The sequence below is a fragment of the Mesoplodon densirostris genome, chromosome X (assembly GCF_025265405.1).
Source record: "Mesoplodon densirostris isolate mMesDen1 chromosome X, mMesDen1 primary haplotype, whole genome shotgun sequence".
Classification (NCBI taxonomy): Eukaryota; Metazoa; Chordata; class Mammalia; order Artiodactyla; family Ziphiidae; genus Mesoplodon; species Mesoplodon densirostris.
This window is the reverse complement of record NC_082681.1, coordinates 50528882-50600970: the sequence shown is the minus strand read 5'-3', so window position 1 is coordinate 50600970 and position 72089 is coordinate 50528882. Positions and strand designations below refer to the sequence as shown.

Below are 72089 nucleotides of genomic sequence, written 5' to 3'. Positions count from 1 at the left end.
TCTAGTTAATTAAGGAGCTTCTTAAAGGAACAAAGAAAAACATGTTTCGATTACCATTTCTATAAAGGTACAGCAATATCTGATAAGTTCTCTTGGATAATGTTACCAGATTAAGTCAATTTTCCTTTCTGAATGTAAATTCACTTAGGACCTCTACTTGAGCTGTACATATTTGTGTTTGAACCAAAAGCATTTGAGCATTTGTGTTTAATTTAGTAGCATCACAAATGTCTGCTATTCTCCTTTCCCATTTCTCTGTGTTAAACAAAGCCACTAGCACTGACCTCCAAAACATCCACCCCAAAACAGAAATATAAAAGAAGTAAAAGTTGTTCCCAGTAAACCTTGCCAAACAACATTCAAGAAGAATAGCTTATCAGCCTGCCTCACCTAAACAGACACAGCGCCTGATATACGTGCAGTGCCTAAACTGCCTAGCTCACATAAGCTGTGTTCATACAGGTGTTTATCCATAGCCTTAGCGTCCCTTCCCCAATGTATGTAAGAAAGAGCTGACAGGCACCCACTGGTGTAACTAAATATATTTTTTAATCCTAAAATAGCTCCTGGTAATCATCGCAGGGCAAGAATAAATGATACGACCATTAGTTCTGACAGGAGAATATCTAACCTTTCGCAAGAAAATTATAATTAGAACTCCAGGGTTTGCCTTTTGGTGAAAGAAGTTGACCTCAATCACCATTAGTGGATTTCTCCATTACAGAAGCTTCAGTTGGGACAGACATCAGGTCTTGATGGCGGATTCCATCCAGTGATTGTACACAGATGCTTCCTAATTCCATCTTGAGGTTTCATAATAGGCTCTATTGTAAACACGTGGCTCCATTTTCATACCCTGCATTTACATTTGTCCCATAAATAATTTTCCAAAATTATCTAAGTAACACCAATGTGCCCAAACAGAGTCACTCCAAAAAATCACTACTTCCTTCAATAGGCTTACAACTACAAACAGTCTGTTATCCTTACTAGTATATTCAAATTTAACCATGGTGCAAAATTTGGTCTGTTGTATTTTCTTCAGGTTATTTATGTAGCCATGCCACGATGCAGGGTGCCAGCAAAATAATCCCACTGCTTGTATAGCATTAAGTTTGCCTAAGCCAGCAAACACGCAAGTTCACTTCAAATCTCTTTTGGATATACAGACAGATCTTCAGTTTTCCACACAAATCAGCAGAAGAGGTGTTTGTAAAACTGCGATTAAAAAAAAAACAAAACTATATTTTATATTCTCCTTTCCCTTTCTCTGTCCTTTCTAGGCAGATGCAAACAAAATATAAGTGCAGTAATATCTAATTCAGATTATGCTTACTTTTAACTTTTGGAATTCTGTAAAGAGCCATAAAGTCTGCAATATTTCTCTTTAGAGAAAAAGAGCCATAAAGTCTGCAGTATTTCTCTTTAGAGTGTTTAAAAATAAAAGAAGGAATCGTTTTCAACTAAAGTCTAGCATTTTATACCACCTCTTATATACACATATACTTCACTTATTAAGGATAAGTTTATATTTATACCTTAAAATGAATCCAAGGGCCTTAACTGGCTTCAGCTACGATTAGTTCTAATTACTGGTAGTACTGGAAATTATTTAAATGGCACTTTAAAGAGGTCCTCTATGATCTCATCTTTTCAGTAACTGCGGATGCCTTTCCGCTTAGTCTGAATAAGGAAGACTGAATTATTCTTAATTTTCTTTGGAGGCTCTTGTGGGTGATCCAAACACAAAGTCTGGAGCCAGGGTGCCTGGGAGTAAAACCTGGTTTGGCACCTATAGGTTCAGTTACCTCTTAGGCAAGTGACTTAACACATCTGTGCTTCCACTTTCTCATCTGTGAAAACTGGAATAATAATCATAGTACCTAGTTGATAGAATTGCCACTATTAAAGGAGTTGACGTTTTAACGTGCCTGACACATAGTAATCATTATATACATTTTCTTCAAATTAACAGCTAAAATTCACTTACTGTGTTTGCTTTAATTTCTCTTAGACTTGCATGAAATTATGGCAACAAAGCTTACCTGTACCCACTGCTTAGGTTTTTGAAGTAGACCTTAAAATATGGTAATGGTTATGGATTTAGGGAGGACCTAGTCCATTGCTATGTGTTAATTTATGCATTAAATTTCACGTGTTATTAGGAAAAAAAAATAGCACACGAACGAAGCACATTAGCACATTAAAAAGGGGTTGGGGCAGGTGAAGCCAGCTTGTGTTCTGAGGAAGATCATCCGGAGGCACCACCATCAACGGGAAGCCCAGGAATGTGGGCAATCTCAGATCTCCAGCTCTCGTGAAGAGAACGGCCTCCTGAAACATGCAGCTGGGAGAACCCTACTGTCACTATGCTACACTCAGGAGGCTGACCCAGCTTTTGAGCACCGTGGGCTCCTAAGGCCATGGTCACGCGGATGCGGCGATCACGTGGCAGGCCCAGACAGTTATGTGGCAGGCCCAGACCTACTGGCCATGTCAGCACCATGAGCCCTTAAACCCTGAGCTCGTGTAGTCTCTCTGGACCTATTGCCACTATGATCATGTGGTAGATCCAGCTTTTCAAGGCGCTAGAGCATGGCAGACTCCTAAACCCTGCCCATCATGTGGATTCATCCTGTCATGTGGCCCTCAGGAGCTAGTGGCATGTGGAAGCCTCAGCCCTCCAAGTCACAAAGGTGACCTGCTTCTGAGAGTCATATGGATGCTATGGTCCGTCACATATCCCCCTTGGTCACACATCAGGCTCAGCCATTTCTAATCTCGTGAAGATTGCTGCCTACCAGAATCTTCAGATCCCTGAGTCAACAGGGATGTGGCCGCTACCATCACATGGCAGGCAAAGCGCCTGCCGTCATGTGAACACCGCACCTACCCTTCGGCTGTTGGTCGTGTATATTCTACGGTCATGGGACCTGCTGTGGTCTCCTGAGGATCAGTTCTCTCGGTCACACTTCACGATTGAGGGCTCCTGAATCCTGACGTCACATGCATCCTTCTACTCTGTGGCCTCCGCCAGCCAAGCCCCTGGAAGTCAGGTAGGGCCCCACAGCGGCGCGTTATGTTACGTAAGTCCCGCAGTCACGTGACGCCGTAAGGTCGTGACCTCGGGAGGCGCCGTTATAGCGTGCGGAGAGCCTGCCGAACGGTGGGTAGCTCGGCTTAGCCTTCTGAGGAGTCAGACCGAGAGGTGAAGAAGACCTTCAGAATTAAGGTACTTGTCCTGGCTGAGGGGGAACTTGATGAGGCTCTGGCTCTGATGCCATCCTTTCCACCGACTTTCATATTCTGACACGGTAGGCGGTAGTCGGGTAGGAGGGGCGCCCTCCAGTACTAGAGGTTCACTCAGAATCGGCGGGACAGCGGGCGGCAGGCGTTCATGGGCTGCTCTCGGCAGCTAGGCTCGGGAAACTGGGTGGACCCCTCCCTTCCCCCTTCCTTCCCAACCCCCACATTAAAGCCCTACTCTTGCTTATCTCTGTTTCGTATCCGTATTCACTACCTGCCATGTGATGGTGTCCTCTGCGCTCCTCTGACCACGTTTGTTATTAGGAACAGCAGAGAACTCCTAGATGCCACTTCGTATCGATGATTTCAAATCTGATCTGAATTTCTGTCTCTTAATTTGTTGTGTGGAGAGAGGCAAGGAGAGAGACTTTTTTTAATTTGATATTTTTTTCAGTAAAAGTGTGAAAGTAGCCAGCACGTTAAGGTTCAGAATTTGTTTTCTGTATATGCTTTGCCGACCAGTAGTTTTTCAAAGTGTGTGTGGGGTGGGATGCCATAATCTTTTTCTGCTTGGACTCTCTAAACGGCTTAAATTAGTCCAGCCAGCCACAATTGGCTTCTGATTTTCCTCTTGATTTTCTAACCATTCCTTGTTACATTCCTTGAAAGTTCTCCCCTTTCCTTCATGTGGGAATAAACAGTGAATTTATTTAAGAAAACCATATGAAGTAAAATTATAGATGATACATTTCGTAAAAATCACGTAGATGGTACTTAATGAGTAAAATGCAGCAAGTAAAATAAGGTGTTCACATTTGTGAGGGATTTAAAGATTGTTTGAGAGACGGTTAAAGGGGTGATATATTTTTTAAATTATATAATAGCCATTTCTTTCCTCTCATTTCAGCACTTTCAGGTTTGTTCTACAACACACTATGTCTGAGAGACAGCAACAACCAAAATGCTTTTATCCATTGAAGAAATATGGGACATACAAGAATGAAGGTATAAAGGATTTCTATATGTCATATTTTTAAGATAATATGCCACTTGAATCTCAAAGAGAAGGGTAGTGTCTTAGCTTGTTCAGGCTGCTGTAGTAGAACACCATGGACCGGGTGGCTTGTAACTTACAAGAATTTATTTTTCCCGGTTCTGGAGTCTGTGAAGTCCAAAATCAAGGCACGAGCAAGTTGAGTGTCTGGTGAGAGTCTGCTTCCTGGTTCATAAAGGGCTGTCTTCACGCTGTATCCTCACATGGCAGAAAGGGCAAGGGAGCTCTCTGGGTCCTCTTTTATAAAGGCACTAATCCCATTCATGACGGCACCTCCCTCATGACCTAATCACCTACCAGTGACTCTAACTGCAAATTCTGTCATCTTGGAGCCTAGGTTGGTACATAAACATTCAGTCTGTAGCAGGTAGTTTCCTCAAGCTATATGGGGATGGAACATTTTCCCACAGTCCACTGGAAGTACTAGTGTTCCTCAGAAAACATTTTGGGAAAGCCTGTTCAAACTAAATCTCTTCTGCCACATTAATACCTTGTACCTTTGTTTACTAAGTAGAATGTATGCTTACTAATAATTATAATCTGTTCTTCTCATTGAGAAACTACTTATTGCTAACTCATTTTATCTTATGTCATTAGTCATTCTCTCTTTTGCTTAATCTTTCCACTTTTTCATTCTTTACATACAACCTCAATTTATGTTTCTGATATCATGATGGCAAGAAATAAGTGCATAAGTGCTAGTCATTAGGAAGTCTGAAAAATAAAATAAAATGCCCCACTCTTGAAAAGATGATACAACTTACCGTAACGATGAGTGGATGAAATAGCTCTCATTTTATACCAATTTTCCACACTTTTTCAAAACTAGTTTGTTATTATTATTTAATCATTATAGCTGCCATTTTTTGAGTTCCTGTTATACGTCAAGGACTGTGGAAACCTTGTCATACCAGTTTTCTCATTTAATCCTCAGAAAAATCCTGAGAGGATGTTATTTTAATTTAAAGATAAGATACAAGAATCAAGATAGGCTAGATTATGCTGTGGTAATAGACAGTCCCCGTATCTCAGGGGCTTACTCCTCACTTCGACTACATGTCCATGGCAGGCGCATGCCCCTCACAGGATGGTGGACTTTGGGGGTCTGAGCCATTCTTACTGGAATGACTTGGAGACCCAAACTGACAGAGCAGCCATCATCTAGATAGTTGTCAGTCCCTGTGCCTGAGATGAAGAGGACCCTGCAAGGTCTCAATCCAACAACCATATGTTCTGGCCCAGAAATAGCACATGTCACTCACAACCCATTAGCCAGAACCCGTCACATACACAGCCCTGTCCAAACAAAGGAGGTCAAGAAGTACAACTCTTCCAGGTCCCAGGAACAGGGACAAATGGAAACACATGGCAAACAGCATTACCGCATGATGGAACTGAGGCTCAGAGAGGTAAAATATTCGCCTAAAATCACATACGCAGTAAGTGACTGGGCACATTCTGGTTATATGATTTCAAAATCCGTGCTCTTTCTGTTCCTACTCCTTTCTATATTGTATGCTGTCCTCTTCAGTGAAGTTCGTATGTACTTATCATAGAAGTTCTTTTTTCTCTTTTTTTTTTTTTTTTTGCGGTATGCGGGCCTCTCACTGTTGTGGCCTCCCTCGTTGCGGAGCACAGGCTCCGGACGCGCAGGCTCCGGACACGCAGGCTCAGCGGCCATGGCTCACGGGCCCAGCCGCTCCGCGGCATATGGGATCCTCCCAGACCGGGGCACGAACCCGTATCCCCTGCATCGGCAGGCGGACTCTCAACCACTTGCGCCACCAGGGAGGCCCCATAGAAGTTCTTTTGCTTCAATGCTGCAGTTCCATCTCCCTTAATCATCTGATATTTCAACAGTGGATTTAGTTAAACCCCCCACATTGGTAAGCCACAGGTCTTTTCCAAGTAATTAAATGTACTGGATATTTGGATATCCATGCTATTCGAGGATAGCAATTATAAAAGAAAACGTGATGGTAGAAGAAAAGACTCTGGATTTGTCACATACTTGATAAAAATCATCTCATGCATTTCCATATTGGCAAGAAAAAAAAATAAGAGCACAAGTTAATGAAATTGATAACAGATATGGATGAGTTGAATAAAAATGCTAGATGTTAGTGCTTTCAAAATATAAAAAAATAAGGAAACCTTTGGCAGTATGGGTCAAGAAAATTAGAAGGCACAGATAAGCCACTTTCGAAGAAGCTGTCTTGCTTGTATTTACAGTAAAGCTTTAAAAGATAATATTATGAAAAAGATATGCTGATAATTTGAAAATTAATACTGAATGGGTAAGTTCTAGAAAAAAGAACATTATATTGGGGAAACAAAATATTCAGCTTATTCTTGACATTGCATGCATGAGAAGGCAAAATTACTGGTCAATCTTAATTAGTTATAAAAATGCAAAAAATAGAAATAAGATAAAGACAAACTTAATCCAGCAATGGCTAAAACAGATAGTACATCAGGGCAAAGTTGTGTTTATACCAAACTTGCAATGTTGGTTTAACATTAGGAGAGTCATAACGTAGTTCAACACATTCATAGGATAAAGGAGCAAGAAAAGGATGATTATCACAAAGATTTCAGAAAAAAAATGCATGCAATACAATTCAACAACCAATCAAGATTAAACAACAACAAAAATAACACTTAGCTAACTGGGAATAGAAAGATATTTCTTTAAAATGATAATGTGTGCTTTAAAAAATCTATAACAAACACTGTAAGTAATAATGAGACATTAAAAGCATTCCATTCTAAATCAGAAGAGGCAAAGATGATTCATATAATCGCTTCTGTTCAACATCTTACTGAGTCTCCTAGGCATTGCAGTAAGCCAAAATACATACATACATTAATTAATATATGTGTAAAAGTGAAAAGGAACAAAACTGTGAGTATAGTTGTCTTCATATAAAGCTCAGGAGGATCTATGGAAAATTATAATAATAGTGATTAACCAGTTTATTGGATATAAGACTAATATACACAAAATAATTTCACAAAATAGAAAATTATATTTTCAATGTGAAATTACCATTTACAATAGCCAAAAAAATGGACCTGTGGAATATACCTCAAGTTGGCTCAGCTGGCAAGTATTCCAACACTCATAAACACTCTTACATGTTTTCTTGTACCGTAGAGAAATGGAAAGGTAAAAACAAGAATGGAGACCTACATTAGTCTGTGTGTGTGTGTGTGTGTATGTTTCCTAGACCCCCTTTTGTCTGGGGTCCCAAAGAAGACCTCTGTGTATCAAGCCTATGCACCATAGTGAAACTTGGAGGTAGAACTGAGTAATGTGGGAGCCACAAGCAGGATCAGCTACGTATGATGGGAGAGGTCTCTGGTTTTTATGGGCACCCACAGCAGAGTGCCTGGAATTCAGTCTCTGTCATACATGTTGCTGAGCTCATAGGCAGCAGGGGTGTTTCAGCTATACCAGCCCCACGGCGTGAGGGGGCTTCCCCTGATTGTGCGGCATCCAAGCCCACTTTTCTGGCCCTCACAGAATTTTTGTAAGCTGTGTGATATGTTTTATTAAAGATGTCTTATTTTTGTAAAATAGCTAGAATGAATATCTGGCATAAGGAAGTGGGGACTTTGATTAATAGAGTACTTGACACCAAAATTGGTTGCAAGCAAAGGGCCGTGAAGGAAGTGGGGATCGGGGATGAGTTATCCGGTCTAGGTGGATCTGAAGATGGTAAGGACCCAGTTGGTAACAGAGGACGAATCATTAGTGTTCCATGGCACACAATGGTGAAAGAGTTGCAGTTGCGTGACTGGACAGAACTTGGGTCCACTCGCCTGCTGCACAGCAAAGCCAATCTACTGACGCTGGGTTGTCGGTGAAGGAAAGTACAGTGTTTGTTTTCTGGGTGCCAAGCAAGGAGAACTGGCTGCTTGTGTTCAGAAGACTCTAACTCCCTGCTGACTTTCAGGGAAGTGCATGACTTTCCTCTGATTGTTTGTTGGTGAGGAAACAGGGTGCTGTTTCAGGGATCTTAATCATCAGCATTCTGGTTCTAACCAGTCTGGGGTCGGTGTGCTTGTGGTCAGCATGGAGTCACCATCCTCCACCTGGGCAGGGGATCTTAGTTTCTGCATAACAGCTCAAAGATATGTATGAAGTTGTTATCCCTTGCAGAGAAACTAGGACTCTGCTTTATCACTGCACTATTGTTCTTCCCTGCTTTTCTTTCTTTTTTTTAAATATCATTATTGGAGTATAATTGCTTTACAATGGTGTGTTAGTTTCTGTTTCTAACAAAGTGAATCAGTTATACATATACATATGTCCCTATATCTCTTCCCTCTTGTGTCTCCCTGCCTCCCACCCTCCGTATCCCACCCCTGTAGGTGGTCACCAGGCACCAGGCTGATCTCCCTGTGGTATGCGGCTGCTTCCCACTAGCTATCTATTTTATGTTTGGTAGTGTATATATGTCCATGCCACTCTCTCACTTCATCCCAGCTTACCCTTCCCCCTCCCCGTATCCTCAAGTCCATTCTCTAGTAGGTCGGTGTCTTTATTCCCGTCTTGCCCCTCGGTCCTTCATGACCAATTTTTTTTAGATTCCCTATATATGTGTTAGCGTACAGTATTTCTTCTTCCCTTTTTGACTTACTTCACTCTGTATGACAGACTCTAGGTCCATCCACCTCTCTACAGATAACTCAATTTCGTTTCTTTGACTGCTTTTCCTTTGTTTCTGCATTTCCTCACTTCCCTAATTAGTAAGTGCTTGAGTCTGTTGTTTGGAACTCAGGGAAGGCCTAGGAGGCCAAAGCCTTTTCCTACAGATAAGAAACAGGGAACACAGCGGGGCTTTTGTACCCGGGAGGGCCCTGAAGGGTTCTGTTCAGTGTCAGTCCCCCCTTTTCTTTGATACTCCTCAATCCTGAGGGGATCATGAGTGGGGCAAGAGAGGGAATAAAGTTTTGGATAGAGAAGTTAATCATAAACTTGACAAGGGAACTCGGTTTTAGGGGGACTCAGTTTCAAGCGTTACCAGCTGTACCTCTGGTCACTTGAATTGAAATGCCTTTGAAGTCAGTGTGTTGGTGGGCCAGGCAGCTGCTGTTTGGGACCCAGAGGACACTCCTTTCCCCCACAGCACTGAGAAACACATTAGTGTGGAGGGCATCTTCATCTCTGAAGTGTTCTGAAGTGGCTGACTTGTGTAGGCCACAGATGAGATGGGAGATTCTGCCATTGACAGGGTCACCCTCACTTGAGTGGGGATGTTGGGGTTCTGGAGTTGCAGGCCCAGTAGGAGCACTTAATCTCCTGCCTCAAGGTGAGTGCTGTTTACTTAATAAACATCAAGGATGGAAGGGTAGTGACACTGGTTTGACCTGTAGCAACCTCTGAAGGTGGCTAATTGATCAACAGATCCCTTGGATCTGAAATATCTGAACATACTCCAAAGTTGCATTTGATCAGTGTAAAAATAAATAAAATATAAACAAAGATTTGTAATAAAATATAAGAACATAAAAATAAATAAATCAAGCTCTAGGTCTGGTGACTTGACCTCTCTTGATGGCAAATGGTAGTCCTTTACTCAATTCCCACACTTGACCCAGAACACCATGAATGAGTGGACTACTGAGGAAGGACCCTACGGTGAAGTCGCAAGTTACTGCAGTAAATCTTCTTCCCAGGCTTAGCCAAAGGGACCGTCAGCCATTTACCACAGTTACTGTGCATTTGCTTTAAGGACACTTGCTCTAAGCCAGAGCTCAACAAACTCCCTGGAAAGGGCCAGGTGACAAATATTTGAGGCTTTGTGGGCCATTTTGTCTCTTTCGTAACTACTCAGCTCTGCTGTTGTAGAGCGGAAGCCTCCACAGACAAGTATGGCTGTGTTCCACTAAAACTCTGCGTATGGACCTTGGCGTGTGGATTTCAAATAATTTTCACATGTCAAGAAATATTATTGTTTTAACCATTGAAATATGTAAAAACCATTCTTACCTTGCAGGCCCTAGAGAAACAGGCCCCAGGCCAGGTTTGGCCCATGGGCTGTAGTCTGCCAGTCTCTAATTTAAGCTAATGGAATCACTAGGTCCCTAAAACAGCAGAGTGGAAAGCCAGCAAAATGAGGTGGCATCCATTGCTAGGGTCTCTGGCAAGCATAAACCAAAAGCTGATACTTTAATACAGTAGCTTTCAACTGTGGTTGCACACTTCAGTCACGTGGAGAATTTACAAAATGAGGGTGCCTGGGTCTCAACCCAGTTCTGCTTTAATTATTGTGGGTATAGCTTGGAGCTGGTGATATTCTCAAACTCCCCAAGTGGCTCTACTGTGTAAACGAGGTGGAGAGCTACAACCCATACTGTGGGACATTACTCAGGAATAGAATAGGCAGGAACATAAATGGATTTCAAAAACATGATGCTGACTTTAAAAAGCCAGACACAAAGGTGTGCAGCATGTATGATTCCATTTCCAAGAAATTCTACAGCAGGCAAAACAAATATATAGGGACTGTGAGCAGATCAAGGTTTATATGGAGCTGGGAGGTGGAAAGATTAACCGGGAACCGTTTGGAGTGTGATATATGCTTTATATCTTTTTTTTTAAATTGGAGCATAATTGCTTCACAATGGTGTGTTAGTTTCTGCTTTATAACAAAGTGAATCAGTTATACATAAACATCTGTTCCCATATCCCTTCCCTCTTGCGTCTCCCTCCCACCCACCCTCCGTATCCCACCCCTCTAGGTGGTCACAAGGCACCGCACCGAGCTGAACTCCCTGTGCTATGCGGCTGCTTCCCACTAGCTATCTACCTTACGTTTGGTAGTGTATATAAGTCCATGCCTCTCTCTTGCTTTGCAACAGCTTACCCTTCCCCCTCCCCATATCCTCAGGTCCATTCTCAAGTAATTTTGTGCCTTTATTCCTGTTTTACCCCTAGGGTCTTCATGAAATTTTTTTTCTTAAGCTCCATGTATATGTGTTAGCATACGGTATTTGTCTTTCTCTTTCTGACTTACTTCACTCTGTATGACAGACTCTAGGTCTATCCACCTCATTACAAATAGCTCAATTACATTTCTTTTTATGGCTGTATGCCTTGTATCTTGATTGAGGTGGTGGTTTGCTCTAATCCCTGATTTTTACATGTAAGTAATTTGAGATCAGGAGAAGTTGGGTGAATTGTCCAAAGTGATGTAGCTTAATAATCAGAGAGAAGACAGGTGGATCTGATTATCAGTAATTTTTTCCTGTTATGCTATGGAATGAGTCAATAGTAATAGTGCTTCCCCCCAAGCCCATGGCAAAACCTGACCCAGCCTTTTATGCAAGTAAAGCATGCACATGAAAGTACACCTCTTGTGCATTCCAAACACCTACTCATAAGCACAGTTGACATTCTCACGTGTTCCTTTACGTTGACTTGTTTATGTTTGTATTTACATATCCAAACAAAAACTTTTCTTAATATTTCCTTTTGAGTAATCACACTCTAATATACAGGTTTACAAACTATGGTAAAAATACGTGACCTAAAATTTACCATCATAACCATTTTTAAGTGTTCAGTTCAGTACAGTTAAGTTGATTCACATTGCTGTGAAACCAATCTTCAGAACTTTTTCATCTTTCAATTCTGAAACTCTATACATTAAACAGCAATTCCCCTTTGTCCCTTCCCCCAGTCCCTGGTAACCCCATTCTACTGTCTGTTTCTATGAATCTGACTACTTTAGATACCTTATTTTGATTAAACCCATGGACTCTGTTTACGATAGTTTTCCCAAGTTTAAAGATATATATATATTTATTTATTATTTTGGCTGTGCCGGCTCTTTGTTGCAGCATGCTGGATCTCTAGTTGCGGCATGCAGACTTCTTAGTTGCGGCATGTGGACTCAGTTGTGGCATGCAGGCTTCTTAGCCTTGGCATGCAGACTCTCAGTTGCAGCATGCTTGCAGGATCTAGTTCCCCAACCAGGGATTGAACATGGGCCCCCTGCAATGCGAGCATGGAGTCTTACCCACTGGACCACCAGGGAAGTCCCTAGAAACCTTATGTAAGTGGAATCATACAGTATTTGTCTCCTAGTGACTGGCTTATTTCATTTAGCGTAATGTTCTCAAGGTTCATCCATGCTGTAGCATATGACAGAATTGCTTTCCTTTAAAAGGCTGCATAATATTCCATTGTGTGTGTGTGTGTGTGTGTGTGTGTGTGTGTGTGTGTATATATATATATATATATATATATATATATATACCACAATTTGTTCATCCTTTTATCCATCGATGGACATTTTAATTGTTTCTACTTCTTAGCTGTTGTGAATAGTGCTGCTATGAACATAGATGTGCAAGTATCTCCTCAAGATTCTACTTTCAGTTCTTTTGGATATATACCAAGAAGTGGGATTGTTGGGTCATATGGGCGTTCTAGTTTTCATTTTCTCTGGAATCCCCATACACACTCATAAAGAATGAATGGGTCAAAGAAGAAGTCACAAAGGAAATTAGAAACTACTTTGAGACAAATTAAAAGGAAAGTCCATCATACCAAAACTTAAGGGATGCAGCAAAGGTGTGTTAAGAAGGAAGTTTATAGCTTTAAATGTGTACATTGAAAAGACAAAAGATCTCAAATCAACAACCTAATTTTACACCTCAAGAAATTAGAAACAGAAGAAAAAACTAAAGCCAAAGCTAGCAGAAGGAAGGAGATATATAAGAGCAGAGATAAATGAAATAGAGAAAAAAACCAACAACAATAGAAGAAAAGTAAATGAAACTAAGAGTTGGGTTTTTGTTAAAGCTACACAAAATTAAGAAACCCTAAGTTAGACTCACTAAGAAACAGAAAATAGAGGACACTCAAATAATTAAAATCAGAAATGAAAGAGGGACATTACAACTGATACTACAGAAATTAAAAGGATTATTAGCGAATACTATGAATAATTGTATGCCAACAAATTGGAAAACCTAGAAGAAATGGATATAGTCCCCCAAACAGACAATCTAGCAAGACTGAATCATAAAGAATTACATAATATGAACAGATCGATTAATGAGTAAGGAGATTTAATCAGTTAACAAATATCTCCCAGCAAAGTAAATCCCAGGACCACATGGTTTCACTGGATTATTCTATCAAATACTTGACAAGGCGATGTCTGAGACTGCTTGTGTCTGAATCACCTTGCGGAGGGAGGTCTCTAGCCCTGTTCAGGCACCTGATGCAGTTGGTCAGCCAGGGGACTGCAGTAGCTGTCAGCTAGCTCCTTTTACCCTTTCCCCTCGTCAACGTTATTTCGGAAGGATTGTGGGTTCTTGCAAATGACTCTGACTCTTCCTATACACCGTATGTAGACCACATGCCCTTACTGCTCCCTTTAAAATGTGAACTTTTCCCTTTCATTGCTGGATTTCCCTGAAAACGAGTTGGTTGCCCGGCATTCTCCAAAGGTCAGCAATAAGGTTCCTCTTTGTTGTTGTTATTGTTGATGAGTTTCATTATGAACTCCTGGCTTCTGAGCACGTTGGTGGGCTTCAAACCATTGTGATGTGGTGTTGAGCAGAGGACTGAAATGATGTGACTTGCACTCTGCTGCTGGGCTGAAAACAGACAGGTAAGGGAGCCAGGATGAAAGCAGAGGGGCCAGCTGGACAGCAGTCCAGTCCAGGAGGTAGATGTTGGTGTCTTGGCCAGGGTGGTGGTAATGGAGGTGGTGAGAAGTGGCTGGCTTCTGGACATACTTTGAGAGAGGGGCCGAGAGAATTTCCTGACCAGTTGGATGTGGAGTGTGGGAGAAAGAGAGCACACCATGCCCCCTCCGAGTTTTGGGGACTGAGCAAGTGACATTTGTGGGTCAAGTGCCCTATCTGTGTTTACTTTCACTTCCAGTGCCACACAAGGAAAGTCCCAAGGTTGTGAGTAGCAGGATTGCCCTGACAGCGGGCCACACGGGGAAAGCAACAGCTCCCCAGAGGAGTTCATCTGAGGCCTGGTCGTAATCACTCTATCGTGGAGTGATCAGCAGTGGACGGATCTTTACTCATATGTGTGCCCTGAGACAACATGGAATAGTTAATGTACAAAAGGCACAGCACACAAACCTAGAGAACCTTAAGCATTACAACCCAAAGGAAGCTGGTTTCTAACAGTGTAATTACCATAATCCTCCCTCCCCACAAGCCACTAGTATGATTATCTGCTGGTTCACTGTTTCAGTGGAATGTGTTAAAAATAAAATACCCTTAGTGAATCCACCTATGGGGAAGAGATTTGACACGATCTTATTTCTGCAGGGGCCGAAAAACTTCCAAATCTTTTTCCATGGTGAATTAGACATGTTGGAGGGGAGAATTTGTGGGCGGAGGGGTGAACAGCAACACAACTTCTGGGAGTGAATACAAGGTGAAGTGTACCCAGGACACTTTCGAAGCGTGCCTGTAGCTTCAGTATGCAGTACAGTAGATGTCAGAGTAAAGAAAATGAACAAGAGCCAAAGCCTTACGGAATGAAGAAAGGATCAGGACACCCGGGAGACATAAAGATCCTAAATGCGTACTCACCAAACAACAGAGCCTCAAAGTACACGAAGCAGAAGCTGGTGGAGCTGAAAGGAGAAAGAACCAGATCTTTAATTATAGTGGGGGCCTTTGACACCCACCTCCCTCTTAGCAAGTGACAGAATTACTAGAGAGAAAATCAGCAAGGATATAGAAGACCTGAATAACACAGTAAACTAAGGAGATCTACATGACATAAATAGAACAGTCCACCCACCAACAGCAGAGTACAGGTTTTTCCCCGGGGGTCTCTGTAACATTCACCAAGTTAGACCATCTCCTTGACCATCAGACAATTGTCAGTAAATTCAAACATAATTGAGGGACTTCCCTGGTGGTGCAGTGGTTAAGAATCCGCCTGCCAGTGCAGGGGACACTGGTTCGAGCCCTGGTGAGGAAGACCCCACATGCCGCCAAGCAGCTAAGCCCATGCGCCTCAACTACTGAGCCTGTGCTCTAGAGCCCTCGAGACACAACTACTGAGCCCGCGTGCCACAATTACTGAAGCCCGCGCGCCTAGAGCTCAAGAGAAGCCATTGCAATGAGATGTCCATGCACCACAACGAAGAGTAGCCCCTGCTAGCCGCAATTAGAGAAAGCCCGTGTGCAGCAACGAAGACACAATGCAGCCATAAATAAAGAAAGAAAATTATTTAAAAAAATAAGAAGACTTGAGATCTCCCAGAGTGTGCTCCCTGGCCACGATGGAATCAAATTAGAAACCAGTAATAGAAAGCAAATAGACGGATCCCTAAACACTTGGAAATGGTGGTTGACACATCATTCCAGGTTATCATTCACACCCTTGTTATAGAAGAGCTGAAGTGAGGAAGAGTTGCCTGCTGAACTGAAAGGCATTTCAGGCTGGCCCAAGAGAGAGATCACTCTGGCTCTTTCAAACAGCCTATTGTTCAGGGCAAGGCTGGAGGAAGGGAGACAGTTCAGGAGGTTGTTACCTCTGTGCCACCTGAGATTAAAGCTCCTAGTGCACTGGCAAAGTAAGTCCAGCCAGCTTGCTGGTTGTTAGTGGAATCGGTTTGGTGGCTCATTGGATTTGTCAAGCACAAGAGAGGTTTTGGTGTGGTTGCTGGAAAGTCCTGAGAGAAGGCAAGATTCGGGTGCCTTCCTGGTATATATATGACTGCTGTCCAGTCTAACCCATGGACGCATACACCGCGGTTCTTTATCAGTCCAGCTCCACTGTTTTAAAAGTTTCACCGCAGTTGTCCTCCCCTCCCTCCTCCTTCTCCTCCCTCTTTCTCCTCCTTGTCCTCCTCTTCCTCATCCTGCTCCTCCTCGATTCTTCCCCTGATAGTGTCATCTGTCGGATAAGGCTGTCCTCTCTGGACAGGCAGAAGAGTGTCCTTTCTGAGGTTTGTGGGATTGGTTCCTTAGGCCAGGTTGGCACTTTGCCTGCCCTACCATGCTGTTAGCCTAAGACATGGTACGTGGTAAGTGGACCACAGATGTGTCTTCAAACTTGTATTTTTGTTCCTCTTTTCAGAATACAGTGATGGTGGTAGACCACCTCAAGGGAGAAAGAAAGGTTGGAGTTCTTTCCCAGGTAATTCTGGTGAGAGGAGCCCTCATTACGAACACGATGGGTGTGAGCCTCAGCCCTCACACCTCCAGGAGGATGCTGGAAACGTGGTGAAGAGGGATGTCCCGGAGGACCCCGAAGTAAGACAGTAAGTGGTCAGGCAGCAGGGTTTTTACACAGGAGCCCCTGGGACTATGCACCTCTCTCAGTCTCCGTGGACTTGTTTTTCTTCTCTCACTGCAAAACAGAAGCTTGCTCGAAGTGAAATAATGGTTGAGCAAAGCTAATTGTAGTGCTGGTGTCAAAGAGACGAGGGTGTACAGAAGACTTCCTTAGCACTTATGGCCCCTCACCCTCCTTCTCTCCACATCCCCCCTGCAGCTCTCCCGGTACCATCCGAGACAACATGAGGAGAGTGAGATGGCACAGTGAAGGCCACAGGGATAAGAGTGTGTGGAGAAAGAGAACACCTGTGGAGAGAGAAATGGGGGAGAACACACATGATGGAACCCCAGGGAGCTGGTTCAGGGTCACAGTGAGTATCCTGAAAAATGTATGGAATGTGCAGGAGAGAAAAGCCAGGGGGAGTTGTGTTGGGCTCATGTAGACATGCTGGTTTATTTCACTGGGGACAGTTTGTAATCTGTCCCTTTTATTACCAAGAGTTAACAGTCTTGTTCATCTAAGGTCAGATTCAGAGAAGCAATGTTAAGGGAACAGGCTGACTGTGAGGAGAACGGAGGAGCCTGTCTCAAAGCAAAGATGGAAACTACTGCCAAGGATATGGAGCAACTCCACATTGGAGGTCTCAGTTTGGCAAGCTGAGTGTGCGAGATGGAGGTTCAAGCCTCTGGAGACCTTGTCTGAGGGGCAAGCAATGTCTGCACTGGGTAGGATCTCCTGGAAATTTATAAAAGGAAGATCATCTCTGTCACCTTCATTATGAGGAAGAGACTTTGGAGAGAAAGGGTATTTAGGAAATCCATATTACGCACACCCATAAGAAATCGGACCAGTGGTCCCTTCTTTAGAAGCCCTTTCAAGCTCAGTAGAAGGCCGGAAAAGAACAGGAAAAGGTTCGTCCTGCAGCCTAAATTCCCTGCTGTCTGTCCTCTCTCCCATCCCTTCTTTTCATCCTTAGATTCCTTGTGGGATGAAGTATGACAAGACATGGCTAATGAACTCAATCCAGAGCCATTGCAGTGTCCCCTTCACTCCAGTGGACGTAAGAGAGGATGCGGAAGACAGACGCGTGGGCACAGGGAAGGGGGAGAGAGAGAGACCTGGTTCAGCAGGGTCTGTTGGCTTCTGATACTATTGCTGTTGCATTCAATCCCTGTAGTTCCACTTTTTGCAAACTGGGGCTCAGTTCTTTGTCCAGGAAGCTAGCACTGCCTGTGCATTGATGGATGTCAGCTACAAGATTTGTGACGAGGAGAGACGAAAGGTGTGTGTCGAGGGCGTTACATGTACCTCATCCTGAGGAAGGAGGACAGGCCAGGGGCTGGTTGTCTTCTTTGGAACTAGAGTTCCTGGTGCTTACCCCACGTCTTCTTCCTGCAGATACCTGTCTTTGTTGGCCCCTCCCCTGTTCCCTACTCTGTGCGGGATAAGTTGCAGCCAGAAGAAATGGAGCAGCTAAAGGTAATGCAGATTCAAGACGTGTTGTGTGCCAACGCTCAGACCCACCTCTCCTTCCTCCAGTCCCCCGTCCCCCTCACCCCTGATTTCCCTGCCATCACCACAGCCTCAGAGCGGCTGTCTCCATCTCTCACTCTGCAGCTGACATTGAGCAAACGATATAATATCTTCAAGCAAGCTCTTGACCTCCAGAGGCTCCACTTTGACCCAGGTATGGCTGACAGCAGTAATTCTAGGGCAGGCGAGGGCAGAGGGGTCTTCCTGGAGGGTGACTTAGGGATGGTAACGTGGGGAGGGGCTGGTGCTGGCCCCAGACCCCACTCGGCCATCTGATTCCCTCCCCTCTCCTTCCTGAAGACTTGGTAGGCCGTGATATTGATATAATTCTGAACCGAAGAAGCTGCATGGCTGCCACCCTGCATGTCATCGAAAAGAATTTCCCTGAGGTGAGGCTGTAGGCCCAGTGCTGGTATTAGGGTAGGGGGTGCAAGAGCTGGGGTGCGGGGCAGATTTGTCTCCAAGGTCCTCGATAGTAACCTTCACTCTACCTCTTCTTGCCCCAAAGCTGTTGTCCTTGAACTTGAGCAGCAACAAGCTGTACCAGCTGGATGGCCTGTCTGACATTATACAGGTGGCCCCTACGGTCAAAACCCTGAACCTCTCTGAAAATGAGGTGAGAAGAGGGAGCCAGGTCAAACTTGGGTTGAGAGCAGAGGGGGCGTGTTAGTGGCCATCAGAGTGACGACAGGAGGCAGGTGAAGGTACCTGTGAGGGAGGGCAGGGGTATGGGTGTGCAGAGATCCAGATGTCCCTCTTTCCCTGGGATTCCTTTTCCCACATCCGTCCCATATTTCTCAGCTGAAGTCTGTGTGGGAGTTGAGCAAGATTCAAGGGCTGAAGCTTGAAGAGCTGTGGCTGCAAGGGAACCCATTGTGTAGCACCTTCGCAGAGCAGTCCACCTATGTAAGGTCAGTGTGAACACCCTGTCACCCTTCTTGGTGACCTTCACCCATGGGAGCCTAGACTATCTGTGACAGTGCCCCTATGCCGCAGGTGGCCGCCCTGGTCTTCTGGGAGGATCACAGGCCCCACCTTCTGCTCTCTCTGTGCCTATCACCAGTGAGGAGTTTCCTTCCTCTGACCTGCTCACCTCTGCAGGCGCTCTGGGGTCTGTTTCCAGCTCTCTGCTCCCAGCTATATTGCACCAAGGCCTCCCAAGAGTGTGCCCCAGGAAGCAGGGCTTCTCCTCCTCACCAGGACCAGGAGCGACCAGCCTTGATCCAGATGCTGGCGCCCTGGACTGAGAAGGGTCCTCCAGTCCCGGGCCTCTTGCTGAGCGAAGCCTTCCTTCTTCGTGCTGAGCTGGGGTGTGCCTCTCCCGTTCTGAGAGGGGCCCTCTTCCCCTGCCTCCAAAGTGGTCCACCCTCCTCTCCCAGGTTGACATGGGGGCTTTCCTGCGCCATGCTGAGGGCTGAGGCCGTGGGTGGCTGCTGTCATGACATGCATTCTGGTGGCCCAGTGCCAGGAATTGGACCCTCCTTGGGGTCCAGCTTGGGAAAAAGCAGGGCTCTTTGAGTCAGGGGGCCAGACGTGGGTCCTCGCCAGTGATCAGAGGGCTTCCTGAGGCAGGAGTGGATGGCACAGGGCAGAGGTGGTAGAGGAGACAGAAGGACAGGCCTCTCAGGGGCAATTGCCATCCCTCCCTGCGCACGTCACAGCATCCTGCCTGGTCCTTCACAGGAGCCCTGGGCAGCCTGAGACAGGTATGATTCCTCAGATAAAGAACCAACTCAGACAGGTGCAGGGGTCATCGGGAGAGAAGACGGTGGTCATCAGAGGGGGCCAGGGATCCTCAGCCCCATGCTGAGCTGGGACCTGACCCTTTCCTCCTTCTGGGGAAGATCTGCCCCCATGGCTGCTCTGTTTCCCATGCCCAAGTCTGGCTGAGCTCACACAGGTGACAAAGTTTCAACCAGCATACAATGGGCCCCCAGTTCAACATGTGCATATTTTCCATTCCTAGCTGGTGTGTCTGGGTGATTCTGGGGCAGGTGAAGAGCCGCAATGGGTGTGCCGTTTCCCCTTTCTTCTCTCTTCTTCCCTGACCCCCACCACGGGCGAGCTTCTTTCCCTTCCCTTTGTTTTCTCTCTCTCCCTTGTCTCTGGGCCCCTAGGTCTCTCTCATCTCTCCCCTCCTACCTTCACTTCCTTTCTGTCCTCATCCCCTCCATCTTCCTCCCTGCCTCCTGAGCCCCACCTCACTCACCTCCCTAGCCCAGCATCCTGGGCCATCCCGGGAGGGTGTCCGGGTCTTGCCAGAGTGCTGGACTCCCGGTGAGGTGGCAGGGCCCCGGGCTCCCACTCCATGCCCTCTTCTCCCCACAGCCTTCAGTGGGGCCCTGGAGGAAGGAAGGGAGGAGAAGCAAGCCCTGCAGCATGGGTTTGAAATGCTGGTCCCTGTGGCACTGGAGAAGGGAGTCCGAGTAGTCTGGGTGGGAGCTACCAAGGCGAAGCAGAGGGAGGGAGGGAAGGAATATTAAGTGAAGGTACTGAGAGAGATGAGGAGACAGTGCCTTTCAGACAGTAAGATGACAGATACTCAGTGCTCAACAGGCAAGTGGACCGAAAACCCTTAAAATCAGAAGCAGAGCTGGGCAAGGGGTGCTGCTGGATTGGCCAGAACACACTGATCTCTCTTTGTGGTATTATTGTGTTAACTGAAAGGAAGCATTGCAACCTTGAACTATCAACCACCTCTTCTCTATTTTTGGTTTTGGACAGGGCCATCAGAGAATGTTTCCCGAAGTTGTTACGCCTGGTAAGTGCCTACGTAAATCATTGTCTCTTACGAATGTTGGTGGCCTCTGCACCAGCCCTCAAGCCGTTTGGGTCTTGCCTAGATCGCATATTAGCATCAGAACCTTAACCATTTTGGGGGACATGGACTCCTGAAAATGACATGGATATACTTGCTGGAAAAATACCCATAAATACACACACACACACAAGTTGAATATAACACTAGAGACTTCCAGGACCTCATGATGAAGACATCCACTGTAAGCTTTCCCATGGAATATCCAGGGCCCTTTCGCACCTGACCTCTGACCCTCACCCTCCTGGGCCCATCCTTTTCCCGGATCATCCAGGGCCACTCCCCTTGTCTCCACTCCTGACTTCCTCTTCCCTTCTGCAGGATGGCCAGGAGTTACAGTCTCCAGTTACCCTTGACGTTGACACTCCCTACATAGTAAAGCCCTGCAAGGTGAGGAAGTGGATCAAACAACATTTGGGGTGTTGCAGGGAGGCTTTATCTACTGCATAGTCTCAAGTGCCATTTGATTCCAGCACAGCTTCCTTGGATCTGATGAGCTGAAGAGCCTAGTCCTACAATTCCTACAGCAGTAAGTACCTCTGACAAGCGGAGCAAGGGGTGGAGGGCTATGAGAGGTGAGGCAACCTAAGCACAGGTCTGCTCAGGGGAGTTTTCAAGTCTCATTTGAGGTGCAGACCATGGAGGGAGATTGTCCTCATTTCCCCCCCTTAGGTACTACTTGATCCATGACTACGGAGACCGACAGGTTCTCGCAGGGGCTTATCACGAGGAGGCCTGCTTCTCCCTGACCATTCCCTTCCACCCCGAGGACCCAGCCCCGTGAGTATCACAGCACAGGCTCTGCTCCTGGGCCGTGTGGCTCCCCAGCAGACCCAGGCCAGCTCCTGCAAATACGCACCACCCACTGTTGCTCTTTGTCTCCTAGAAGCAGCTTGTGCGAGTACTTCAAGGACAGCAGGAATATGAAGAAGCTCAAGGACCCCCGTGAGTGTGCGATGGGAAGACTGGGTGGGAAAGGGCGGTGAAGGGGTCAATCATAGGGCCCAGGGCGTGGCAGCCCCTGACCTTCGCTCGCTTGCCCTCCCCTCACAGACCTGCGGGTTCAGCTGCTGAAGCACACAAAACGTGTCATTGTGCACACCCTCTGTGGGTTGCCCAAGACTCAGCATGACTTCAGCTCCTTCGTGGTGGACATTTGGTTCCAGATGGTGAGTGCCTGCTTCCTCCCTCGGGCGGGCCCAGGATGCCGCGGGTGGGTAGGAGGTGGAGGTGGTGACTGGGCGCCTGGGCTCTTCCCTTTCAGGAAACGATGCTCTGCTTCTCCGTCAGCGGGGTGTTCGAGGAAGGTGAGTGTGTGTAGACCCCCACCCCTGATGTCTCATTGCTGCCTCCCCCTGGCCAGGCTCACTCCCAGACCCACCCAGCTTCCTGGACCCCTTCCTTTCCCTTCCCTTCCCTTCCCTCCACTCCCCCCTTCCCTCCCCACCTGCCCTCCCCCACCTCCCCTCCCCTCCCCTCCCCTCCCCTTCCCCACTGTGTTCTCCAGCCCTCAGTCTTCCCACAGACAATCCAGGTCTGAGCTGTGTCCATGCCTGTCTGCCCTGCATACCCTGGACTTTGGGGACATAGGCTGTGGAGTTTGGTGGCTCTCTACCCGGATACTTACTCTGAGAACATGGGCCGTTACTAAACCTCTCAGTTTCCCCTTTTGCACAATGTGGTAGTAGTATCCACCTCTTGGGCGGCTGTGAAAAATGCATCCCGTGAACTTGTGTAGTGGTTGTCAGGGGCCCTGTTGTCACTGGGCGCAGACTGCTCCTATAGTGGCCCTGCCCATTCCCGACACCCTGGCCCCCGTGAACAACTGCCCTCTCAGCCTGAGTCTCCAGTCACACCCTGACTGGGGACCACCGTGTGAGCATGTACAGCATGTGCTACTCTAAGGGGTACTGTTGTTTGCTGTTGAAGGAAGTTGTCAGGACTGTGTGCGTGCCTTCACCCGGACCTTCGTCGCTACCCCTGCCATCTACTGCAGGTGAGAGCCCTGTTGTGGGTGGGAATGCCCATCCTTCCCTGGGCTCAGTGGCGTGGGAATGTGATGGCACAGACCTTAGGTTTACTCGGTACTGTGGAAAGCCAGCAGGGAGATGCCAGGAGCAGTCTAGCCTAGTGGTTAAGAAGAGCGTGGACTCTGGAATCGGCCTATGGGTTCTCTCCTTGACACAACACTCACTCGCTGTGTGACCTTGGTCAAGTCACATGACCTCTGTGTGACTCAGTGTCTTCTTCCGGGAATGGGGATCAGAGCATCCAGCCCTTGGGCTGTGGTAAAGGGTAAATGCGAAATTGCCCATGGGTTGGGGATAAACCTATAAATCGAGTGAAGGTGGTAGACAGCCTCTCCAAAGGTGGGCTCTGTGGGGAGGGGCAGAGGTACCAGTCAAGGAACCTGGGAGACAGACACAGGAGGGACGTGGAAGGAATCTGGTTGCTGAGTGCCACTGGGAGCAGAGTCAGTATTGGGGGTGAGGGTGTCCATCCATCAGTTGTCTGAGGGCCCATTTTTCCTTCAGTCTGTGCATCGTGAATGACGAGCTGTTTGTGAGGGATGCCAACCCCAGTGAGACCCAGAGGTGTTCTGCATCCCAGTGCCTACACCCACCTCCAGCTCCATGCACACCCTCTCCCAGCTGCAGCAGGACATCATGCAGGCATCCTCCACGCCATCTGAGATGAACCTCTAGTGGTCTCAGAAGTGAGTGCTGGGTTTGCATGGGGATAGGAGGGAGCTGGGACGAGTAGAGGAGGGATTAATGGGAACTTAAAGGTAATTTGTTTTCCTTGTTTATTTCAGTCATTTTTAATCTGAACATTTCATTCGTGGTACATATAAAGCTACCTAGTTATTTTGAGCAGCCTTGTATTATTTTTATTAATTTCATGGATGCTGCTTCTGTATTAACAGAGAGTTGGGTGTTCAGGAGTGTGCATGAGGTTCATTCCACTGTATATGTCACAGTATATGTGGAGGGGGGAAAAATCGTTAGCCCAAAACATACTACCCAGAGGTAACCGTTGAATGTTTTCATCTTCATCATATCTTCCTGTAAGTTTGCTTATGTAGGTGTTTACATATTTATTATGCACGTTTATATATTTCTATATTTATCTACAGAAAATGAGATCTCATCATGAGAGAGAGAGAGAAGGAAATAGAGAGACAGAGACAAAGAGAAAGAGGGGCTTGTGGCTGAATGGGGAAGAGGGGTCCAAAGAGGGATTATTTAATCTTCAGTGCCTTGAAGCTTGAGCAAGTTAACAGCTAATGGGAAGGAGCCATCTCAGCTCATTTTCCACTCTTAAATTTGCCCATATATTAATTTTCCTTCTTATCTTATTTCTACCACAGAGCTAATGAGACACCTCAAATGGAATAGTATAAATTTTAAGCCCAATATATATTTAGTTATTAGTGAAAGAAAGAAGGGACAATTGTATTTCAATGAAATGGTAGTACTTTTTAGGTTTTGGTCTCACAGGGAGGCAGCGGATGGTTGAAACTGTGGTGTGACGTGGCTGGATGACACGTGATCTGAGGACCCCTGCACTGCTGAATGGGAGACAGGTCTAGACTTTTCCCATAAACGTATTAACAGGCGGAGCAGTCCAGGAGCAGCAGTTAGGCAAACACCACAGCTTGCTGCCCTGGTGCCATCTCTCACTGAGCTCACCAGGTGAATCAAAGGCAAGCCTGTCTTCCCAGCATGGGGAACTGGGTTAGGGTCTGCTCAGAGGCACGATGTTGGGCAGCTCTTAGGAGCTTCTGAGTCTCCCAAGAAGCTAGAGATCCTTCTGTCTTTAAAACTTTGAACTCAAGGCGTACCAGAGAGAGATTTGCTTCCTTCATAAAGATATCTATGTTCTCATTAGGAGAAACAATGAGAAACACCTTTCCACAATGCCTGCCTTAGCCCCAGGTTTTCTCATTCACCCCTCAGGACAGCTCTGTGTTAAAGATGAGTCCCATTTCACACATGACAAAGCTCCTCCTCATATAGCTTCTGTCACCTATCCAGGTAAGTGGGAGTTTGGGAATGAGGTTCCATCCCTCACCCTCTCTAGAGGACAGTGGAGCAGCCTCCCTTTTAGACAATGGGCTTCTAGGGCTGGGGAAATGGTCAATTTGTTCCCCCCTGATATAACAGGCCCAAGGGGTACTCCCTCAAAACCCCTATTGAGGAATAGGATAGTACACATACATGTGCACATGCTTTCATTAACTTGGAAAAGCATTCATTGTGCTCAGTTTCATGGGGGAGATAAAGTAGAACCAAATGGAATTGACAGCATATCTCCGTGTGTGTGTGTCTTTGTGTGTGCGTATCGATGGGCTGTGTGTAGGAAATGTATAAAGTCATTAGTGATAAAAGTACAATATGTCAGGTAAAAACGTGGAGATGACATACCTCTGAGAGGCAGGCACTTCCTTCTTTACCTCAGAATCCGCATTCCTTAGTGTGCAGGACAATTATTTTTTTAACATCTATATTGGAGTATAATTGCTTTACATCGTTGTGTTAGTTTCTGCTGTATAACAAGGTGAATGCAGTATATGTGTATTTTTATCCCCATATCGCCTCCCTCTTGCGTCTCCCTCCCACCCTGCCTATCCCACCCCTCTAGGTGGTCACCAAGCACCGAGCTGATCTCCCTGTGCTATGCGGCTGCTTCCCACTAGCTGTCTGTTTTACATTTGGTAGTGTATATAAGTCCATGCCATTCTCTCACTTCGTCCCAGCTTACCCTTCCCTTCCCCATGTCCTCAAGTCCATTCTCTACATCTGCGTCTTTATTCCTGTCCTGCCCCTAGGTTCTTCAGAACCGTTTTTGGTTTTTACATTCCATATACATGTGTTAGCATATGGTATTTGTTTTTCTCTTTCTGACTTACCTCACTCTGTATGAGAGACTCTAGGTCCATCCACCTCACTACAAATAACTCAATTTCATTTCTTTTTATGGCTGAGTAAATATTCCATTGTATATATGTGTCACGTCTTCTTTATCCATTCATGTGTCAGTGGCCACTTAGGTTGCTTCCATGTCCTGGCTATTGTAAATAGTGTTGCAATGAACATTGTGGTACCTGACTCTTTTTGAATTATGGTTTTCTCAGGGTATATGCCCAGTAGTGGGATTGCTGGGTCATAACCCTCTTGCACTGTTGGTGGGAATGTAAGTTGTGCAGGACAACCTTTGAGGACTGAGGAAGGTAGAGTACCTTTTGTATGAGGAAAGCCCTTCAAGGGTCAGGTGTGGAAGTTTCCACGTGGTACCTTTTCCGATACCCAGAAGCAAAGAGCAGGGAGATGGCAATGGAGAGGCAGCTCTGGTGGTCTTCGGTGTAGAGGGAGCTAATAAGGCTATAGTCCTTCATCTGGGCACTTCCCTGGCAGCCCCCAGGTCACCACTGTCTGCAGCTGAGAAGCAGGAGTGCTGTTGGGTAAGAAGCTTCCCTGGGTCATGAAAGGGTGGGCCCAGGGCCTGGCACCCAGAGAGAGCCCAGGCCTGGTCTGCTTACTTCACCTCCATTCTCTGTCTGCACTTCCTATATTCTCCACCCTCAGTTGGGTTCGTCCCTAACTTTGTGCTAATCACCACTCCTACGATTCACACTTGGCTGGGTGGTAGGGAAAATAATACTCATAAAACTGAAAGAATAAACCCACAATAGTAATAAAAGATAGCAACAAGTATAGCACACATATTAGATAAATTACTTGCTCGAGGTAAGTCAACCAGACAGTAATGGTTCCCAGTATCAAATCCTGGTCTTCTGACCGAAAACCTCCCACCCCAACCCCTGTTTCTATATCGAGTGTACTTCTATGTTAGGACTCAGGCCGACACAGGGGAAGAGACTCAACCCAGGTCCTGTGGTCAGTGGATGGCTCTGGAACTGGACATATGTTTGATGACTTCTGTCTAGCTGAACTGTGCCTATTCTTTGCTCTTCTGTGCTAATTCTTCTTCCTTGGGCTCAATAAGAAATTGCTTCTGGGGCTACCCTGGTGGAACAGTGGTTGAGAGTCCGCCTGCCGATGCAGGGGACATGGGTTCGTGCCCCGGTCCGGGAAGATCCCACATGCCGTGGAGCGGCTGGGCCCGTGAGCCATGGCCGCTGATCCTGCGCATGCGGAGCCTGTGCTCCGCAACGGGAGAGGCCACAACAGTGAGAGGCCCACGTACCGGAAAAAAAAAAAAAAAAAAAAAAAAGACTCATAACCTCAGGGCCTCCCATTGGCCAAAGATAGAACAATTTGAACATCAAAAACATTAATGACTATCATGCACTAAAACACGTCAAATATAGAAACATCTATGACAACTCTAAAAAAAAAAAGCCAACAACACCAACTCACTGCTCACCTTTGAGAGTCCTAGGGAAACACCTGATATTTGAAAGTGGAAATATTGCCAATGAACTGTATATACACCTTGCTTTTCCTGTGCATGTTATACCTACACATAGTTGTTGAGGGAAGAATTCTTTTATAAAAGAATTTCCGCCGATACATGCAGAAGCAATTAAAGAATTTGTACATCATGCTTTTGCAACCTTTTATGAAACGTAGCTCTAGGCAATGATCATTAGAGGCTGCAAAAAAAAAAGGGATGTGAAAAGCAGTTGGGAAATTTGATAAGAGCTGCGTCACAGTATCTCTGAATTTGCCTTTCCTGACTTGTAAAATGGAAACAATTCTATCCATATTAGACAATTACTGTGAGGAGCAAAAGGTCAATCAGGCAGATGATACATATAGTACTGAATAGGGATGAATAGTCTTATTTCATACCTGACCATCTTTTAAAGGAGATTCCATTGATAAAATCCAAACCACATGATTATAAGACAATAATATGGAAATAATAAAAGGAAGGGAAATGTATAAGTTTTCATTACTTATTCACTTCAGTGTCATTCCTCTGTGCTGGAGTCATTTCTCAGATAATTTAGGAGAAAGGAAACCTGACTCCAGCATTTCCAGTGGGTGTGTGAAAGAAAACCATTGGTCCATTTCACATTATTTCATATCCTTTCCCATTCCACTTTTAATAATTATGTTAATTTCTTAAGAATGACATGTGTACTCAAACGAACTTATCTATGAAACAGAAACAGACTCACAGACAGAGAACACACTTGTGGTTGCCAAGGGGGAGAGGGGGTGGTGAAGGGACGAATTGGGAGTTTGGAATTATCCGATGTAAACTATTATACATAGAATGGATAAACGACAAGGTCCTACTGTATAGCACAGGAAACTATATTCAATATCCTCTAATAAACCATAATGGAAAAGAAAGTCCAAAGGAATATATATGCGTAAGTGAATCACATTGCTGTACAGCAGAAATTGACACAACATTGTAAATCAACTATACTTCAATAATAATAAAAAAAGAATAACATGTACTGTAACCCAGCAAGAATGGGCTTTGCAGAAGAACACTACAGTAAATCACTGGGGTTCAGGCACATCATAGGTTCTTGGCTAAATCGTTTCCCCCATGCTGGCCATTTTTTTGGATAAAACCTCTCAGATGTAGAGGCTAATGAGATACCATCTGGGAAAGCACTTTTGAGACCTTAGATGGGATGGAAGAAGCTATTATTTCTACGTAATTACTTTCCAATCTACACTTCAGATATTATCATACTCTGTGTTGAATGAATTCAATAGGCCTAAGTCCTTGCATTACTTTGTACTTGAACGGCCATTTGTGAATAGTCTGGATGGTTGGAACTGAAAAGTTATATATTAGGGCAGGACCTCTGACCCAGAAAATCATAGGGACTTATCTATTGTGAATGCATGCATTTTTCTCTCTCATGCATTTTCCACAACATTCCTGGAAGGTAGAGAATAACATCTCTTTAGATCATGTTGTAGCTGGAGAAACAGTAATGTACAGAGGTTACGCTACTTGGCTGGGGGTCATCCTTCTCTTAAGAGGAAAAGCAGAGACTGACACCCTGTATGTCCAAGTGCAGACTGCATGATGCTCAGCCGCACATGACACCGTATTCAAATAAGTCTTGCTTTCCTGCTGATCTGTGTCACTTCTGAAATCTATCTTCACTTCCGATGCCAGGCTGATAGTCCTGCTTGTATTTATGCAAGTTGTACTTCATTTTCCTATTCTGTGGAGACAAGTGAATGTGATTAGGTCATTAGTGTTTGAAAGTGAATTCCCAGACAACATAAGGAATACGCACAGTATAATAGAGGGACAGGTGTTATGCTGAGGATGAATAATTGAAGGAACAGGCTCCAAATGCAAGAAGGTCAAAACTTCCTGGATTCATTAATGCATATTGATAAATCAACCTGTGAAAAAGTCGTACTAAGTGAAATCCCCACCAGCAATATCAGACTTTGTAGGAGTCCCCATATGCACACCCACAATGGAAATTCTCAGTAGTTTATTGTTACACTTGAAAAACAGGAACATAGAAATTCTCTTATTGTCATCAGATTTAATTGGATAGTAAGGTTATTTAAAAGTATCCCTAGTATGCAGACTATTCTGCTAATCATCATTTGCATTAGTTATTAATACAAAAAGTTCCAGTGACCTCTGCAACCTACCAAACCATGAGTGACGGCCTTATAAGCCAGCAAGTTTTCCTAGGGCTACTGCCTGAATGAAGGCTCCAGGCTGTGTGTGTGTGTGTGTGTGTGTGTCCTTTGGGGGCTCCTATGGACCATGTGTAACCCTAGAAAGAGACTGAGAATATCTCTTTGTGATATATGTTGAGTTCAAGTTTAGAGAGGAGCTGGATCTGCTCGTTCTGGAGTCTTTAGAAATGGCACAAGAGTTGGACCACAGCAAGCTTCTGAGCAGACAATAGTCTCGTTCCCCCAGATGGAAGGCAAGCCTGTCTGTGAACTCACCTGCTCAGGTCAGGGATGGATCCCTCCAGGACATAAGGTGTGGCAGTCTGCCTAAATGTGCTTCTGAACACTGAAGTTGAGGGCTCCCATCTTGCAGCTGTCAGTTGCAGAGTCCTGAGAAGCTGCATCCTCTCAGCCACCCACCACCATGGGTTCAGTCATCTGCACGAGGAGCTCCACACTCAGGGATAAAAATCCTTAAATTCTTAGCACATCTTTGACACGTCGTGCATCCACCTATTCATCTGTTCATACGTTTAACAGACATTACGAAGAAACTCTGCACTAGCCCTTCAGTAAGTTTTAGGCTTCTCCTGAATGGAAGGAAATAAAGTGTGGGAAGGCTGGTGTGGTAAATTCAGATGTTAAATCTAGAAAGAGATAGATCCTTCTCATTAAGATTTCAAGCTGCTCAAGTTTCTGATAAATGGTGATTATAGAACATCATTTAATGCTGTGGACCTCTGTCCACATCTCTGGTTACTGACCTCTTTACATATATATTCTGCACTCTGCAACCAAAGATCTACAATGAACTCTTGATACTCAATTCACATCCCCCGTCCTCCCCTCCAACTCAGTCTTCATCTCTCATCTAATGGGGACGTCCCTCCACTCCTCCACTGAAATTGATCTTGCCCAAGTCAACAACCACCTTTTTGTCACATTTATACACCATGAGTGTTGAAATGCATGGTCAAATGGAGACAGAGGTTTCCCTAGCCAGGATACAATTAAGTTGCTTGTCTACAGACAAGGATTACATTGCAAACTGGTACTGTCAGTTACCTGAAATCTAGAATTGTAAAACACCTTTCATGGAGACCAAGTCAGATAATGGGGAACTGTGTGCTATAGACAGTAGGCTTTCAAATGAAGTTGAAAATGTCCCCCACATGTCTCATACTTTTGCATCATTGAAAGGGATTTTACAAATAGGTCTACAGCAGGATAAGCATGTTTATTAGGGTCGTCTCACTAGAGACTGTCTCACCTGTCTCTTTTTTTTTTTCTCAAGGTATTTCCAAGTATGGAATGAAATCATCTGAAAATGTGATGTTGTCTCACGTGTTGAGGCGCCGTATGGCCCAGCAGTTCCACTTCTAGTTACATACTGAAGAGAAATAAAAACACGTCTACATCAAAACTCTGGGAAAAATATTCATAGTACCATTACTCATAACAGCCAAAAAGTGGAAACAACTCAAATGCCTATCAGTTGATAAATGCACAAGTAAAATTTGGCATAGCCATACAACAAAATATTATTTAGGCATGAAATGAATGAAGCACTGATACATGTACAACATATATGATCCTTGATACCATTATGCTAAGTGAACAGAGTCAAACATAAAAGACCAAATACTATATGATTCAATTTATAGGGAATGTTCAAAATAGGCAAATACATAGAGACAGATATCAAATCAGTGCTTGCCTGGTACTAAGTATGGGTACGGGGCTTCAGTGTTTTCAAGCATTATGGAAGTTTTGGGAACTACAGAAATGCCTAAAATTCAGTTATGGTGATGGTTGCGTGCATTTACTAAAAATCATCACACTGTACCCTTAAAATGTGTGAACGTTATTGCCTGTAAATTTTACCCAAAGAAAGCTGTTTAAAATAAAATAAATTAAAAATAAAAATAAAATATGATGTTGGTCTGGTCTTCTTTTGTACCACCATACCAAGCAAATTACATTCAGGATGGATGCAGTTAAGGATGGTGATAGGAGTTGGTTATAAGGATTGCCATCCTGATAATTCCCTACCTTCATTCCTGAACCTGGATTTAGGAAGGGAGAACGAATGAGAAGCAAGGCCGTGAAGGGGCTCAACGAAACAGAAGGAAATGTGGTTGTCAGTGCGCACACACACACACATGCTCCCATACACTGACACACTCACACCATATATATTCATGCATCGACCAGGCTGCGTTTTGAATCCTAGGACTCTCACCAGAGAGTGCAATGTGTGCTCAAAGAGGACACATTCAGCTCATGTGCAAATAGCCACGTGAATCCTGAGCTGTGCCCTTCAGCACAGTTAAATGCCATCCACACAGCCTTGACAATGGGGAATATAAGGAACACTGAATTCCAAATGACACGAGGTTGTGAGACTCCATTATGTCACATCCATAGGATGGAATTCTAGTCAGGCAGCAAAAACGAGTTATAGTGACAACAAGAAGAGAGGATTTGTGGCCTATCAGATTAGCAGTGATTCACATTATTTCTAAAGTGTGCAGAAACAGGAATTTTCATATAGTATTGTTAGAAATATAAAATAGTAAGAGTTTGTTCAAATAAAATAGGTTTTTCATTGTTTTGAAAGAACACTTCAGGAACTTATAAAAATGCTTACTAAGATATCTGCATGTATATGAACAAGAATGTTAAGCACACTATAGTTTGTAATAGAAAACGTGGTAAAGGAACTATATTTACATCACTAGTACTGGAAAAGTGAATTCTGGAGCATCCATATGATGCAACAACAGGTCAATATAAAAAAATAAGTGAAATTTTTTTTTTTTTTTTTTTTTTTTTTTTTTAATTTTTTTGCTGTACGCGGGCCTCTCACTGCTGTGGCCTCTCCCGTTGCGGAGCACAGGCTCCGGACACACAGGCCCCGCGGCCATGGCTCGCGGGCCCAGCCGCTCCGCGGCATGTGGGATCCTCCGGGATCGGGGCACGAACCCGTGTCCCCTGCATCGGCAGGCGGACTCTCAACCACTGCGCCACCAGGGAGGCCCAAATAAGTGAAATTTTATTGTCAACTAACAAAATGTTATCACAGAAATTCATTTACATGGAAATATGGTCACAATAAGTGCCAAGGTGTGTTACAATGATTATAAGGGAGGGGGAAGGGTAAGCTGTGACAAAGTGAAAGAGCGGCATGGACATATATACACTACCAAATGTAAGGTAGATAGCTAGTGGGAAGCAGCCGCATAGCACAGGGAGATCAGCTCGGTGCTTTGTGACCGCCTGGAGGGGTGGGATAGGGAGGGTGGGAAGGAGACGCAAAAGGGAGGGGATATGGGAACATATGTATATGTATAACTGATTAAATTTGTTATAAAGCAAAAAATTTAAAAAAATTGTTAAAAAAAATAAAAAAATAAAAAATAAATGACAGGGATCCAGATTTGCTTATATAGGTGTATACCCCTTTACCCAGAGGTCCTTAAAAAAACTCTTTCTGTTAAAACATAAAAAATAAAAATGGTCTTTCTGTTGAAATCACATAGAGCTTTCCATTCAGCATAGAAAGAAGCTGCACTTTCTGTCTAGATACCTCAGTATCCCTGTAGCCGGAGTGTGCCCCTTTTCCACCCAGACTTCCAGAAGGCTCTCTGGATTTAGGCCTTTCCCTCCCACCTTCTGGCTCAGCGATGTTCATGCTTCAGTTCAGTCCACTGTCACAAGTTGCCACCTTCGTACCTCGATGGTCAACACTTCTCTACAAAGACTTTCATTCAAAGAGCAAAAAAATTCCATCCTCTTCCTCAAAACCCAGCCCATGAACCTATGTATAGAATGCTTCTAGTTTTGTCTGAAAAACCTGTTAGGTGTAAAAGCAGAGTGTAAAAACATATACTCCGGGTCTTGAATACGAAGACGAAATAGCAGGTGGCAGTAGCGTGTTGGCAATGGTCGGCTGTTGAAGGGCTTTGCAGGACTGGTGGGAGGTGGAAGAGAGAATGGGGCTCCAGAGCGGGGTCTTGGCGGCTGTGTCCAGTGTCATGGACAGGGTATGACAGACACGGAGTGGGAAAAGTTCTGGACAGACTCTACGGGCTGGGTGGGGCTGGAGGGTGAACACCCTACTCTCTGGGAGGGACCCCCCATCTGCAGTGTGGACACTTCAAACTACGCTTAGGAGGGAAGGAGATACCTCAATGAACTCGATGTTCTTTTCGGGTCAACAGCAGATGGGACTGCTCTAGTAATACATATAAATTTCACAAACTTAATTAGTGTCTTAGTAAACAAAACATCCCAAGATCTTCTTATTCTTGGCGTCAAGCGCTCATTTTCTTTGTAAAAGAAAAATGGAGGTGGAAGCCACCTGCTGGCCAGATCCAGGATTGCTGCTCTGAGGCTCTGACCAGGGAGCTTGGCAAAGGAGAGTGAGGACGAAGTTTGGGCTCTGGGTTAATGGTTTTAGCCAGTGTTTTCCGGAATTGTTCACTTGCTGGTGGCAATTTCTCTGTACCTACCATTTTTCTGCCATATCTAAATCTGAGATAGGAATCAAGCTCTGGTCTGATATGAAGATAAAGATTGTGACGTGGAGTGTACAAGCCATAGGACATATAGAAACACACACACACACATACACACAGTGTCAATTCAATTGTAAAATCTACTTTGTTCTTCTATAAAATTGAATGTAATGAATGTTTATAACGTGAAGAATGTATGTGCACACATATGTGCACTATCATCTTCATCGTCAAGAGGGACTTTTGGGTGAGTACCCATGGGGCCACAATGTCAGGGGAGTGTAAGATGCTCACTTCTCAAGCCTTGGAAGCCCATTTTCTCAAAGGGAGGCTGCTCTGTGTCCTCTTCTTAGGGCAAGGGATGTAACTTCATTTGAATCCTGCCACTTATCTGAAGAGGTGCTGCCAGTTCTATGAGCCTCAGCTTTGTTGTCTGTGAAATGGGACTCAGGATCCTTTTGTCACACAGCCATCCCAAGGAGAAACTGAGAAAACCTGCCCAAAGTATATGGCATATTGTGGGACTTCAAGGGCTCTTTAAAAGTCAAGACTCAGTAGCAGGGCCTGGCTCAGCCTTAGGGCTAAGGCAGGCACTGTGGAAATGCGTTTTTCATTCTTTCTCCTAATGAGAATATACATATCTTTATGAAGGAAGCAAATCTCTCTCTGGTATGCCTTGAGTTCAAAGTTTTAAAGACAGATTTTGCTGTTCTACATGCACTCATTTGTGTGTTAGAACGCCTGTGCATAATACTCATACATATAATTCCATGCACTTTTACCAGCTATGCAGGTGTTCTAACTATCACCACAAACAAGATCAAAAACTGTTTCATCACCACACGTTTCCCTCATGTTAGCCTTTATAGCCACACCCACCTTCTTCCTGATCCCACATCCCTAAACTCTGTCAAACACTATTATAATTTCCTAAATGTCATAGAAATGGAATCCTATAGTACATTACCTGTAGGAATGGATTTCTTTCACTCAGCATAACTCTCCTGTCATCCATCCAAGTTGTAAAGTGTGTCTATCGTCTGTTCCTTTTTATTGCTGAATAGGATTCCATGGTGTGAATGTACCACACTTTGTTTAGCCATTCCCCCATTGAAAGACATCTGGGCTATTTCCACTTTTTAAGTATTGTGAGTAAAACTGTGATGAACTTCATGTAAAGGTTTTTGTGTGAACATAAATTTTCATGGCTCTGGGTAAATTGCCCAGAGTGCAACTGCTGTATCGTATGGTAATTGCATGTATCGTTTGGAAAAACCTTCCAAATTGTTTTCCAGATGGCCTGTACCATTTTGCATTCCCTTTGGCAATGTATGAGTGACTCAGTTTATCCAGTGTTGCCTGCATTTGGTTTTGCCACTGTTTTTTTCAGCCATTCGGATAGGTGGGTTTAACATTTCATTGTACTTCAATTTGCATTTGCATGGCGGCTAAAGATGTTGAATAGCTTTTCCTAAGCCTATTTGCCCTCTGTTCATGTCTTTCATCCATTTTATAATTGGATTAAGAGGCAAGAAGTTACCTCTAGAGAGCTGCCCTGGCTCTGGCTAGCAGGCAGAGTAAGAGAATGTGAGGCCCCTCGAGACTCACTTTTCTTGACAGGGAGGGCAGCAGTGGGGCTGAAGCTATTAAATGTTCCTCAAATTAAGACTGAACTTGGATATGGAACAGGATTAAGAGGTGGGGGCATCTCTGGGTCCATCTGTGGAGATCTGGATAGGGCAGAAAAAGAAGGGGGATATGGGGGAGAGGAAGAACAGTGGAAGGAGGGAGATACGGGGGGATGCCTTCTAAATGATGCTAGATTCATCACTCTCAGCCTGCTCAATGGAGTGCAAAAAACTATTCTCCTAGACATGTGGTTTTCAACTCTGGATATCCATTAGGATCCCCTGTAATGCTCAGATTCAACCAACTGAATCAGAGCCTCTAGGGATAAGCCCAGTCATCAGTATCTTCAAGGTTCACCTCAGTTGATTCTAATGAGCTGTCAGAATTGAAAACCTTATCTGATGGTGTATTAGTTTGCTATGGCTGCCATAACAAGATACCACAGGCTGAGTAGCTTAAACAACACAAATTTATTTCTCACATTTTAAAGGTTGGAAGTCCAAGATCCAGGTGTCCACAGGTTTGGTTTCTTCTGAGACTCTCTCCTTGGCTTGCAAATGGCCTCCTTCTTAGTCCTTCTTCACATGGTTGTCCCTCTGTGCATACACACCCTGGTATCTCTTTATGTGTCCTAAACTCCTCTTATAAGGAAACCAATCATATAGGATTAGTGTCTATCCTAAGGGCCTCATTTTAATTTAATCACTTCTTTAAAGACCCTATCTTCAAACACAGCCACATTCTGAGGTACTGGTGGTTAAAGCTTCAACATATGAATTTGAGTAGGACACAGTTCAGTCCACAACAGATGGTATGAGAAATACCTTGGTCTGAGAAATTCGTCTCCCTTTTAGCTACCTTCCTGGAACTACTAGACAACACTTCTGCCATCACCTCATTAGGTAGGAGTTGGTCATATGACCATTCTTGCCTGCAAAGCAGGCTATAAATATGTTCTTTTACTGGAAACATTACTGTACCAAATAAATGTGGGATTCTTTTATTAAGAAAGAAGGAGAATTGGTATAGAACATATGCTACACTTTCATACCCAAGGCAGCTAGAAGCACTACCTCAATTATCATGTCCTTTCTACCCAGTATTCCAAACACAGTTTTCATGGGTTCAAACAAAACTGCTGCTTCAGAGACACCTGGGCTCACTCTCCCATCCGCCCAAATCCCATGTCCCAGACTATGCCTGAGTCCTCACAACTTAGCGTGCTTAATCTACGTCATTCACTCACTCATTCATTCATTCAACAAATATTTACTGGTTACCAATGATATGTGAGGCACTGTAATAGGCACTGAAGATAAATCAGAGAACCTGACAGACAGGGTCATGGTTCTCATGGAGCTCACATTCTACAGGGGTTCATTCACTCAAGATTTAAAAGCCATTAAGAAAATAATATGGGAAAATGTGACAGAGAATGACTAGGGTGGGGAAGGCAAGGAAGGATTTTCTGAAGGTGTAACTTAGATTTAATATTCAAATAACAAGAAGTACACAGTCAGCAGTGGGAAGATATCGGAGCTGAGCCCTCGAGGCAGAGGGAAGAGCAAGACGAAAGGCCCTAAGATATGGGCAAGCTTGGCTGTTTTAGGGAACAGCTTGTATGCCAGTGTGTATTTGGAGGACAACGTTAGAAAATGAGGTGAGAATGGTAGGAGGGGCCCAATAACAGAAGGTCCTGTGGGCCATGGTAAGGACTCTGGCTTTTGATCTTATTATGATGGGTGCTTTCTGAAAGGAAGGGAAATTATTATTATAATCTACTTTATTAAAGCTCATTCTAAATGTTCCTTGGAGGACAGACTGAACTAGAGCAACTGTAAGATCAAGAGACAAGATTAGGAGTCTACAACATACATGAGAGTGAGAGGTTACAGTCTCGTAGACCACAGTTGTAGCAATGGAAGGGGTGAGATGGGGTTTGAAATGACATGTATCTTGGAAGTACTGAACTTGTTGATGAAGTCCACGTTTGTGGTAAGGGATAGAGAGGAAGTAAGTGTGTCTCTTGGAATGTGGATTTTGGCAGCTGGGTTACGGTGGTTTTCTTCGCTGGGGAAATGAACGGGAGACCAGCTTCAGTGCAATGCCAGGAAACTGACAGTTCTGTTTTGACCATGTCGTTTGCGGAGCCTATGAAAAATCTGGGTGGGGAGCATGTGGGTGTATGTATAAGTCAGGAGATCCTGAGAATATTCTTGGCTGTGGCAAAAACAAAACAAAATAACAAACAAAAAAAACAAAGAACAAGCATGCAAGAAAACAAACGAAAAACCCAACTGTACCGTTCAATCTGAAAATACAGGTTGATTCCACATATGAGCATGATGCAGGTCTAGATTCTGGAAGGGATACAATGACATAATAAAAACCTACTTCACTGAGTTATAATTTACGTTCAACAGAATGCATCCATCTTTTTTTTTTTTTTTCCGCTGTTCTGCACGGCTTGCAGGATCCTAATACCCCAACCGGGGATCGAACCTGGGCCCCTTGCAGTGAGAGCACCAAGTCCTAACCACTGGACTTAGCTATAAGGCTAAGGCTCTGGCCTGCCAGGGGCTACTAACTGTCAGAGAAGGAACATGTATGTCTGGAATATAACTATCATTCACCCACCTATTCATTCATTCATGCACCTAGCGCATGTCAAGCTCTGTGCTAAGAAGGGAAGATAGGACCATGAAAAAATTCAGACAACGTCTCTGTCTTCCTGAAGATTAGGAGGCGAAATAGAGAACTGCAAGTGGCTCTGGTTGCTAAATAGTAAGGGAGGTATTTGGTGAGATAACTGGGCCCCCAAAAGGTCTAAGCCCAGTGCACAGATGCAACTCTTCCCCTTCTGCATGTCTCATAGACAATGCTGTGGCATGACCTAGAATATAGAGCTGTTAGAATAGAATGAGCCTGAACATGCTGTGCATAAATGGCTGAGGAAACAGCTTTCCAAACCTTCCACCCAGCAAACAGCCCTGATTATGTGCAGAAGTAGATCTCAGTTTCATGTAATTCTCACAGTTGGAGTTGTATGACTAATTATTTTGTCTCTGTGGCTAATTAATAAGCTGAGGTTAAGAAGGGTCAAGTATCTTGGAAGAAAACAGCAGATCTACTGATAATAGGAAAGTGTTAGATTTTAAGCTGTGAGCTCTTAACTAGTGTGGATGACTCGTTCCCGTCCTTTAGGTCCAGGCTGAGGTAGTAGCAATGCAAGTTTCCCAGTCAAAGGCCTGGGATTCATTGGCCATTAGAGGATTTTAGGAACTGGAGAAGCTACAGGAAAATGAAAGCCTAACATGCCATCCTCCTGCCTGCTCCGCATCATTGCTCCTGCCTCTGCTCTCTTGTTTTCTATGATAACGCCATCTTAACATTAGGTTTTGTTATTGACTGAAGTGTGTTCTTCCAAAATTCATATCCTGAAGCCCTAATCACCAGTGCCTCAGAATGTGTCTGGATTTGGAGATAGGGCCTTTAAAAGGGGATTAAGTTAATTTAAGGCTGTTAGGGGATACCTTAATCCCATCTGCTGGTGTGCTTACAAGAAGAGGAGTTCAGGACACACAGAGAGACAGCAGAAGTGTGTATACACAGAGGGACAACCATGTGAAAAAGAAGCAAGAAGATGGCCCTCTTCAAGCCAAGGAGAGAGGCCTTAGAAGAAATCACCCCTGCTCACACCTTGATCTTGTACTTCCAGCCTCCAGAACTGTGAGAAACAAATTTCTGTTGTTAAGCCACTTATCTGTGGTAGTTTTGTGTGGCAGTCTGAGCAGTCTAATACAGGCATTATGAATGTGTTTCAGTAGGTTATGAAGCAGGTAGAGTACACTGTCAGAAAGGATGAAAATAAAGTGATGGTAAAAAATACCAATGATCAGTAAAACTGAAAGGAATGTGGTTAATTTGTATTACTATCAGGCAAAATAGACATCAAGCAATTGCAACAAAGAAGGCTGCTATCAAACCATAAAAGAAAATGTATTAAGATTACAAATTCTGAACTTACATTCACCTAATAACATATCTTCAAAACAGATATAGCAGTAACAAAGTTACAAGTAACAGAAAGTAAAATCCACTTTTGTGTATACCATAAGGAAATATACTTGCTTATATAACTGAGAGCCCAGAGGTAGAGGAGACTTTAGGTTAGTTGATCCAGTGGCTCAAAGATATAAAGACTCAGGCCCAATCTTGAACCAATGACTGTGGCTAGGGACATAGGATTATTGTGTGAGATCTAGAGTAACTCTGGTCTCACCCTTGGAACTAGCAGTCAAATTCCCCCCAAACATGAGACTGTATGAGGGAGGAAATGCACTAATGAAAATCTGAGACCAGTTAGGAAGATGAGGAATGTATATTGCATAGGTAAACAAAAATGTCACCTTCAGGCCCCATTTGAAAGCACAATTATCAATATGAGCATAATACCCACAGTACTCAAGCTCAAACGGTTTTCAACTACTATGTCTTTCCAGGTAACAAATACTTCTACTCAGGAAATACCTACATTGAATTAGTGAATGGGTAGTTACAAAGCACTAGAGCTCTCATCCCTGCAGTAAGTTTAGGAAGAACCACAAAGGCATCCATGGTAGCATACTTAAATCTCATATTCTTTCTCAAATTTTTGGCAGAGCTTTTTCTTTGCTGTCGTTCCTTGATAATATTGTTTCAGGATAGTTTGACCAGAAGGGAATGGATTCTTTATAGTTACAATTTTATCAAGTATTACCATTCTGTAAACATACAACACAGAGTTCATAAAGATATGAAAGATGAGAAGCAAGAAAATTGTCAACATTTATGATCAGCAACAATTTTCTTTAAAGAGCACCATTAAATTTCAATATGGAATATCTTTAAACGCTTCAAGCTGGGCTTCCCTGGTGGCGCAGTGGTTGAGATTCTGCCTGCCAGTGCAGGGGCACAGGACCGTGCCCCGGTCCAGGAAGATCCCACATGTCGCAGAGCGGCTGGGTCCGTGAGTCATGGCTGCTGAGCCTGCGCGTCCGAAGCCTGTGCTCCGCAACGGGAGAGGCCATAACAGTGAGAGGCCCACGTACCGCAAAAAAAAAAAAAAAAAAAAAAAAAAAAAAAAAAACCTTCAAGCTTTTAGAAGATATTCACTCTTATAAAAATGTAATAACATTAAAGAACATCTTCTGTTAGTGTACATATTTGTAAATATGTAGAAAGGAATATTCCTCTGGGAACACTAGCCCAAGAACCACCACAGCCCTGCCTCCTGGCATACCAGGACCCAGCCCATACACCAACAGCCTGGCACCAGCTCTGGGACACATTGGGCCCCTCAACCAGCTGCTCCTGGATCTGGCCCCACTCACCAGTGGGATGAAGCCAGCCTTGGGACACCCCAGACCCCATACCCAGCTATGTCAGGAACTGGCCCCACACACCAACAAACTGACACTAGCTTCAGGACTCCGAGGCCCAGCAGTCAGAGACCCAGGAACCTGGCTGTGCCCACCAGCGAGACCACACTAGCTCCAGGACTCTCTGGGCCACAGCCCCACCCACCAGCAGGCCAACACCAGTTCCAAGACACCTTGGTCCCCACAGCCAACTGCCCTGGGATCCAGCCCCACTCAACAGTGGGCCAACACTAGCTTTTGGACACCCCCAAACCCGGCAGCCAGCCATGTGGAACTGGCCCTGCCCACCAGCAGGCTGACACTACATACAGGACCTCTAGCCCCACCACCACCCACTGCAGAGCCTAGAACCACCCACCAGTGGGCCAGCGCTAATCCCGGGACTTCTTGAGGCACTGCAGCCAGTAACCTCATGAACCAGCCTCACTCGCCAGTGGTCACCAGCCTCTGCACAAGGCAGGGCCTGGCACCCCACTGGAACAGGGGCCAGCCACACCTACCACAGCATGCACAGTAGTGTGCTGTTCACAACAGAAGGACACACGCAGCCCTAACAGGGGGCACCCTTAGAGCATGTAGCTCTGGTGACCAGAGGGGAGAGCTCGGCTGGGACACACAGGACGTCTCCTACAAAAAGCCACTTCTCTACGGTTGGGAAATATAGCCAACCTACCAGATACAGAGAAACAAAATAGAAAATTGGACAAAATGAGTCAACAGAGGAATCTATTCCAAACAAAGGAACACGATAAAACCCCAGAAGAAGAACCAAGTGAAGTGCAGATAGGAGATCTACCTGATAAAGAGTCCAGGGTAATGATCATAAAGATGTTCAAAGAACTCAGGAGAAGATTGGATGAACAGAGTGAGAAGTTTTTAACAAAGATTTCGAAAATATGAAGAAGAACCACACAGAGAAGAATACAATAACTGAAATGAAAAATACACTACACGGAATCAACAGTAAATGAAATGACGCAGAGGAATGGACGAGCAAGCTGGAAGACGGAGTAGAAGAACTAACAGAAGCAGAATAGAAGAAAGAAAGAAGAGAAAAAGAAATAGGGCAGTTTAAGAGACCTCTGGGACAACAGCAAGTGTACTAACATTTGCATTATAGGGGTCTGAGAAGGAGAAGAGAAAGAGAAAGAGAAAGGGGCAGAGAACATATGTGAAGACATGATAGCTGAAAACATCCCTAACCTGGGAAAGGAAAGAGATATCCAGGTTTAGTAAGCACAGAGAGTCCCAAACAGGGTCAAGCCAAAGGAGACCACACCAAGACACACTGTAGTTAGAATGGCAAAAATTAAAGATAAAGAGAGAATATTAAAAGCAGCAAGGGAAAAGCAACAAATAACATACAGGGGAACTCCCATAAGGCTATCAGAGCAACTGGAATGAATCCAACTGGATCACGGTGTATGATCCTTTTTAATGTAGTGTTGGATTCGGTTTGCTAATATGTGGTTGAGGATTTTTGCATCTATATTCTTCACAGATATTGGCCTGTAATTATCTTTTTTGATAGTGTCTTTGTCTGCTTTTGGTAGCAAGGTGATGGTGGCTTCATAGAATGAATTTGGGACTGTTCCCTCCTCTTCAACCTTTTGGGAGAGTTTGAGAAGTATAGGTATAAGTTCTATGTATGTTTGGTACAATTCACTGGTGAAGCTGTCTGGTACTGGACTTTTGTTTGCAGGGAGTTTTTGTTTTGTTTTAATTACAGATTCTATTTCACTTCTAGTGATTGGTCTGTTCAAATTATCTGTTTCTTCTTGACTCAAATTTGGCAGGCTGTATATTTCTAGAAACTTGTCCATTTCTTCTTGGTTGTCTAATTTTCTGGCCTATAACTGTTCATAGTATTCTCTTAAGTGTTTTGGTTTTTGTGAGTTTATTTTTTTTTGTATTTTTCTGGTATTAGTTGTTGCTTCTGTTTCATTTCTTATTTTGTTTATTTGGGCCCTTTCTCTTTTTTTCTTGGTGAGCCTGGCTAGAAGTTTGTCGATTTTGTTTGTCTTTTCAAAAATCTAGCCCTTGGTTTTATTGATCTTTTCTATTTTTACCTCTATTTTAATTATTTCCCTCTGATCTCTCCCAAAGAACTGACTTTGGGAATTTTTTCGTTCTTCTTCTTCGAATTTTTTTTCTCTTTTTGTTTATTTGAGATTTTTCTTGTTCCTTGAGGAAGGCCTGAATCACTTTGTACTTCCCTCTGAGAATTGCTTTTGCTGCATCACATAGATTTTGGAAGGTTGTGTTTTCATTGTCATTTGTCTTGAAGTATTTCCTGATTTCTTCTTTGATTTCATCACTGACCCACTGGTTTTTTGGTAGCATGTTGTTCAGTCTCCATGTATTCGTTCTTTTCCCATTTTTCTTTCTGTGGTTGATTTCTAGTTTCATAACATTGTGGTAATAAAAGATGCTTGAAGTCATTTCTATCCTCTTAAATGTGTTGAGGTTTGTTTTCTGTCCTACTATGTGGCCTCTCCTTGAGAACGTGCCTTGCACGCTTGAAAAGAATGTGTATTCTGTTTATTTGGGGGATGTAGTGTCCTGTAGGTAAAAATTAAGTCCAAGTGGTCTATTGTGTCATTTAGGGCCTCTGTTGCCGTACTGATTTTCTGTCTGGAAGAGGTGTCCATTGATGTCAGTGAGGTTTTAACGTCTCCTAGTATTAGAGTATTCCTGTTAATTTCTCCCTTTATGTCTGTAAATATTTGTTTTATATATTTAGGTGCTCCTCTATTGGGTGTGTATATGCTAACAAGTGTAATATCCTCTTCTTTATTGATCCCTTTATCGTTACATAATATCCTTCTTTGTCTTTATGGACTTTGTTTTAAGTCTATTTTGTCTGATATGTGCATTGCTAACCCTGTCTTCTTGTTGTTTCCATTTGCATGAAATAGCTTTCCATCTCCTCACTTTCAATCTGTCCGTGTCTTGTGCCCTGAAGTGAGTCTCTTATAGGCCGCATATTGTAGGTTCTTTTTTTTTTTTAAATCCATTCAGCCACTCTGTCTTTTGATGGGAGCATTTAGTCCACTGATATTTAAAGTAATTATTGATAAGTATGTATTTACTGCCATTTTAAACCTTGTTTTCCAGTTGACTATGTAGTTCTCTATATCTTTCACTTTTGCCTTTTTAATTATGCTATGTCTTGGTGTCACTCTATTTGGGTTCTCCTTGGGTGGGCCCCTCTGTGCTTCCTGTACCTGGATATCGGTTTTCTTCTTCAGGCTTGGGAAATTTTCAACCATAATTTCTTCAAAAACATTTTCTATCCCCCTTTCTCCCTCCTCTTCTCCTGGTACCCCTATTATGCATATGACTGTGCCCATTATGCATATGATTATGCATATTACGCATGCTTTTATTATCCTATAAATTTCATATGTTTTCTTCATTTTAAAAAATTTGCCTTTCTGTCTGCTGTTCTGATTTGGTGACTTCCATTATTCAGTCTTCCAGATCACTTATTTATTCTTCTGCTTTGGTTAGTCTGCTATTTATTGCTTTTAGTTTGTTTTTTATCTTGGCAATTGAGTTGTCTAGTTTTGATTGATTTCTGTTTACAGTTTCTAGTTCCTTGTTGCAGTGATCTGCATTCCTAGCAATAATCTTTCTTAATTTCTTTAGCCTTTTTCTTACCTCCTCTCTGAATCTGGGGTCTAGTAGACTGGTGAGGTCTCTTTCATTATTTGTCCCTTCAGGGGATTTCTCTTCTTCTTTTCATTGGGAATAGTTCCTCTGTTTTTCATTCTACTTAACTTTCTTCATCTCTGAATTTAGGACAGGCATCTATCTACTGTGTTCTTGAAGGGGGGTTTTTAGGTTGGAAGATCCCTGTGTAGACGGCATGAGTTCAATATTTTTGGTGCAAGTGCTGGTTATGGCGTGGGTGCTTGCCACATATTTCTTTAAAGTGCGCTGGCCCTTGTTCCCTTGATAGGGTGTGTGATTGAAGTTGTGTTGACCAGAGCCTGCACTGGTTCTTGGCTGGGGCCTCCTCTTTGCATTATGGCTGTCACAGCCCTGTTGGGGCTGGGGTCTGATTCCCAGCTGTTGGAGCAGAAGCCCTGAGGTTCAGGTTCACTCAGGTTCCACTGCCCCTGAGCACATGCCCTGATCCAAGAGGTGACCACTGAAGCTAATGAGGTCCGTGTGGTCACCGCAAACCTATGTGCCTGCCCTGCAGGCATCCATGGTTCTGCCCAGAAGCAGCCCAAGGTTGTATCCCATTCTCTGTTGTGTTCACTGCAGACCTAGTGCTGGGATGTGGTGTGGAGTAGGCTGGTGCTGGGGGCCGGGGCCCTGTGGCTGCAGGAATTGAGGTGGTTGTGCCGCTGCCTGGAACCTGGGCTGACTTTGTGTCAGACTTCTCCCAGGACCTGTCAGCTCCAGATCTGGCACCAAGCTATGGTGTAGAGTGAGCGGGGCCAGTGTGCTCCCACCGTGAAATGAACAACTGCATACTCCTGCCCAGCGCCCATCCAACCGAGATGCAGTGCCCAGCTGCTCTGCCTTTCCATGGCGCCATCTGGCGCACGTGCTGGCAAAGGCCACCATGGCCAGACCTGCCCCCACTGTGTGCACACTGATAATGGGCACTGTGGCAGGACCTGCCCCCACTATGTGCAGGCTGACAATGGGCTCCTTGGTTTGGCCCAGACCATACCCCAGGCCCTGCGGTCTGTCTCCACACATCTAGATCAAGTCCTCTCCCTGGACCTGTCTACCTAAGATTCAATGCTCAGCTGCTGTGTGCAACTGTGGCCCCACCACCTTGTGTGTGCTTTGGATTGGGGAGTGCAGCAAGGCAGCAGCCAACAGTGCCTGTCTCTCTCTGCCCTGATTGTTAGCAAGCCAGCATGCATGCACTCCTTGTGAGCAGAATTTAGGCTTTTCCAGCCCCTCCATCTCTCCTAGCAGCTTTTCCAGCAGGCAAGGGGGCTCCCCGGGACAAGGGTCTGCCTATGTGGACCTTTTCTCCTTTACAGATCTCTCCCAGCGGTGCCAGGACCATCCTCATGTCTTTAAATTTTTTTTCTGTCCTTCCTGGATATGTAGAGATATTCCTTGCAGCTTTGGTTGTGTAGGAGATCTTCTGCCAGTTTCCAGTTGGTTTTCTGTGAGAACTGCCTCACATGTAGGGGTATTTTTAATGTGTTTGTGGGGAGAGGTGAGCTCCACATACTTCTACTCCACCATCTTGATCCCCCTCCCTATTTGGGAGACTTTGAATTGCATCAACGTGTCCCATATAAAAACAGATACACTAGACTAAAGTAGAATTTCAGAATCCAGTGATAGTTACCTATTGCAAGTGCCTGTCAGTTTTTAGAGAGCCCATGATATGGCAGGTTTTTCCAGATTTTGTGGGGGAAAAAAGGTAGAGCATCATGTACATTTTAGATGATCTTTGGACCCAAACAGGCTACATGAATTAGATAATTAAAACATCATCTGGTGATGTGATGAAAATGCAGAGTTCATTGATATGACTTAGTCCTCAAAGCCTGCTTCTATCCTAAAGAAAGCTGGCAGGGCCTCCCTGGTGGCGCAGTGGTTAAGAGTCCGCCTGCCGATGCAGGGGATACGGGTTCGTGCCCCGGTCTGGGAGGATCCCATATGCCGCGGAGCGGCTGGGCCCATGAGCCATGGCCGCTGGGCCTGCGCATCCAGAGCCTGTGCTCCGCAACGGGAGAGGCCACAACAGTGAGAGGCCCGCATACCGCAAAAAAAAATAAAAATAAAAATAAAATAAAAAAAGAAAGCTGGCAAATGTCACTCATTTACATCATATGGGAACATATCAACCAGCAGTAGATGGCAGTGTGATATCGTAACAAGAAAACAATGTGGCTGTTTACGTAAAAACACATATCACAATACTTTCAAAGACTATAGTTAGAATTATTTGGGGATTGTGGCAAAAAAAATAGTTACAATGAGTGGATAATAAGAGCCAAGCTAGGACCACTTCAATTCTCCCTGTCTAATAATTTTTAAAGCCTGGAAACACACTTATTTAATTTTTAAATGGTCTTCACCCGGAAGGGATTTTCAGACTGTACCAGAGAATCATACCATCGCAAATGACATAGTTTATGAGCAAAAACCGTGAAAGGGATCCCTGCCTTCTCGCCCCTTATCATCCTTTGGCCTCAAAAGAAGTTTTCACTGTGGATGTAATTTTCTGTTTCAACACTGTGGTAGTCCCCAAGAATGAGCTCGTCACCTAGAGCTGTTAAAATTTACACTGGGCTGGGGGAAGGGAGCACACTGAGTACTCTGACAGGGAGCATTATCTACAATTGTTTCTCTTCTTTCCCATTGCTTGGCACTGACAGTAAAGTCAATTCTAGTTAATTAACGAGCTTCTTAAAGGAACAAAGAAAAACATGTTTTGATGACCATTTCTATAAAAGTACAGCAATATCTGATAAGTTCTCTTGGATAATGGTACCAGATTAAGTCAATTTTACTTTGTGAAAGTAAATTCACTTATGACCTCTACTTGAGTTGTACATATTTGTGTTTGAACCAAAAGCATTTGAGTATTTGTGTTTAATTTAGCAGCATCACAAATGTCTGCTATTCTCCTTTCCCATTTCTCTGTGTTAAACAAAGCCACTAGCACTGACCTCCAAAACGTCCACCCCAAAACAGAAATATAAAAGAAGTAAAAGCTGTTCCCAGTAAACCTTGCCAAACAACATTCAAGAAGAATAGCTTATCAGCCTGCCTCACCTAAACAGACACAGCGCCTGATATACGTGCAGTGCCTAAACGGCCTAGCTCACATAAGCTGTGTTCATACAGGTGTTTATCCATAGCCTTAGCGTCCCTTCCCCAATGTATGTAAGAAAGAGCTGACAGGCACCCACTGGTGTAACTAAATATATTTTTTAATCCTAAAATAGCTCCTGGTAATCATCGCAGGGCAAGAATAAATGATACGACCATTAGTTCTGACAGGAGAATATCTAACCTTTCGCAAGAAAATTATAATTAGAACTCCAGGGTTTGCCTTTTGGTGAAAGAAGTTGACCTCAATCACCATTAGTGGATTTCTCCATTACAGAAGCTACAGTTGGGACAGCCATCAGGTCTTGATGGCGGATTCCATCCAGTGATTGTATACAGAAGCTTCCTAATTCCATCTTGAGGTTTCATAATAGGCTCTATTGTAAACACGTGGCTCCATTTTCATACCCTGCATTTACATTTGTCCCATAAATAATTTTCCAAAATTATCTAAGTAACACCAATGTGCCCAAACAGAGTCACTCCAAAAAATCACTACTTCCTTCAATAGGCTTACAACTACAAACAGTCTGTTATCCTTACCAGTATATTCAAATTTAACCATGGTGCAAAATTTGGTCTGTTGTATTTTCTTCAGGTTATTTATGTAGCCATGCCACGATGCAGGGTGCCAGCAAAATAATCCCACTGCTTGTATAGCATTAAGTTTGCCTAAGCCAGCAAACACGCAAGTTCACTTCAAATCTCTTTTGGATATACAGACAGATCTTCAGTTTTCCACACAAATCAGCAAAAGAGGTGTTTGTAAAACTGCCATTAAAAAAACCCCCAAAACTCTATTGTATATTCTCCTTTCCCTTTCTCTGTCCTTTCTAGGCAGATGCAAACAAAATATAAGTGCAGTAATATCTAATTCAGATTCTGCTTACTTTTAACTTTTGGAATTCTGTAAAGAGCCATAGAGTCTGCAATATTTCTCTTTAGAGAAGTAGAGCCATAAAATCTGCAATATTTATCTTTAGGGTGTTTAAAAATAAAAGAAGGAAACGTTTTCAACTAACGTCTAGCATTTTATACCACCTTTTATATACACATATACTTCACTTATTAAGGATAAGTTTATATTTATACCTTAAAATGAATCCAACGGCCTTAACTGGCTTCAGCTACGATTAGTTCTAATTACTGGTAGTACTGGAAATTATTTAAATGGCACTTTAAAGAGGTCCTCTATGATCTCATCTTTTCAGTAACTGTGGATGCCTTTCCGCTTAGTCTGAATAAGGAAGACTGAATTATTCTTAATTTTCTTTGGAGGCTCTTGTGGGTGATCCAAACACAAAGTCTGGAGCCAGGGTGCCTAGGAGTAAACCCTGGTTTGGCACCTATAGGTTCAGTTACCACTTAGGCAAGTGACTTAACACATCTGTGCTTCCACTTTCTCATCTGTGAAAACTGGAATAATAATCATAGTACCTATTTGATAGAATTGCCACTATTAAAGGAGTTGACGTTTTAACGTGCCTGACACATAGTAATCATTATATACATTTTTTTCAAATTAACAGCTAAAATTCACTTATTGAGTTTGCTTTAATTTCTCTTAGACTTGCATGAAATTATGGCAACAAATCTTACCTGTACCCACCGCTTAGGTTTTTGAAGTAGACTCTAAAATACGGCAATGTTTATGGATTTAGGGAGGACCTAGTCCATTGCTATGTGTTAATTTATGTGTTAAATTTCACGTGTTATTAGGGAAAAAATTAGCACACGAACGAAGCACATTAGCACAATAAAAAGGGGTTGGGGCAGGTGAAGCCAGCTTGTGTTCTGAGGAAGATCATCCGGAGGCACCACCATCAACGGGAAGCCCAGGAATGTGGGCAATCTCAGATCTCCAGCTCTCGTGAAGAGAACGGCCTCCTGAAACACGCAGCCGGGAGAACCCTACTGTCACTAGGCTACACTCAGGAGGCTGACCCAGCTTTTGAGCACCGTGGGCTCCTAAGGCTATGGTCACGTGGATGCGGCCATCACGTGGCAGGCCCAGACAGTTATGTGGCAGGCCCAGACCTACTGGCCATGTCAGCACCATGAGCCCTTAAACCCTGAGCTCGTGTAGTCTCTCTGGACCTATTGCCACTATGATCATGTGGTAGATCCAGCTTTTCAAGTCGCTAGAGCATGGCAGACTCCTAAACCCTGCCCATCATGTGGATTCATCCTGTCATGTGGCCCTCACTAGCTAGGGGCATGTGGAAGCCTCAGCCCTCCAAGTCACAAAGGTGACCTGCTTCTGAGTGTCGTATGGATGCTATGGTTGGTCACATATCCCCCTTGCTCACATATCAGGCTCAGCCATCTCTATCTCGTGAAGATTGCTGCCTACCAGAATCTTCAGATCCCTGAGTCAACAGGGATGTGGCCTCTACCATCACATGGCAGGCAAAGCACCTGCTGTCATGTGAACACCGCACCTACCCTTCGGCTGTTGGTCGTGTATATTCTATGGTCATGGGACATGCTGTGGTCTCCTGAGGCTCAGTTCTCTCGGTTACAGTTCACGATTGAGGGCACCTGAATCCTGAGGTCACATGCATCCTTCTACTCTGTGGCTTCTGCCAGCCAAGCCCCTGGAAGTCAGGTAGGGACCCACAGCGGTGCGTTACGTTCTCCATAGTGTTCTCCATAGTGGCTGTATAATTTTACATTCTAAGATTCTTAGAACTATTCTTAGTTCTATTCTAGCCACTATGGAGAACTATGGGGACCTGGAGGAAGGAAGGGAGGGGAAGGTAGCCCTGCAGCATGGGTTTGAAATACTGGCCCCTGTGGCACTGGAGAACGGAATCTGGGTAGTCTGGGTGGGAGCTCTCCACGGGAAGGAGAGGAAGGTTGGGAGGGAAGGAATATTAAAGTGAAGGTATTGAGCGAGATTAGGAGACAGTGCCTTTCACACAGTACGATGACAGATACTCAGTGCTCAACAGGGAAGTGGACCAAAAACCCTTAAAATCAGAAGCAGAGGTGTGCAAATGGGGCTGCTGGATGGGCCAGAACACACTGATCTCTGTTTTTGGTATTAGCGTTTTAGCTCAAAGGAAGCATTGCAACCTTGAACTATCAACCACCTCTTCTCTATTTTTGGTTTTGGACAGGGCCATCAGAGAATGTTTCCCAAAGTTGTTATGCCTGGTAAGTGCCTACGAAAATCATTGTCTCTTACTAATGTCGGTGACCTCTGCACCTGCCCTCAAGCCCTTTGGTTCTTGCCTAGAGTACATGTTGGCATCAGACCCTTAACCATTTTGGGGCACATGGACTCCTGAAAATGACATGGATATACTTTCTGGAAAAATACCCATAAATACACACACACACACACACACACACACACACACACACAAATTGCATATAACATTAGAGATTTCCAAGACCTCATGATGAAGACATCTACTGTAAGCCTTCCCATGAAATTTCCAAGGCCTTTCACACCTGACCTCTGACCCTCAGCCTACTTGACCAAACTTTTTTCCCCGGTCATCAAGGGCCACTCCCCTGGTCTCCACTCCTGTTTTCCTCTTCCTTTCTCCAGGATGGCCAGGAGTTACCCTCACCAATTATCATTGACATTGACACTCCCTACATAATAAAGCCCTGCAAGGTGATGAAGAGGATCAAACAACATTTGGTGAGTTGCAGGAGAGCCACAGATCCCTTATCAGCCACACAATCTCAAATGCCTTTTGATTCCAGGAATGCTATATAGGCTCTGTGACACTGAAGAGTCTAGTCCTGCAATTCCTGCAGCAGTAAGTACCCTTGGGAATCTGAGCAAGGGGAGGAGGGCTAGGAGAGTTGAGGAGACCTAAGCACAGGTCTGCTCATCGGACTTCTCAAGTCTCATTTGAGGTCCAGACCACAGAGATCGACTGTCCTCATTACTCTCCCTCAGGTATTACTTGATCCATGAGTGTGGAGACCAACCGCATATCCATTGTGCTTATCTTGAGGAGGCCTGCTCCTCCCTGACAATTCCCTTCCACTCTGAGGACCCAGCCCCGTGAGTATCACAGGCCAGACTCTGCTCCTGGGTCGTGTGGCTCCCCAGCAGACACAGGCCAGCTCCTGCACACACCCACCACCCACTCTTCCTTTTTGTCTCCTAGAAGCAGCTTGTGCAAGTACTTCAAGGACAGCAGGAATATAAAGAACCTCAAGGACCCCCGTGAGTGTGCGATGGGAAGACTGGGTGGGAAAGGGCAGTGAAGGGGTCAATCATAGGGCCCAGGGCGTGGCAGCGCCTGACCTTTGTTCGCTTCCCCTCTCTTCACAGACCTACGGGTCCAGCTGCTGAAGCACACAAAACGTGTCATTGTGCACACCCTCTGTGTGTTGCCCAAGACTCAGCATGACTTCAGCTCCTTCGGGTGGACATGTGGTTCCAGACAGTGAGCGCCTGCGTCCTCCCTCGGGCGGGCCCAAGAAGCCACAGGTGGGTAGGAGGTGGAGGTGGTGACTGGGTGCCTGGGCTCTTCCCTTTCAGGAGATGATGCTCTGTTTCTCCGTCAGCGGGGTGTTCAAGAAAGGTGGGTGTGTGTAGACCCCCACCCCAGATGCCCCACTGCTGCCTTCCCCTGGCCAGGCTCACGCACAGAACCACCCAGCTTCCTGGACCCCTTCCCTTCCCTTCCATTTACTTCCCTTCCTTTCCTTCCCCTCCCCTCCCCTCCCTTCCCCTTCCTCCTGTGTTCTCTAGCCCTCAGTCTTCCCACAGACACCCCAGGTCTGAGGTGTGTCCACGCCTGTCTGCCCTGCACACCCTGGGTGTTGGGGACACAGGCTGTGGAGTTTGGTGGCTCTCGTTCCAGATCCTTGCTCTTAGAACTTGGGCCATTGCTTAACCTCTCAGTTTCTTCATTTGCGCAATGGGGTAGTAGTATCCACCTCTTGGGCGGCTGTGAAAAATGCATCCCGTGAACTTGTGCAGTGGTTGTCAGGGACCCTGTCACTGGGCGCAGACTGCTCCTATAGTTGCCCTCCCCACTCCCGACACCCTGGAACCGTGAACAGCTGCCCTCTCAGCATGAGTGTCCAGTCATACCCTGACTGGGCAACACCATGTGAGCGTGTAGAGCACGTGCAGCTCTAAGGGGTACTGTTGTTTGTTTGCTGTTGAAGTGGAAGGAAGTTCTCAGGACTGTGTGCGTGCCTTCACCCGGACCTTCATCACTACCCCTGCCAGCTACTGCAGGTGAGTTTGTGGGCGGGGATGCACATCCCCGCCTGGGCTCAGGGGCATGGGAATGTGGTGGTGCAGACCTTAGGTTTACTCAGTATTGTGGAAAGCCAGCAGGGAGATCCCAGGAGCAGTCTAGCCTAGTGGTTAAGAAGAGCATGGGCTCTGAAATCGGCCTATGGGTTCTCTCCTTGACACAATACTCACTCACTGTGTGATCTTGGTCAAGTCACATGACCTCTGTGTGACTCAGTGTCTTCTTCCGAGAATGGGGATCAGAGCATCCAGCCCTTGGGCTGTGGTAAAGGGTAAATGTGGAATTGCCCGTGGGTTGGGGATAAACCTATTAATCGAGTGAAGGTGGTAGACAGTCTCTCCAAAGGTGGGCTCTGTGGGGAGGGGCAGAGGTACTAGTTATGGAACCTGGGAGACAGACACAGCAGGGGTATGGAAGGAATGTAGTTGCTGAGTGGCAGTGGGAGCAGGATCGTTGTTTGGAGTGTGCGGTGGTCCATCTGTCCAGTTGTCTGAGTGCCCGTTTATCCTCCAGTCTATGCATTGTGAAAGACGAACTGTTTGTGAGGGACGCCAGCCCCAGTGAGACTCAGAGTGTGTTCTCCATCCCAATGCCTACACCCTCCTCCCTCTCCCAGGAGCAGCAGGAGATGGTGCAGGCTTTCTCCACCCTGTCTGGGATGAAACTCGAGTGGTCTCAGAAGTGAGTGCTGGGTGTATATGGGAATGAGTTTGGGTTGGAACGGTAGGGGAGTGAATCATGGAAACTCGAAAGCAATTTGGAAAAATAGCTTTTTGAATATTTTGCTTCCGAAAATAAAAGTGAGCCCATGAAAAAGGTATCATACTAGTATATGTGTAAAGGGTTTTCAAGATAGTATAATGCTCAGTGATATTATCTTGTATATGGAAAATCCAGGACAATCCACACGCACACCAACCAACCAACAAAAAAACAAAACACCCTACTACAACTGATAACCAAGTTCACCAAAGTTACAGGATACAAGACCGATATACAAAACTTATTTGTATTTCCATGTACTTGCAATGAACAACCGAAAATGAAATTAAGAAAGCAAGCCCAGCTACCATGGCATCAAAATAGTACAACGCTTTGAAACAAATGTAACAAAAGAAGTGCAAATCTCATATTCCAGAGTCTGTAAAACGCTGTTGAAAAAAATAAAGCAGACCTAAGTAAATGGAAAGACACCCCATTTTCATGGGTTGGAAGGCAATATTATTATGATAGCAGTACTACCCAGAGCAAACTAGGTTCAATGCAGTCCCTATCAGAATCCTTCTTTGCAACAGTTGACAAGGTTAACCTAAACTTCATTTGGAAATGCACCAAAACAATCTCGAAAGAGAAGAACAAAGTTAGAAGACTCACACGTCCCAATTTCAAAAGTTGCTACAAAGCCACAGTAATAAAGACTACGTGGTACTGGCCTGTGGACAGTGTATGAATCAGTGGACTAGAACTGAGAGTCCACAGATAAACCCTCACATTTATGGTCAACTGATGATCAACCAGACAGAGTGCTGAAAAAATCTGATGGGAAAATAATATTGATTTCAAAAAATGGTGCTGGGACAAGTGGGTATCTGTGTGCAAACCAAAGAATTTTGACCCCTGACTCCCACACCGTGTACGAACCTAGCCTGAAAATGGATCAAAGATCTAAAAGTAAGAGCTAAGACTATAAAAATCTGGGAAGGAAACACAGGTGTAAGTCTTCACGAATTAGGCAATCATTTCTTACATATGACACCAAAAGCACAAGCAACCAAAGAAAAAAACTAGATAAATTGTTGACTTCATCAAAATTAAAACCTCTTGAGCATCAAAGCACAGTATCAAAAAGGTGAAAAGCCCACCAACAGAATGGGAGGAAATATTTGCATATCACATATCTGGCAAGAATATGTGAAGAACCCTTGCAACTCAACAATAAAAAGGCAAACACCCCAATGTTTTTAAACTGGGGAAAGGCTCTGAATGGACATTTCTCCAAAGAAGACATATAAATGGCCAGGAAGGAAATGAGAAACTTCTCAACATCGTTAGTCATCAAGGAAATGCAAATTGAAACCACAGTGAGTTACCAGGTCACACCCACTAAGATGGCTTTAATTAGTGAAACGAATGATAACAAGCGTTGGTGAGGATGTGGAGACATTGGAATTCTCATGTGTTATGATGGGAATATAAAAGGGAGCAGTGGTTTGGGAAAACATTTTGGCACTTCTCCAAAATGTTAAACACGGAGTTACCATAAGACCCAGTAATCCCACTCCTAAGTATCCTACCAGGAGAAATGAAAACATGTGTACACTCTAAAACTTGTTCAGGAACGTTCATAGCAGCATTATTGATAATAGACGAAAAGTGGAAACAACCCAAATGTCCTGTAGCTGATGAATGGATGAATAAATCTTGGTACATCCATAAAGTAGAATATTATTCAGTCATAAAAAAGAATACTGTTCTGATACACGTCATGACATGGATGAACCTTGAAAACATGATGCTAAGTGAAAGAAGCCAGTCACAAAAAGTCAAATATTGTATGAAATGTCCAGAATCGGCAAATCCACAGGGACCAAAAGCAGATTAGTGGTTGCCAGGGTCTGGGGGATGGGGAGGAATAGGGAGTGATCACGAATGGTTAAGGAGCTTCTTTTTGAGGTGGTAAAATGACTCTGGAATTAGTTGTGGTGGTTGCACAATCATGTGAATGTACGAAAAAGCACTGATTTGTATACTTTAAAGTGGTGTGTGCATTATATCTCAATAAAAGATGCTGGGAGACTTGTACTTTAGAATTTTTCATTTGTTATTTTCTTGAACATCTTTCTTAATCAGTATATATTGAATTCCCTTGTTCTTTAGCCCAGCTCTACTTTTCTGTTTTGAATTCTAGTGGGCATGAATGCTAGTGATAGATGGTTTGCTTTTCACTGGGCCTTTCTTCGTCATTACACATAGTGTTCATACTGGTACATGTGTCCCAGCAAGAAAGTGGCATACATTTAGCGGTGGCATTGCATGGTCAGCGTGACTGTACTGTGGTACTAATGGAGATCACCTGTTGTTCTCCCACTGCAGGTGCCTTCAGGACAACGAATGGAACTGCACCAGAGCTGGTCAGGTCTGCAGTATGCTCAAGGTGAGGTCTGGGAATCAAGTGGGGTAAAGATGAACATTTCTGGGCCTTCAGGGGGGCCAAGAAGGTGGAGGTCAGTGTCCTGGGAATGGAACTTGGGGAGCGGGCTCTTCTGACATTCCGACCCCTTCTCTCCAGACCGAGGACAAGATCCCAGAGGAGGCCTTCAAAGAAATCCCCTAAAAGGAGCCCTTGGATGCCATCCTTGTCTTCATCCACATCATCTTTTATCTCCAGCCGCAGGCCACGTCCATGCCTGGGGTTGGAGGCCTGGCTGACCAAGAATCCAAAGTTACGTTGTAGGCCAGGTAACATAGCCACTTGAAGGGTCGGCTGTCCTGTGTCTTTTCCCCACTCACGATTGCTGTTTGGTTTCATAATAAAGAGTGCTGTTGCAAGCTGTATGTCGTGTGTCCTCCATTGCTCTTCCCTGCCCCAATCACGAGCCAGTAGGTCCAGGCCTGAACGTCCCTGCCTTCCTCCCCGAGGACGAGGCACCTTCTAACACAAATAAGTGGGGTTTTTATACAATTTTTTTCCATTTATAAAACATGAAGATTCTGCACAAAAATGGGATAGCAATGGGACTTAAAGTGCATGCGTCAAAACTCCTTTATGTCCCAGCTAGATGGGTTTACATATATCATGCATCAAGTAGGGAAATTTAAAAATACTTTTAGACAATTGAAAATGGAAACACAGCATACCAAAACCTGTGTGACACAGCAAAAGCAATGATCAGAGGAAAATCTATTAGTCGTTAAGTAAACGCAAATCAAAGCCACAATAGTATGCCACTTCACACCTACTACATTGCCTGTAGCTTTTTTTAAAAAAAGAGACATAACAAGAAGAGCTTTGGTGAGGATGTGGAGAAATTGGAACTTCTGTACATTGTTGGTGGGGATAAAATGGTTTCGCTGCTGTGGAAAACAGTTTGTTGGTTCCTCACAAAATTAAACACAGAAGTACCATATGACCCAGCTACTGCACTCCTAGCTGTATACCCGAAAGAAATGAAAGAGGTGCCAAAACAAATTATTGTACGTGAATGCACACAGCAGCATTACTCATTATATTCAAAAGGTTGAAACAACCCATCTGTCCATCAAGGCATGAGTGGGTAAACAAATTGTAGTACATACACACATTGGGATATGTATTTTTGCAAAGATTGAAATCCTTGTCATACGTGCTCGCAGAAGTTGTCCTTCTATTTCATCAGTGGTCAGATAGTGACTTGACAGAGATTTCCTGAAGGGCCTGGAGCCAAAAAGGAAAGGAAAACAATATTGTCTAGTCTTTGCAGATTGGCTTCTGATCTGGGACACTCCACCGATGCTTAGCCAGGCTGCCTCCAACTCTGCCTTAGCCTTCACCTCCAGCTTTTGAGGAGCCCAAAGGTCAGCCACATGTGCAAGCTTGGCTTCCTGTCAGACCTTTGCTGAGCCTGTGTCCTACCCTGTACATATGCATTGCACTCTGGAATCTCTGCTATGCCCTTCAAAACTCTTATTCCCCCAAGAATTTTCCTCATCACCCTCACCCTTCCCAGGTTTCGGGGGCTCTCTGCTGCTTGCCTTATCTTCTTTCCCTTGCCCCAGGCAGCTATGGGTACGATACGTTTTTAGATGTTTTTGAGAGACACAACCGAGAAAGCCACTCCATGCCTGGGAGGGGCCGTGGGAAACAAAACTCATCCTCTGTGCCATACCCTCAGGGGTCCTCCATAGAGGGCAGAAGGCACAATCACAGTTTTGGGGGAGAACAAGGTCCATATTATGACCCCTGGGACCAGCAAGAAGCACCGTGAATGTGGCTGCCAGTCTCATGGGAGAAGCAAGAGGGAAGAGATATGGGAACATATGTATATATATATAACTGATTCACTTTGTTATAAAGCAGAAACTAACACACCATTGTAAAGCAAGCAATTATACTCCATTAAAGATATTTTTTAAAAAAGGAAACAGATTGGGTTTAAGTGGTAGGTTGCAAAATGCAAGACAGAATATTCCTGACACCGCGTGATACAATGTGAAAAAAAAAAAAACTCAGGGTATAAAACTGTATATTACAGTATGGTCCCTCAGAAGAAGATATTAATGAATGCTTATGGGGATTTTTTGTTGTTTTTCTTGCGCTACGTGAGCCTTTCACTGTTGTGGCCTCTCCCATTGTGGAGCACAGGCTCCAGACATGCAGACTCAGTGTCCATGGCTCACGGGCCCCGCCGATCCGCAGCATGTGGGATCTTGCCGGGCTAAGGCACGAACCCATGTCCCCCGCATCAGCAGGCGGAATCTCAACCACTGCACCAACAGGGAAGCCCTATTTTTTTTTATGTGTAATAATTAACATTAAGAAGTCAAGCCAAAGGAACGCGTGAGAGTGTCAACTATGTTTATAAATGTGTGATTGGAATGCACAATAGTTATTCATTCAGATCTACGCTTTGCTTGTACAAAAGGATGTTTGTGTCTGGGTCAGCGTCTTCCCAGGTGCTTAGGATGAAGCACTATACCTGTTTGCTCCTTACGCAGCATAACAAGGACAATTTATCATTGATAAGCAGATATGAGTATCTCCTCGCTGATTAATAAGCTGCAACACTTTACATGACTCACCCAACTTTTCCTGATGCCCGGTTCCTTACATGTAAAAATCAGGGGTTAGGGATAACCGCCAGCTTAATTAACATATAGAACACGTACCACTCTGCCCAAAGATTCCCAGTTAATCTCCTCTTCTTCCTCTGGTCCCATGCAAACTTTGATCTGATTTCCTTTTCTATATATTAGCTTTTCCTGCTCTAGAATTTCGTATAAATGGAATCACACATCCTGTACTCCTTTGTGTCTGGCTTCTTGAACTTAGCTTTTTTTTTTCTTGAGATCCACCCGTGTTCTTGCCTTTTTATTGCTGGGTAATATACCATTGTATTGATTTGTTTACCTTTCATGTTGTTTTAATGAAGTTTCAGGAGGAAGTGAAACTCCACCCTTGTGTCCAATCAGCCATCTTCCTGGTCAGTGTTCTCTTCTTATACAATGGATATAATTTCAACCTTTACCACTCCTTTATCTCTCTAGGGAAATTCTCTCTTTAGGTCTTTTCCAGGCTTTTCTCTTTTTCCTTTTCCCTCAGTGCCAATCACTCCATGTGTTGTGTTTGCTCTGTCCCTTCCACGCTTACCCTGGGTTGTGACCGTCTCCTGAAGAGAAGACTTCACTGTCGAGTCAGCCCTGGGCTCCTGGGTGCTTGGCTTTAACCCATACCTGGCTCTGGGCTCGTCAGTGGTTTAGCCTTCCTCCCTGACCCTACCACTGGTGGCCCCTGCCTTACCACTCATTCCCTCCCTCCCTCGCTCCCTCCCTCCCTCGCTCCCTCCCTTCCTTCTTTCCTTCCTTGAAGGAGAGCATTCTCCGTTTATTACATGGGAATTCTTATTTCATACTTTCGAGCACAGTTATGTATTTATTATGAATGGAATATTCTATGTATTCATTATTGGACTATTATTATTCCAAAACCACAATTATAAGGTTTTTAAACTAAATATTGTAAAATACTTGCACTCTCATCATTTAAATTGTTTAGGCACTTCTCAACCTTGTTTACACACTAGAGTCACTTGGGAAGATTGAAAAAAATCACTAGCGCCAGCCTACACCCACAACACTTAAAACAGATTTGGGGGTAGACCCAAGCAATCACATTTTTAAAACTCTTCATGTGATTGCAGTGTGCAACCAAGGTTGAAAACCACTATGTTAAAAGGCATCAGCTTTGGGGTTATGCTTGGCAGAAGACCTTAGGAATGCCTGCCACCTCACTTTGCTGACTTTCCACTCAGTGCTCTTTTTGGGGACCTAGTGATTCCATTAGCTTACAGTGGGGATTGGTAAACTGTGGTCCACGAGCCTGTTTCTGTATGACCTGCAAGCTAAGAATGTTTTACATAGTCAAATGGTTAAAAAAAATCCAAAGAAGAATCATATTTCCTGGCATGTGAAAATTACTTGAAATTCACATGTCCCTGTCCATATATAAAGTTTTATTGGAAGAGAGACATGCTGTGTCAGTGGCAGCTTTTGCTCTACAATGCAGATCTGAATAGCACCATCGGAAACTGAAAGGCCTGCAAAGCCTCATATATTTGTCATCTGGCCCTTCCAGGAAAAGTTTTTTGAGCTCTGGCTTAGAGCAATTGTCCTTAAAGCAAATGCACAGTAATAGCAGTAAATGGCTGACGGTCCTTTTGGCTAAGCCTGGGAAGAAAATTTACTGCAGTAACTTGCGACTTCACTGTAGGGTCCTTCCACAGTAGTCCACTCATTCATCGTGTTCTGGGTCAAGTGTGGGAATTGAGTAAGGGACTACCATTTGCCATCATGATAGCTCAAGTCACCAGATCTAGCGCTTGATTTATTAATTTTAATATTCTTATATTTTATTATAAATAAATACTTATTTATATTCTATTTATTTTTACACTGATCAAATGCAACTTTGGAGTATGTTCAGATATTTCAAGATCCAAGGGATCTGTTGATCAATTAGCCACCTTCAAAGATTGCTGTAGGTCAAACCAATGTGACTACCCTTCCAGCCTTGCTGCTTATTAAGGTAAACAGCACTCACCTTGAGGCAGGAGGTTAAGTGCTCCTACTGGGCCTGCAACTCCACAACCACAACATCCCCACTGAAATGAGGGGATCTCCCATCTCATCGGTGGCCTACACAAGTCAGCCACTTCAGAACACTTCGAAGATGAAGATGCCCTCCGCACTAATGTGTTTCTCAGTGCTGTGGGGAAAGGAGCCTCCTCTGAGTCCCTAACAACATCTGTTTGGTGCATGGACACATTGACTTCAAAGGCATTTCATTCAAGTGACCACAGGTGACAACTCCTGCAACTGTTTCACCATTGTGTGCCATGGGACACCAATATTTCATCCTCTAATGTCAGTTGGATCCTTACCGTCGTCAGATGCACCTAAGCCAAATAACTTTTCTCAGATTCCCACTTCCTCCAGGGCTCTTAGCTTGAACCAATTTTGGTGTCAAGGACTCTATCAATCAAAGTTCCCACTTGCCTATGCCAGCTATTCATTCTAATAGCTATTTCATAAAAATAAGATGTTGTTAATAAAATATATTACATAGCTGACAAAAACTCTGTGAGGGCCAGAAAAGCCGGCTTGGATGCTGTGCAGCCAGGGGAAGTCCACTCACGCTTTGGGACTGCTATAGCTGAAACACCACTGCTGCCTGTGTGCTAACTGACATGTATGCATTCCAGGCACTCTGCTGTGACTGCTCCATAAGAACCAGAGACCCCTCCCATCATACACAGCTAATCAAGTCACTGAGCCATACGTGGCTCCCATGTCATTCAGTTACACCTCCAATTCTCAGGATGGTGCATATGCTTGATACAACCGAGATCCCATTTAAAACCGAGCTGTAAGGGGTTCTGCTTAATGTGTACACACACACGCACACACACACACACACAGACACTGGTTTCATGTCTTTAGCTTTTTGTTCACTAAAGAACAGGAAAGCATATGAGTGTTCAGGTATGTCTGAAGAGTTGCCAATGGAATCCGATTCATCGTTGATTTTATAGAACGTTATAACTTTTGCTTCTGTAAATGGTATATTCAAAATGGAAACGGGACTTTGTACTTGTCACAATTATTTTGTGTATATTTGTCTTATACTCAACAAACTTATTAATCTCTATCGTTAATCTTAATTTCCTTAGCCTCTCTTGAATTTGCATGAAGGTAACTGTGTTATCTTGACAGCTTTATTTTCCCTTGTACACATTTATTAATTCACATGTGTATAGATGCATATATACATTCCGGCTCACTGTACTGCCTAGTAGATGTAGTGTGATGCTAAAACAAAATGGTCATGTAAGTCATCTTTGTCTGTCTTCTGATTTTAAAGGGAATGCTTCCAACATTTCGCTATTACGTATGATGTTTGATGCAGTTTACTCTTTTTTAAATAATTGTTGTCAGTCTAAAGAAACATCTTTCAATTTATGACTTGCTGAGAATTCCTGTTATTGTCAGTTTTACTGCTGACTGGTTGTTTCAATTTTTCTAGGCCTTTTTTTACTAAATATTTTTTGATAATCCTCCTTTCCTCCTTCCTTTATTGCACTAACGGGCTAAATTTTCTTCATAGATCTCCTAATGTTAAACCAACGTGGCATGCTTGGAGTTAAACACGACTTTGTCATCCTGTGTTTCCTGTCTTGGCCGTGGCAGGATTTAGCTTGCTATTCATTTATGAATACTTTTTGCATTTGTGTAATTATCTGAGATTGGCTAATAATTTTGCCTTCTCGTGTATTCTTTGTCAAGAATACTTTTAATAATATTAAGATTTTCTCTTTCTTTAGCATGGAAAATCGTGTTTTTCTCTGGGATTTATTTGTTTTCTCTAAAGTTTAAATTTATCAGCATATCTTTTCCATAACACTGTTGTATCTTTTGAATCTTTGCTGAAAGTGTGACAGCTTTTCTCATTTCAGAGTGCCTTCTCCATGCCTTATCTCTAATTTTCTTGAGCCTTGTTGCCAGATGTATCCTTATTTTCTTATCTCTCTAAACTGTTTGCAGCTAGCATTTTGTTGTTGTTGTTGAACTCTGTCATATCTCCTATCAGTTCCGTTAATTTCTGTTCTTATTTTTATTATTTTTCCTTGACAAGAGTGGAAAGACATGAGATTAATTTTTATACATTAAATGATCCATGAACAGGCTTTGCATCTAACTCCAGGTTTTATTTTCTAAGTTTTATGTTTGAATATAATGAACACTCAAATACCCAATCCATTCATCTGTTTGGAGGAGGCCCAAAGCTTTGCAATGCTGCCACTGCCACGACGTCTCTTCAGTTCCACTGTTGGCACATCAGATAATTGAGGAAGAGGGAACTGGAGCACTGAAGTAATAGGCTCTCTACTCTAAGTACAGCTGACCCTGGAACAACAGGGTTTGACCTGCGTGGGTCTGCTTATATGTGCAGTTTTTTCAACAAATATATAAAACAATACACGTGTAGAACATCGTGTACAAGACAGGTATTGAAGTGGATAGCCTATCCTTACACAGGCAGAAGGTGAGGGATATTTAACAAAAAATTAATGACGTGTTTGTTTTCTTACTCTTTTACAACTTTGCTTTCAAAGAATTACATACCCATTCAGTACGTCTCTCTGTCTCTCTGTCTCTCTCTGTCTCTGTCTCTCTCATAATTGGAGAAACTACGCATCAGCCTATCATCACCACAGGTATGTGCTTTTTTTAGTATAACAATGTTTCCATGCTATATTATGCATATGACTGTGATACTGTATGCCATAAAAGTTTTATAATGATTCATTCATTAGCGTATGGTCTAGGCTACCATGAAGCAATGGTTTCCATCACCTAGACAACCATAAGCAATCATATTGCTGCTTCGTCATTATCAATGCACTAATCCCTATACCTCTAAAAAATATGAATTTTTTTTCACAGTATCTTTCTACTTTTGGTGTCTAGCATTAGTATTACATATAACATGTACCATGTTTTGTATCATATAAGACAGTATTGATGTCGGTACTGACGGACAGACGATTCATTTTGTAAGCAGATGATGCAAACTTTCGGTATCAATAAATACAGTACAGTACTGTAAATGTACTTTCTCTTCCTTATGATGTTCTTTATAACATTTTCTTTCCTCTGGCTTACTTTGTTGCAAGAATACACTGTATAACACATATAACACACAAAATATGTGTTAATCCACTGTTTATGTTATCGGGAAGGCTTCCAGTCAAGAGTAGGCTATTAGTAGTTACGTTTTTGGGGGACTCAAAAGTTATCTGCAGAGTTTTGACTGTGCAGGGGGTCGGCGTCCCCAACTCCCGCATTGTTCAAGGGTCAAGAATATATATGTATTTCATTTAAGAGAATAGCATACAATATAGAAAAGAGTATGTAAACAACCTGGACTTTGAAAACATACCTGTCTGGATTCAAATCCTGCTCTGTCCCTTACTGCCCATGTGACTTTACACAAGTACTCAATCTCTCTGCGTTTCAGTTGCATCATGCAGCAGTCAGTGGTCCTGTTTGCCAAGTGTTTCCACTTCTCCCCTGTTCCAGGCCCCTGGCAGAACTGCACTTCTTGCTTTATCCCCTTTGTTTGGGCGGGGCCATAAATGTGACTAGTTCTGGCTAATGGGTTTGAGTGATATGTGAAATAATTCTGGGCCATAACATATGGTTGTTGGTGTGAGACCTCCCTCCAGGCCCAGGGCCCTCTTTCCCTCGGGCACAGCGATCAAAAACTTTCTACATGGTGGCTGCTCTGTCGGGTTCAGTCTCCAGGTCATTCCATTAGGAAGAGATCAGATCTCTGACCTCCAATATCCTGTGATGGACGTGCACTTGCCATGGACATGTAGTGGGAGTGAGGAATAAGCCAGTGAGATTTGGAGATTGTCTATGACCACAGCATAGCTCAGCCTCTCCTGACTCACGTATCTCATCTGCCAACTGAAATAACAACCTCTCAGGATTTTTCTGAGGGTGAAATGACTTAACTTACATGACGAGGTTATCTCAGTGCTTGACACATTATAGGGACTCAAAACATGGCAGCTTTAATTATTACATATTAAAAAAATTGTTTTGGAAAAGTGTGGGATATTTGTATAAAATGAGAGGTATTTTGTCTGCTCATCCTGACAGGTAAGGTGTACTTTGCTTTCCAGAGGGGGGCACTATATTTGTTGCTATAGGTAAGACTGCTTAATGATTTGCACTTATGCACTTCTCTTTGCCACCACGCTATCAAACATATGTTTAGAAATTGAAGTTACCTCTGAAGACTAAAAAGTGAATAGATTTAAGCAGGAGAAAGTCTGGCTGATGTGATAAGATAAACTGCATTTCAGAGCAATAAGTAAATTCTTAAAGAGAAGAAGAAGAGATTCTAATAATTGTAACCATACATTCTCTTGCTCTTAGTAAGCAAAGGCACAAGGTCTTAAGTGGTAGGAAATTTAGTGTGGACAGGTCTTCACAGAATATTTTCTGGAACACTCGTTCTTAAGATGCTCTGTGCAGAAATGTATCATCCCCGCATAAGTTGGGGAAACTATCCCTCCCTTTGACATTCATATTGCATATTACCATATTATCTAAAAAACATCCTATTGTTTTGAAATTCATTTACCTCTAGTCCTGTGTGTTCCACACATGTCTGACGTAGTGTCCAATTTCGTTGGTGCTGTTTTATTGTGGCCCTAGTGTTTTGCAGAACAAGCTTGGAAATGCTGAAGTGAGAGAAAACTAAAGTGGATTATTTAAGCATCATGTAATATAAATTATCACATGTGACAATATTCTTGAGCCATGTAGCAAGAAGTATTTCTACCCCATAAATGTAAACAGAATCTCACTATCTGCTCAACTTGACTCATTCAATACCACATTCATGACAGACCAGGACCCTGCTGCTGAGAGATGACATCCAAGTCCATGAACCCCAGCCACCCTGTCCATGGCCGCCCCACCCACCCAGGCCAGGCCATCCTCCTTCTCCACTTCACTCTCTACCAGAAGCTGCTCCCGTCAGTCCAGGTTCAGGTCGCTCACACCCACAGGCTTTCTCTGCCAGCTGTACAACAGTTAGGCCGTGTCCAGAAGCCCCCTCCCACCCCCCACCTATGTCCAACACTCTCTCTCGGGCCCACGGCTCTTTGCCGGACCTCGGTCTGATGTTGCTTGGGCGCCTCTAAAAACCCAGTTCCCTGAGTAAACTTCTAGTACCGGCGGGGGCAACTCCTACCCGAGTACCACCAACCGTGGCAGGATATTAAAGTTGGTGGAAAGGTTGGGATATGAGCCAGAGTCTCCTCAAAGTGCCCCCTCAGCCAGAGTGACCACCACAGGTCTAAAGGTCTTCTGCACCTATGGGTCTGACTCTTCTGGAGGTTAAGCCAAACTGCAGTTCAGTAGACCCTACCCACTCTTAAATGGCATCCCATCCTGCACGACCATAGGTGATCACATGACGTCGGAGACCACCTGAACCACCGAAATGAGGAGCCCTCAATCTTCACCTGACTGAGGGGGCTGAGTCTCACGTGACCACATGGTGGCACATGACCATAAGGTCCACTAGACCAACAGCGGTCCAGAAGCTGCAGAGTTCACATGAGTGGAAGAACCTTGGGTGCCACGTGTGGTAGGAGCCACACTGTTGCCCATACATGGATCTACAGCATTTAGTAGCCCACAAACTTCACATGATGGATATTGCTGAACTTGGCATGTACCATGCTGGGAAGGGTACCAGACCATAGCATCCACATAACCCTAAGCAGTAGATCACATCAAGGCCTGAGGCTACCACATGCTGGTAGCTAGACAGGGTCACATGAGAGAAGGAGCCATGTGACACACAGGGTTTAGGAGTCCACCATGCTCTAGTGACTTGTAAGGCCGGATCTACCACAGGGCCATGGCGGCAACAGGCCCAAAGATCCCACATGCCCATTGGGTTTAAGAGCCCAGGGTTCTGACTGGACAAGAAGGGCTTGGCCTGTCAGGTAGCTATTGTCCACAGGAGGGCAGCATCCACATGACCCGCACCCTTAGGTACCCACAACGCTCATGTGCCTGGGAGGGCCGAGTCAGCTTTCTGACAGTAGAGTCCAATGACATTAGGGTTCTACTCTATCTGCATGTTTCAGGGGAACATTACCTTCGGGAGAACAGGAGATCTGAGATTGCCCCCATTCCTCATCTCCTCCCTGATATTGGTGCCTCTGAGTGACCTTCTAAGCGGACAAGCTTGGGCTTTACCTACACCCACCCCTCTCTAATGTGTTAATTTTATGTGCTTTTTTCCCGCCGTTAGCACATGAAATTTAACAGGTAACAAATTAACACATAAGGATGAAATAAGTCTTCCCCCAAAACCACTGTCCTAGGCATGCTGTAGAAACTACTGTTAACAGCCTAAGCCGTGGGTACAGGTAAGTGCTGTTGACTTCAGTTTCATGCAGGTCTAAAGGAAATTAAAGCAAGTCTAATGAGTTGTAGTTTTTAATTTTGGAGGAATAGTGTATAGTGATGACTGCAGGCCACAAACCTGAGAAGGATAACTCGTTTAAGACAGGTAACTCTATAGGTTACGTGCTGTTACAGAATTTTACAGATGTGAACACTGAACTCCAGAGTTATTAAATTGATCAGTTGACTAAGAGGTCATGGATATTGCAGGTGGCACACCAAGAGTGGCCCACAGTCCATCTGGCTCCAGGATCTGTGTTCTGCTCAGCCACCAGGGCCCTCACCAGAAGGTAACATTGAGTTCACCCTTACTAATTCACAAAATCTGGGAAATCAGCCCCAGTTACTGAAAAGTTGAGATCATGAGAGGTCTCTTTGGGATGCCACACTAATTACACCCAGTCAAATTTGAGTCTATTTCATGGCCTCTATTTAAATTTTGTGTATAGATATAAATGTATATCTACTATGTGGAATATGTGTATATGAGTGGTTTATGAATTGCTTGATGATAGCTGAAAACATTTCCTTCTTTTAAATAAACCCTGAAAAGGAAGTATCATAAAGTTTGAACTACAACAATTTCAAATGAGTGGAATCTGAATTCATTAGATTTTACAGTGTATATTCTGTCTGTCTCTCCCCAGAAAGAAGAGAGAAAGGAGTAGGAGGATATATATTGTGGGGTTTTTTTAATTGCAAATCCAGGAACACCTATTTTACTGATTTGTGTGGGAAATGGCAGGATCATCAGTATGTCCAAAATAAGTGTGATCTGATCTTTCTGGTTTGCTGGGCTTGGTAAACAATGCTTTATATTGTTCAGATTATTTTTCTAGGTTCCTGCAATGTGGCATGGCTGCATAAATGAGCTGAAGAAAATGCAACAGATCAAATTTTCCACTGTGGTTAAAGTTGAAGTATTTAGAAAAGTCAAGAGAATCTGTGGTTCCAGGCCTACTGAAAAATGTCCTAGTTTGGGGAATAGAATACTAAGAGAAGACAGTTATTCGTGCAGATCACTGTGTCTCATGTAACTGTGGAGAATTTTTTGTTGCACACATAAATTCAGGAGACAAAAAAGGACGTATATCTTTATTTAAAATAGAGCCTATTATGAAACTTTACACTGGATTTAGGAAACATCTCCATGTAGTCATAGGATGGAATCTGACACCAAGACCTGATATAGTTGTTATAATTAGATACAGATGAGCAGATCAACAGTGCAAGATGCAGAACAATTTTATCGAGCCTAACTATGCTCACCTGATGGTGATTCAGGTCAACTTTTTTGACCAAAAGAACAATTGTGGCCTCCTCGTTACCCTCTTAAGTCAGCTTCTGCTCCTGTCAGACCTGATAACTCAAATCAATCCTTCTTTCTCTGAGAGGACGATCAGGAGTTCCTCAGGACCTTTTGAAAACATTTAGTTACATCAGTGGGGCTCTGTCACCACCCTCTACTACATATCGCAGGGGCAGGGAAGAAACTCTATAGTTAAAGATCTGTGTATCTGGGGTCCAGTTTAGGCATTACATTTATCAGGCACTGTGTTTAGGCAGCATGATAATCCATTTCTCTTGCATGTGATTAGCAGGACTTCATGGGAACAAATTTTCCTTCTTTTATCTTTTTTTGCTTTGAGGTGGCCACTTTGGAAGTTGGTGCCAGTGGTTTTAGGAGGAGGAGTGGCTTTATGTAACACAGAGAAGTGGGAAAGGGGAGAAAGAGAACAGTTGTGATGCTGTTTCCCTAAAGGAAAATACTCAAATTCTTCTGGTTCTAACACACTTATGTACAACTGAACTAGATGTCTTATGTGACTTTACTTTCAGAGAGCAAAGTTGACTTACCTAGCAACAGTACACAGGAGATAGCGTCAGATGGGGCTGTATCATTATGGAAATTGCATTCAGAACCTGTTTTTCTTTGTTCCTTTGTGAAATTCGTTAAGATATATGGAAGTAAGTTTACAGTCAGTGTTTTTATTCTTTTTTTAACATCTTTATTAGAGCACAGTTGCTTTACAATGGTGTGCCAGCCTCCACCCTACAACAAAGTGAACCAGCCACATATACACACACCTTCCCATATCTCCTCCCTCTTTTGCCTCCCTCCCTCCCACTCTCACTATCCCACTCCTCCAGGCGTTCACAAAGCAAGGAGCTGATCTCCCTGTGCTATGCGACTGCTTCCCACTAGCTATCTATTTTAGGTTTGGTAGTGTATATATGTCCATGCCACTCTCTCACTTTGTCACAGTTTACCCTTCCCCCTCCCCATATCTTCAAGTACATTCTCTAGTAGGTCTGTGTCTTTATTCCTGTCTTACCACTAGGTCCTTCATGACCTATATTTTTTTTTCTTAGATTCCATATATATGTGTTAGCCGACGGTATTTGTTTTACTCTTTCTGGCTTACTTCACTCTGTGTGACTGATTCTAGGTCCATCCACCTCAAAAGAAGGAAAATGGTTGCAGTTACTGTCCTGTGGCGTAGAGTTGAATATCCCTACCCACCAACCATCACGAAGTAAAATTCAACAGCCCTAAGTTGAATATAATAGGTAGCATAAAGGGCTCATCCTGTAAGGATTACTGTAGTATGGATTAAAGTTAATATTAAATTACAGTTTCTTCCAGGCCAAGGATGGAGACAAGTGAGAAGATAGGGATTCTGTACAGGGTGTTTATTCATGAGCTGTGTCGTTTGTCATGACATGACTGTCCAGTACAATTTGGAAACCCCTTCCACGTAAAAACCATTGAAAATAAAATTGTGGTTCATCGATTTTCATAGTACTAGTCGGGAATGAACTTTTTCCTGGGCTGCTTCTTTTTATCCAGTCAAATATTTTTCCATTCAAAACATAGTTCTAGAGTGTGATGTCAGGAAGTTGGCATAACAGGAGTCTCCAAATAAATATTTTGCCTAATCAGCCATGGGCAAGAGTGTTTTTGTGGGAGCCCCAGTATCCAGTGATGAAGCTCCAACACCCTGATCCATTAGAAAAAAGAATCCAAGAACAGACACGTTGAAGAGAGTAGGAAGAACAGCTTCACCCTACCAATATCAAACTTCCCCCAAGGCTACACATATCAATGCCTAGATAGACGCACTACGCCTGCAATTCCTCCCATGGGGGAAAGTGAGAGTGTGGTGAGCCCCTGAATACCCAGTGGTGCTAGATGCTGCCCAGGAATCCCACTTCTTTCTTGCCCAAACCCAGAACCCAGAGGCGATGAGCATGGCTGAATAGTCTTGGGATAGCAAGGAGAAGGGGAAAGGGCAATGGCTCACAGCAAACAGGGCGCTAAGCTCAACAAAGGGCTGCAGTTCTTCTAACTGCCTCAGAGACTGTACCTTACAAACCTCATAGGACCCATCACCTACAGAAGCCTCAATTTGCCCACGAGCAAATCCAGCACTCCATGTTCTTGACCCTCTCAGAACCGGCATTCCATGGACACCCCTGCAGAAGGTGCACTCATGCCTCAACAGATCATGCACATGTGCATAAAAAGAACTGGCACCACTCGGCTGGATGGTGAGAACAGTCATACCTTAAACACTTCAGGGTACCGAAATGGGGAAAATAAACTGGAGGCTGTCAGCATGTGCCCTGGCTTTGTGCAATTGAGAAAAGGCGTGTATCATCCAAACACATCCTTCACAAGATGGACCAAGAAGGGCAGAGCAGGTGAATCCACAGAAGAGGCCTCAGAGACCCCCCAGTATCCCTAGCTTGGCTGAGTGGTGCAGGTGTTTCTCTCCTGAAAAAAGTCAGTAAAGACTGATGGAGGAGATTGCTTCCTTAAATGTGAAGACACCAACGTGAGATTTTCAGGGGCAGGAAAAATCTCGGAAGCCCAACTCCCCACCAATGAAACAAGATAATTTCCCAGTAACTGACCCCATAGAAATGGAGGTCCATGAATTGCCTGACAAGGAATTCAACATGATTGTTTCAAAGATGCCCAGCCAGCTGCAAGGCAACTCAATGAAATCAGAAAAGCAATACCTGTACAGAATGAAAAAGTCAACTAGGAGATAGAAATCATAAAAAGGAGCCAAAGAGAAATGATGGAGCTGAAGAATACAATGGATGAATTTAGAACTATAATAGAGAGCTATAACAGCAGACTTCATCAAGCAGAAGAAAGAATTTATGAACTCAGAAAGCAGTAATTTGAAGTTATATAATCAGAGGAGAAAAAAAAGAATGAAAAAGAGTGGGGAAAATCTATGGGATTTTTAAAACACCATTAAATGGACTCATAGATGGATGATGGGAGACCCTGGAGGAGGAGGAGTGGAGAGAGATCGAGAGCAAGAGAGAGAGAGAGAGAGAGAGAGGTGGTGGTGGAGATTTTATTTAAAGAAATAATGGCTGAAAACCACCCAACTTGTGGGAGCAACATGGACCCTTATGTTCACGAAACTCAAAAGTTCTCGAACAGTATCATCTCATAGTAGGTTATATGAAGACACATTATAATAAAAATATCAAAAGTCAAAGACAAGGAAAGAATTGGTTTTCTTTTCTTAACTGTCTTTATATTTTACTTATTTATTTTGAATATTTACAACAATCTAGAATTTTAGTCAACTCTATTAAAAA

The 72089-nt window shown here is 43.9% G+C and overlaps 1 protein-coding gene across 1 annotated transcript; it reads left to right on the top strand.

Moving 5' to 3' along the window:
- The first annotated feature begins 16809 nt into the window (after positions 1 to 16809).
- Positions 16810 to 56573, top strand: LOC132481902 (nuclear RNA export factor 2-like). The gene is made up of 19 exons (XM_060086805.1): positions 16810 to 16953; positions 17560 to 17643; positions 17761 to 17871; positions 17982 to 18062; positions 18201 to 18270; positions 18417 to 18505; positions 18625 to 18732; positions 18918 to 19027; positions 20841 to 20877; positions 21256 to 21324; positions 21408 to 21463; positions 21607 to 21714; positions 21821 to 21879; positions 21988 to 22103; positions 22199 to 22241; positions 53116 to 53188; positions 53724 to 53891; positions 56304 to 56364; positions 56500 to 56573. Exons 1-19 carry the CDS (start codon positions 16825 to 16827, stop codon positions 56542 to 56544), a joined length of 1617 nt encoding a protein of 538 aa, XP_059942788.1. The 5' UTR covers positions 16810 to 16824; the 3' UTR covers positions 56545 to 56573.
- The last annotated feature ends 15516 nt before the right edge of the window (positions 56574 to 72089 follow it).

Bases quoted from the DNA above. Each gene is read 5' to 3' on its own strand.
- LOC132481902 (XM_060086805.1), top strand. From the start codon at position 16,825: ATGAGGAGAGTGAGATGGCACAGTGAAGGCCACAGGGATAAGAGTGTG. The intron at 21,325-21,407 runs GTGAGGAAGTGG...ATTTGATTCCAG, and splicing joins ACATAGTAAAGCCCTGCAAG to CACAGCTTCCTTGGATCTGA. The intron at 21,464-21,606 runs GTAAGTACCTCT...TCCCCCCCTTAG, and splicing joins GTCCTACAATTCCTACAGCA to GTACTACTTGATCCATGACT.